The following is a 71,282-nucleotide window of genomic DNA, read 5'->3' as shown; positions in this document are numbered from 1 at the left end:
ACAGTACGGGACACAAATAGAATTAATATCTCTGAGAAGGCAAATGAGTAAGTAAACCTTTCATAAATATCTTTGCAACTTGGAAACGAGTGGACTTTATTATTATTTATTATTATTATTTATTAGATTTGTATGCCGCCCCTCTCCGTAGACTCGGGGCGGCTCACAACACAATAAAAACAGTTCCTGACAAATCTAATAATTTACAATTTAAAATTTAAAATACAGTAGTTAAAAAAAACCCATTTTTAAGCAGACATACCTACAAACATACCATACATAAATTATATAGGCCCGGGGGAGATATCTCAGTTCCCCCATGCCTGACGACAAAGGTGGGTTTTAAGGAGTTTGCGAAAGGCAAGGAGGGTAGGGGCAGTTCTAATCTCTGGGGGGAGCTGGTTCCAGAGAGTCAGGGCCGCCACAGAGAAGGCTCTTCCCCTGGGGCCCGCCAACCGACATTGTTTAGTTGATGGGACCCGGAGAAGGCCCACTCTGTGGGACCTAATCGGTCGCTGGTCTTATTTCCCAGAATTCCCCAGCCAGCCAGACTTCAGGACTAATTCCACAATCACCCTCGCCACAGACAACCGTCACTCAAGACAAGACGGGGAAACTTGTTCGGCCCACTCTAGAATCTGCAACTTGCAGAACTCTCCACCACAAGAGGACTTCGACCTATGGAACTCCCCGCCCCATGATGCCTCATCACTCACCTGACCCCTGTGGGGCGGTGCTGGAAAGGATCCATTTCACCAAGCAACATTTCATCAGCGCTTTGCGTGTGAGCCGTGGTTTGTGCCATTTCACGCTCTCTTTCTTCCCGGGAGGGGTTTCCACAGGGTCCCCCAGAAGGCTGCCATCGGCTTCCTTGTTCTCATCCTAGGGAGGAAGAGAGAAGAGGTCACAGGCCACCTGCTACGTTCTTGGTTCAAATAAAAGAATTATTCTGAGTGGTTCCCGCACAGCAAGCTGAATACTGCCACCAAAATTAAGCGTCTGTCTGTTATTTTTGCCGCGTTTTCTAGGACTATAAATAAGGCAACGGAGCGGCCGTTTCCTTTGCTGGGATTTAGCGTAGTTGGTGTATGATCCTGTTTCAGTTCCCTGGTACTAATAAAGCACTGAAGAACATCAACAGTCTCGTGTGTCCTGACAACACTGGCGACGAAGGAGCTCGAACTCTCGCAACAACAACCTCGCCATGCAAACCTCCATGGATCAAGCTCCCGCATTTTTTAACTCAGAAAATGAGACCATGGACTGCCTATATGTCCAAACTCCGGATCTTCTTACAAGCTATTTTGCTGGCTTCACAAGAACAAACTAGCTACCTATCAACATCACGTGAAGAGTTAATACCACTTTATAAGGCCTTGGCAAGGCCACATTTGGAATCCGGCATTCAGTTTTGGTCACCACGATGCAAAAAGGATGTGGAGACTCTAGAAGAGTGCAGAGAAGAGCAACAAAGAAGATGAGAGCAGTGTTTTCCAATCTTGCCAACTTGAAGATATCTGGACTTCAACTCCCAGAATTCCCTGGCTGGGGAATTCTGGGAGTTGAAATCCAAATATCTTCAAAGTTGCCAAGGTTGGGAAACACTGGATTAGAGGACTGAAGGCTAAAACATAGGAAGAACAGCTGCAGGAACTGAGTACGACTAATTTAATGAAAAGAAGGACCAGGGGAGACATGATAGCAGTGTTCTACAGAGAAGAAGGAGTCAAGCTATTTTCCAAAGCACCTGAGGGTAGAACAAGAAGCAACCAGTGGAAACTCAGCAAGGAGAGAAGCAATTTAGAACTAAGGAGGAATTTCCTGATAGTGAACAATTAATCCATGGGACAGCTTTCCTCCAGAAGTTGTAAATGCTCCGACACTGGAAGTTTTTAAGAAACATAGAAACATAGAAGACTGACGGCAGAAAAAGACCACATGGTCCATCTAGTCTGCCCTTTTACTATTTCCTGTATTTTATCTTACAATGGATCTATGTTTATCCCAGGCATGTTTACATTCGGTTACTGTGGATTTACCAACCACGTCTGCTGGAAGTTTGTTCCAAGCATCTACTACTCTTTCAGTGAAATAATATTTTCTCATGTTGCCTTTGATCTTTCCCCCAACTAACTTCAGATTGTGTCCCCTTGTTCTTGTGTTCACTTTCCTATTAAAAACACTTCCCTCCTGGACCTTATTTAACCCTTTGACATATTTAAATGCTTCGATCATGTCCCCCCTTTTCCTTCTGTCTTCCAGACTATACAGATTGAGTTCATTAAGTCTTTCCTGATACGTTTTATGCTTAAGACCTTCCACCATTCTTGTAGCCCGTCTTTGGACCCGTTCAATTTTGTCAATATCTTTTTGTAGGTGAGGTCTCCAGAACTGAACACAGTACTCCAAATGTGGTCTCACCAGCATTCTATATAGCGGGATCATAATCTCCCTCTTCCTGCTTGTTATACCTCTAGCTATGCAGCCAAGCATCCTACTTGCCTTTCCTACCGCCCGACCACACTGCTCACCCATTTTGAGACTGTCAGAAATCACTACCCCTAAATCCTTCTCTTCTGAAGTTTTTGCTAACACAGAACTGCCAATGCAATACTCAGATTTAGGATTCCCTTTCCCCAAGTGCATTATTTTACATTTGGAAACATTAAACTGCAGTTTCCATTGCTTTGACCATTTATCTAGTAACGCTAAATCATTTACCATATTACAGACGCCTCCAGGAATATCAACCCTATTGCACACTTTAGAGTCATCGGCAAATAGGCAAACCTTCCCTACCAAACCTTCCCCTATGTCACTCACAAACATATTAAAAAGAATAGGACCCAGAACAGACCCTTGTGGCACACCGCTTGTAACCTGTCTCTGCTCTGAATACTCGCCGTTAACAATAACTCTCTGATGTCTACGCTTCAGCCAGCTGCAAATCCATTGAACTATCCAGGGATTAAGTCCAATCTTCACTAATTTATCTATCAGCTCTTTATGTGGAACCGTATCAAAGGCTTTGCTGAAGTCCAGGTAGGCAATATCCACGGCACCACCTTGATCCAACACCTTTGTGACATAGTCAAAGAACTCAATGAGATTAGTCTGACACGATTTGCCTTCAGTAAAGCCATGCTGATTTGGGTCCAATAAGTTATTGTTTTTTAGATGCTGATTTATCCTCTTTTTGAGTAGTCTCCATCATTTTAACTACAACTGATGTCAAGCTAACTGGCCTGTAGTTACCAGCTTCTTCTCTACTGCCCTTCTTGTGGATAGGCACAACACTGGCCATTCTCCAATCCTCAGGAACATCTCCTGTTAACAGGGATTGGTTAAACAAATCAGTCAGGGGGTTAGCAATGACAGATCTGAGTTCTTTAAGAACTCTGGGGTGGATGCCATCTGGACCCATTGCCTTATTTATCTTTAATCTTTCAAGTTCTTCTAAGACATCGGCTTCTAAGATCACTGGAGCTGAATCCGTACAGCTGGAAGCAATGCTATATCCCTCTATAGTATTATTTTGTAAGGTGTCTTACAGAAGACGTTGGATAACTATTTGTCTAAAGTGGTGTAGGATCTCCTGCTTGAGGAGGGGATTAATTAACAATAATAACAACAACAGAGTTAGAAGGGACCTTGGAGGTCTTCTAGTCCAACCCCCTGCTTAGGCAGGAAACCCTACACTACTTCAGACAAATGGTACCTTTGGTTAGCCCTTCCCTGGGGTTGGACTAGAAGACCTCCAAGGTCCCTTACAACTTACTCTCTTCTGTTCTAACTGCTCTGTTTTGAGCCTGTTTTCCATTGGTTTTCCTGCCCAATTCCTGCTGAAAAACCGTTTCAGGCACCAGAAACTGGACTGTCGAATTGTATAATCTGAAACCTCGAATTGTATAACCAATTGTATAAGTCACTTCGCTCCAAATATGTATCCCGGTTTCTCTCTCTCTCTCTTTTGTTTGCTTCATCTTAGTTCTTGCAGTTCTAAGTTTAGTTGCCCTTCCCATTTTTATATCCTCCAGCATTTGACAGAAGAGAAGAAAAAAAGGTACAGTTATTTTAGGAGACGCAAACAAAGGAGTCCTAAATTTGATGTTTGATGTAGGAAGCTAAGTCGAAGCAAAGCAAGCGAGCTGAACACCGTGCCACTGTTATTAACTTCATTTCCCAAACTGGCTGCAAAAAAACCCCCATGCATATTATTCACATTTGGAGGCTGAACGTTGCCTTGCCTGAAATAGAGCGAGCGACTGCGATTGGTTAAGAAAAGACAATGCTAGCTGACATTATTTGAGAATTATGCAGCAAAAGCATCTTCATTTTTTGGGAAAAAAAAGTTGTGTCAAGAAAAAAGAGAGAATTTGAAGTCCTGAGAAATGTCAGTCTCAAAATATGGCACATTGTGTAGGTGGAATCTAGTGAAATAAAGCAGATGTGAAGTTTCTTGGTAGCTAAGAAGAAGCAAAAGATAACAGAATAGATTAGCAGAATTGGAAGGGACCTTGTGGGTCATCTAGTCCAATTCTCCACCCAAGCAGGAGACCCTATTTCTGACCAATTTCTTCTTGAAAGCCACCAGGGATGAAGCTCCCACCACTTTTGAAGGCAACTTCTGTTCCATGGTGTTGTGGTTAGCTCTGGCCCAGCTCCTGCCCCAAGGACTGTGGATGTGGGGGAGACATCCACATGCTGCAGGCCTGTTTTGCTCCCGGTGGAATCTGCTGATGAAGGCTCCTCTGACCAAGAAGACATGAGTGACAGGGAGGAGGAGAGCGTGGCAGACAGGAGATCAATTATCTAGCTCCTCCTTGGATTCAGAACAAGAGTTAATGATACAGCCACGCATGCGGAGATACAGCCACGCACGTGTGTGTGTCTAAAATTTGTACCTGTGAACTTTTGGGAGGATTCTACCAGAGAGCCCGACAGAACACATGGGTTGATGGTTCTCACCGTCAGGAAATTTCTCCTTATTTCCAGGTTGAATCTCTCCTTGTTCAGTTTCCATCCATTGTTCCTTGTCTGGCCTTCAGGTGCTTTGGAAAATAGCTTGACCCCCTCCTCCCTCAAATATTGGAAGATGGTCTCATATCTCCTGAAATATGACCTGGAAACGGTGCAAAAGAGGGCGACAAGAATGATCAAGGAAATGGAGCCCCTCCCTTATGAAACCAGGTTGCAACGCCTTGGTCTCTCCAACCTTGAAAGATGGCGTTGAATGGGTGACTTGATCGAAGTGTATAAAATCATGCATGGGATAGAAAAGGTGGATAGAGAAAAATTATTTTATTTATCCCACAATACCAGGACAACGGGGCCACTCCCTAAAGCTCATAGGTAGGAAAGTGAGGACAAATAAAGGGAAATATTTCTTCGCCCAGAGGGTCCTTGGTTGATGGAATTCCCTTCCAGAAGAGGTTGTGACAGCTGTCAGTCTTGATAACGTCAAGGCAGGATTAGACAGATTCATGGATGTCAAGTATATCGGTGGTTATTGAAACGGATGCCATGTGCCACCTCTATGTTGGTTGAGGCAGGCAGGATTCCCTTGGGTCCCATTTGTTGGGGGTCAAGGGAAAGGGAGGGTTCTGCCTTCTCTTTCTGCTCAAGATCCCCATGGACAATTGGTGGGCCACTGTGGGACACAGAATGCCGGACTCAATGGGCTTTGGCCCGATTCAGCAGGGCTCTTCTTAGGTTCTTAGGTTCTTATGTAAGGAGAAATTTCCTTACAGAACAATCAATAAAATGCCTGGCCTCCAGAAGTTGTGGGTGCTTCATGTCGGGGGGATTTTCAAGAATAAAATGGACGGACGTTTGTCTGAAACGATAGAAGGTCTCCTGCTTGAGTGGTGGGTGGAATTAGAAGATCTTCAAGGAAAGAGTAGTAGATCCTTGGAACAAACTTCCAGCAGACATGGTAGATAAATCCACAGTAACTGAATTTAAACATGCCTGGGATAAACATATATCCATCCTAAGATAAAATACAGAAAATAGTATAAGGGCAGACTAGATGGACCATGAGGTCTTTTTCTGCAGTCAGACTTCTATGTTTCTATGTCCCTTCCAAGTTCATTGTTCTGTTCTGTTTCAACATGGAAAAGATGCTTAGGTGGTATAGGTCAGTGTTTCCCAACCTTGGGAACTTGAAGGTATTTGGACTTCAACTCCCAGAATTCTTCAAGTTCTGCTATAGGTGTATCTAATCCTTCAACGATCAGAACTGTGCAAGCTGTAGTATTGCCTGTGACACACTATAGAAATATTAATTGTGGTGGTGGGGGGGGAGAAGTATCACAATCCTGGTTAATTTTCTGATAATTCGCTTCGCTTGTTGCCCAAACCCAGTTTGTCTGGCTAGTTGCAAACAGGCCATGTGGATGCAACCACTCCTGTTGGGTTTTTTCCCGGGGCTTCCTCGATGCATTTAAGGGGGAATATGATGCTGGCTTATGCAATTTATTTTCACTCCCTTCCTCTGCCCTGAGAGATGCACAAGCTCTCTTCCGAGGAAGGAGCTGGCTTTATTACTGCAATAAATAAGAAGAAAAGAGACACTCGGAAATGATGGAAAACCCCGGCTCAGCCAGGGAGGGGAGGATTCACGCTGGGCTCACTTCCAGAGCCCATACTCCCGCCACCCAAACAAATGCAAAATTGTTTACAAAGGGGGGGGGATGATGTCGTGGATCTGAACCAAGGATACCACCAGCTGGACTTTTTTTTTTTACATCCCCCCCTCCCACAACTCAGATTTTATTATTTTATTCTTTTGTCATCTTGTCATTTCGTCATCTCATGATCTCATGGGACCTCACCTACAAAAAGCTATTGATCAAGTTGAACGGGTCCAAAGATGGGGCTACAAAAAGGGTGGAAGGTCTTAAGCCTAAAACGTATCAGGAAAGACTTCATGGACTCCATCTGTAGAGTCTGGAGGACAGAAGGAAAAGGGGGGACACGATCAAAACATTGAAATATGTTAAAGGGTTAAATAAGGTTCAGAAGGGAAGTGTTTCTAATAGGAAAGTGAACCCAAGAACGAGGGGGCACAATCTGAGATTAGTTGGGGGAAAGATCAGAAGCAACGTGAGAAAATATTATTTGACTGAAAGAGTAGTAGAGGCTTGGAACAAACTTCCAGCAGACATGGTTGGTGAATCCATAGGAAGTGAATTGAAACATGCCTGGGATAAACATAGATCCATTCTAAGATAAAATACAGGAAATGGTATAAGGGCAGACTAGATGGACCAGGAGGTCTTATTCTGCCGTCAGTCTTCTATGTTTCTATGGAACAGTCTCTTGATCGAATGCTAGGAGTGTATTCTTCTATCTTTCTATCTTTCTATCTTTCTATGATCTCACAATCTCACAATCATACAATCCTACAATTTTACAATTTTACGATATCACGATCTTACGATTTTACCATTTTACAATTTGATTTCTACGCCACCCTTCTCCCGAGACTCGGGGTGGCTTACAGCAAAAGTTAATGCATGGGATGTTCAATCAGAGTGGAGGAAGCTTCTCGGATTGAGAAGCGAAACCTCTTCAAAGAAAAAAACAGAAAGTCTGGTTGCCTCTTGAAAAAGAAAACAAATTTGGGACACTACAGAGCAGGTAGGGGTCTCTCCAACCTTGGCAACTTTAAGCCTGGAGGGCTTCAACTCCAGGTTGAATTGAAGTCCTCCAGCTTTGCTGGCTGGAGGATCCTGGGAGCAGAAATTCTCCAGCTTTACTGGCTGGGGGATTCTGGGAGCTGAAGTCCTCCAGGCTTCGGAGAGGGGAAGCATACAAATCTAATAAATTATTATTATTATTATTATTATTATTATTATTATTATTATTATTATGCCAATACAACACAGCAAACGAGATCACTATGCTGGATTTCATATTCCATCACCAGTCGGGTGCTTCCCAGGCACCTAAATTATTATTATTATTGTTTTATTATTGTTGTTGTTGTTGTTGTTGTTATTGTTGTTGTTGTTGTTGTTATTATTATTATTATAGTTGGCTGGAGGATTCTGGGAGTTGAAGTCCTCCAGGCTTAAAGTTTGCCAAGGTTGGAGACCTCTGACCTAAATGGCGGGACAATCTCCATACACCTGTGTGGTCCCATTTTGGCCCTCCCGTGCCCAACCTGGAAAGCTGACTTTTCAAGAGCAAAAGCGTCTGCGCTGTTTCCCCCCCACCCCCACCCTACGCGCCTCTGCCCCCCACCCCCCCACCCCTCCTCCTTTGCCAGGAGTCCCCCCCTCCCTTCAGCCCAACCAGGTGAGCTGCGCCCGGATTGCACACCTGGCCGAGGCTCCGAGCGCCCGGGGAAAAAATTTGGGGAGAAAAGGCAGGGGGGGGGGAAATAGGATGGTGGGGAGGACGCCCAGCCCGGTTGGAGGGAATGAGTGGGTGGGTTTGGCATTCCCCGAGGAAAAGCTGCGCGCGTAAAAGGACTCCCCGACCCATGGTGCAGCACCGCCGCCAAGGGAACGCGCGGGACCCCTCCCCAAAAAAGAAGCGGGGAAGGGGGGGTCTTTTCTTTCCCTTGCCATTTGCACCTCCAAGCCTGGGGCGCGCGCGGAAAGCTTACCCGGTTTGCAAACATCTGCTGTGGGACTCCCACGGACCAAATCCCCACGGGAACGAAGCGATGCTTTCCTTCCTTTCTTTCCTTCCTTCCTTTCCTCTCCTTCTCCGGTCCCCCTGCTCCAATGCAAGACTCTCCGGCAGCTTCTCCCGGGGACTCGTGTGGGCTGCTGTGGAAAGAAGATCCCGGGAGTGGAGCTTAGCAAAGCGCCGGCGCCGCGTTTGGTCCTCGCACGAGCATCCTCGGGAGGAAAAAAAAACCGCGTGCCAAGTTCACCTTTGAACTGTGGATTCTCCTGCAGCCTCCGGGCGCTGTTGCCCTAGCAACCGTCCCCACGGCACGTGTCTTCACCCCCCCTCCCCCTCCCCATCGCTCCCACTTTTGATCATTCGTGGAGTTTTATTTTTTCCAAAGTGGAGAGCTCAGCCCCCATCATCCTGCATCCCCTGAAACCATCCTCCCCAGCGCTCCCGCGTGCAAGAGCTGAGCTGGGACGGTGCGCGCACGCGTGGGCTACCTCTTCCACGCCCCCCCCCCGTCTGCATCGCCTTCACAGGTGAGCTCTTCCCCAGGTAAGGAGGAAGGAAACGCCAGGTGTGAAGCGAATCAAGTTTGGCTTGGCGGGTTTTGGAGCTGGTGCTTCAGGCATACAACGTCCAGCCTTCCCCAAATTTGGTCTCCCTTGAACAGACACCGTTACTGATTTCACTCTGATCTTAAAGGTTTCCAGAGAAAAGCAGGTAGATGTTACATTTTTATGAATGTGCTTTGTAAATCTCACTGTGCCTGCGAATCAGGTTAAATTGACCACTGGGATCAGGAATGTACCATTGGAAAACTAAATAGGATCATGTCTGTACTGGGGACGGAGGGCAGAGGGAGGAACTCCCCCTTCCCCATTTTATTTATTTGTTTGTTTGTTTGTTTGTTTATTCCAGTGTTTCCCAACCTTGGCAACTTGAAGATATCTGGACTTCAACTCCCAGAATTCCCCAGCCAGATATCTTCAAGTTGCCAAGGTTGGGAAACACTGGTTTATTCATTCATTTATTCATTTATTTTTTCATTTTTTCATTCATTTATTCATTTGTCCATCCATCATCTATCTATCTATCTATCTATCTATCTATCTATCTATCTATCTAATCTATCTACCTACCTACCTACCTACCTACCTACCTAATCTATCTATCTATCTATCTACCTAATCTATCTATCTATCTATCTATCTAATCTATCTATCTATCTATCTATCTAATCTATCTATCTATTCAGTGATTTTTAAAAAAAACATTATTTTATTTTTTTAGTGATATTTATATGCCGCCCAACTCCAGCAGGACACTTTTGCGGAATTAGATCAAAGTTGATAGATAGTATTGATCATAATTTATTCATGGTCCACGACTGAACGCAAGGGGAAAAAACCCACACCAACAATACAATGCAATGACGTCACTGTTTCCAGGGCTGTTGTATGTTTGAACGGAAACTAAACAAACAGTTGCAAGTTGAGAAACTTTACCTGGAGAAGGAAGGAAGAGTAGGGAAAAGAAAAGAAAAATAATGCAATAGGATAAGGCTTTAACATCAAATTACAACTTTTGGGTGACATGAATGCTGAATGTCTGTTATATAAATATATACCATATTTTTAGGAGTATAAGACGCACCTTAGTTTTTTGGGAGGAAAATAAGGGAAAAAATCTGCTTACCAGATATTCATCCGGGTAGCCTCCTTTGTCTGGTCAGTTTCAGCATATTATTTTATCCCCTGGCTAGGGCTTAAAAAAAATCTTGTTCAGAGAGAGTAACAATGAAAGAGCTTGCAAGTAGGTAAGAGCTGGGAACATCGTTAGCACTTGATTACGGCTGGAAAAAAAATATATTCAGAGCAATGAAAAAAAACCTGCAAAGACTTAAGACTTGGAAAACATTCTTTGCAGAGAGAAACGATGAAACAGCCTGCAAGGTAAGAGCAGGGAAGATTATTAGCACCTAGTTAGGGCTGGGGAAAAAGCTTCAAAAAAGCTACATTAAAAGTATAAGACAAATCCAAATTTTCAGCCTATTTTAGGGAGAAAAAAGGTGCCTCTTATACTCCGAAAAATATGGCAATTTAATTTAATTTATTATTAAATTAATATTCACACACACACACACAAGATTTCCTCCAACTCTGTTATTTAATATCCTGTAAATAAATAGATCTATTTCTAAGCAGGAAATAGCATCTCGCCAGCTTTCGGATGCAATTGGGCTGTGGAATTTTAAAAATCCGAGAACATGTTGCTGGCATTCTAACTCACACAGTTGTCAGGATGAGGCAACCAGCCACAAAATATCCAAACAGCAGAAGCAAACACAGCCTTAGACTGCAAACTGCCAGATTTTATTTCCTAACACTGTCCTCAGGGCGGGTACAAATATAGATGGTGCCCAAGGCTGGGGGTTTAGCTGAGTACACAGTGCCGTTTCCTTCCTTCTTAATTCAAAGAATCTTTATAGGAAAAAATTAACGAGGCAGAGTGGGGATAATTGGGGGGATTTGATCAGTGTGGCAATGACACCCCACGATGTGCACACAATGTGATTTTGTCCTTCTTGCAGACCCCCAGCACTCGTGTGGGTGCAATTTATCACACACCATTTGAGTTTTCCCCTGTATCAGCATTTGGCGAGGTCTCCGCTGCTTAGCTTCATCTTGTAGAATTGACATATTTGGGGGGATATTAAAAGAGGCAGAATATGATATTTCTGCAAAGGAGAAATGAAGAAAAAAATCTCAACCAACGCGGAAAGCAGTCCCGACAGCCGACAGCTGATGCTTGAAGCCTTTAGAGATGGAGATTTTGGGACCCGTTTAAGAAATCCAGGCCAACCTATTCACAAACAGAACACATTTGAGCTCCGGTTGATGGGGATTAAATGATAATAGGTTTTTAGCTTTAGTTTTAATTATTGGATTTGTACCGCATTATTTATTGTTGTTGTGAGCCGCACTGAGTCTTCGGAGAGGGGCACCATACAAATTAATAATTTTTTAATTAATTGTTGTGGTTAGCTCTGGCCCAGCTCCTGCCCCAAGGACTGTGGATGTGGGGGAGACATCCACATGCTGCAGGCCTGTTTTGCCCCCGGTGGAATCTGATGATGAAGGCTCCTCTGACCAAGAAGACATGAGTGACAGGGAGGAGGAGAGTGTGGCAGACAGCTCAGAAGGAGATCAATTCTCTAGCTCCTCCTTGGATTCAGAACAAGAGTTAATGATACAGCCACGCATGCGGAGAGCGATGCATAGGCAACAACAACTGAGAGATTATTATCAAAGAAAATGAGGCCACCTGTGGTTGGGTGGGGCTGTGGTCATTAGTGAGGCTGCTATAAAGAGCAGCCTGTGGGTTTGGCCATTGTGGGGGATTATCTGATCGTTGTGTTTCGTGACTGCTTTGCTGACTTTGACCTTTTGTGTGCTGATTTTTCCCCGCTTTGAAACTAAACCAGAGCAAAGTGTGTTTCACTTTGTGAAAGAAGAAGGACTGTGAATTGCCTCACAGCTGCAAGCTAAGTATCACAGGACTGATAAGGGACTTGTATAAATTACCAGTTTGTTTGGAGACGAGGGCTCTTGGCTATACCAAAAGAGGGCTTGGTTTAAGCGAATTTTCATTATAAAGAACATTGTTTTGAATTTTCAAATGTGTGTGTGTGTCTGAAATTTGTACCTGTGAATTTTTGGGAGGATTCTACCAGAGAGCCCGACAGAACATTAATTATTATTATGTACGCGGGATTCTGCTTCTGCGTATGTGCAGCAGCCGAATCTCGCCGCCCCAGCCAGCAGCAACAGCATCGCCCACTAGGTGAGCCTAGAGAGCGCGGTCATGGGGCGACTCTGCCGCTGCTGCCGCCGCCACTGATTGGGCCGGCCGGTGGCCGCGGGGCTGGGTCTTGTGAGGCGCGGTGGTGGCAACAGGAAGAAATCTTCGAGGAAGGAGAGCCGCTCGCCGGGGAGACTCTGGCAAGGGGGCGGTGGGGGCAATGAGGGAGCATCATCTCCCCAACAAGCTGCTCTCATTCCTGGAGGATTTATTCCCGCTGGTGGCTCTCTGGTGGGACTGCTTCGTCCCACGACTCTGCGCATGCGCAGGAAGCTGAAGGGTAGGTGTGCATGCACCCCTCCACCACTAGAGCGTTCCAGTAGGGCCACGAATGGCTGCCCTTTACTGCACCCATGTGGTTTAGCATCAGGAATGTTTGGCTCAATTATTATTATTAATAATAATAATAATAATAATAATAATAATAATAATAATAATTTATTAGACCCTTTCCGAAGATTCGGGGCGGCTCACAACAGTAATAAAAACAATATTATACTGGCACAAATCTAATATTAAAAAAAAATCTAAAAACCCTATCATAATTAAAAACCAAACAGCACATACATACCAAACATAAATTCTAATAAGCCTGGGGGAAAGGTGTCTCAAATCCCCCATGCCTGGCGGTATAGGTGCGTCTTAAGTAGTTTACGGAAGACAAGGAGGGCGGGAGCAGTTCTAATCTCCGGGGGGAGTTGATTCCAGAGGGCCGGGGCCGCCACAGAGAAGGCTCTTCCCCTGGGGCCCGCCAGACGACATTGTTTAGTCGATGGGACCCGGAGAAGGCCAACTCTGTGGGACCTTATCGGCCGCTGGGATTCGTGCGGTAGCAGGCGGTTCCGGAGGTACTCTAATTGTAGTAGTTAATTCGAGGGCTACCTGTATTTTCCCCCGTTGCTAACTTCAGCACGGTCGGCCGCAATTCATTATAGGCCGCTGAGCAGAAACAGAACCAATTAGGAGCAAAAAAGAGATCTCTGTTCTTCGGCATCGTTTGCAAATAATATGTTCAAAACTGAAAGGCGTTGAAAACATGGTTCCGGGCAGGAAAAGCTTTTTCTACTGCAGCTTAAAAACTAAAACCAAGAAGCTTCTCCCCAGGACTTCTTAGCATGGACGAAGCTTGGTGGTCTCCTGCTAGCGAAACAATCGTGGAGGGAAATGGGCCACAATTAAAATTCTTTTTTAAAGAAGAAAACGTGAACCTCATTCGTAGATCTATCCTCTTTACAGATATTTTTCTCCAGCCACCTCTTAGTGAGCACCGCTTTCCAATTATGAGATGCTCCCAAGAACAAGGCAACCGAGTGTAATTCTTGCTGCCAATTTTTGGTTTTAAAAACACCCTAATTTATCTCCGGCCACTCCAATATTTCCAAAGAATTCAGGATGCACAACGGCAAGGGTTTGAAGAGCATCTCCACTGTGAGAGGAGAGTCACATCTGGAAGGCTGTGGCTGCATGAAAAGAGACATGGCTAAAAATAGGCACCTTCGCTTGCATTTCTGAGAGGGGGAGAGGAGAAAGAGAGAGGGGGAGAGAGAGAAGGAAAGAGAGAGAAGGAGATGTACCTGGTTTGTATGACTGAGCCATTGCTCATATCTCCTGACTATCTACTGGATATATGCTAGAATTTTTGCGTATGTGTATCCTTGAATACTCAGGGGCCATAACACTATTCACAATTTTATAAAACATGAGAAACTCTACCCCACAGGGAGGAAAGATCGTGGAAAGAAGCCAACAGAACTATTAACACGTCGAAAGGGAGAATTTTTCCACCACAATGCCAGCTGATTGACTGGATGTTCATTTGCTAGAATTTATTCATGAGGACCAATGTAGATTTTCATCTAAAAGCCAGTTAAAAGACAGTGTTAGGAATGAGCTGGACATTTTGGGATATTTGGAGCAACATAATGAAAAACGAGCCGCATTGATTGCCTTGGGGTGCAAAAAAGTCCTTTGGCGATCCCAAGTAGGTCTTCCTGTTCAAGATTTTGGGAGATGCTCATTTTAGAGAGAATTTTATACAATGGGTGAGATCGATTTACACTTCACAGAAAGCACAAATCATTGATCTAGCAACACCACCACCCCTGCGAGATATAAAAAGGGACAACATAAGGATGACACTGCCTCCTCGCTTGTTTATTTCGGCTCTCAAAATTCTGAGTAGGGATGTGAGACAAGATGAAAGGATTGTGGCAGGCAAGATCTAAAAATAAACTGAGAAGTTAAGGGCTTTTTTTTTTGCAGATAACTTGCTGATGGTTTTGGAAGAGTCTTCGAAGGGAATTAAAACCCGAATGGCAAAAGCTGAAGAATGGGCTGCAGTGGCCGGTTTCAAGTTCAACAGACGTGAAGGTGAGAATAGCAGATCAAACAGAATTGAGGAATAAAACAGATTGAGAATAAAAACTGTGTAGGGAAAATATTGGGCGCTACCCAGCAAAATAAAATTGGATGGTGAGAAAAGTCACGTCCTGCAGGAAAAAAGCATCCAATGGACCAGGACAGAATAGGCCTATGATGGTGAACCTATGGCAAGTGGAGCCATGTTGGAGGGCACATGAGATGTTGCCCCATGTCAACTCCAGGGCGCATGGGTGCACTCGCCGGCTGATTTTTGGCCTTGGGAAAGGCAGTCAAAGGAGCACATTTTGGTTTATATCGGGGTTTGTTTATTTTTGCAAGCATAGCCAGCTCTTTTTCTCTCATGTCCAGCCTCCAGTTTGATATATGCAGTATATTTCTTCAAATACACTGCTACCTCTACTTACGAACTTAATTCATTCCGTGACCAGGTTCTTAAGTAGAAAAGTTTGTAAGAAGAAGCAATTTTTCCCATAGGAATCAATGTGAAAGCAAATAATGTGTACGATTGGGGAAACCACAGGGAGGAAGGAGGCCCTGTTTCCTCCCAGGAGATTCCTAGAGAGGCCCCACGGAGGCTTCTCCCTGCCTTTTCCGGCCCTGTTTCCTCCCAGGAGATTCTTAAAGAGGCCCCACGGAGGCTTCTCCCTGCCTTTTACGGCCCTGTTTCCTCCCAGGAGATTCACAGAGGCCCCATGGAGGCTTCTCCCTGTCTTTTCCGGCTCTGTTTCCTCCCAGGAGATTCCCAGAGAGGCCCCATGGAGGCTTCTCCCTGCCTTTTCCGGCCCTGTTTCCTCCCAGGAGATTCCCAGAGAGGCCCCACGGAGGCTTCTCCCTGCCTTTTCCGGTTACAGTTTCAGAGGCTCGGCTTTGTAAGTGGAAAATTGTTCTTGAGAAGAGGCAAAAAAATCTTGAACACCCAGTTCTTATCTAGAAAAGTTTGTAAGTAGAGGCAATCTTAGGTAGAGGTACCACTGTATATGTTTATTTGTCTCCAACATTGCTTAACATACATTGTCCTTGCCAATTATTTTCCACGTTGCAGTAAGTCTCAATATATCACTTTCCCCAGTTCACCTTTAAAACATGGTTGAGAGGGAGAGAGAGAGCACTGAAACATTTGGAGGGCTGCACATTTGAAACGTCTGTTTTTATTTTCAAGGTGGGTGCCAGTCTGGGAATATAAGAGTTATATGTTTGCACACTCAGAGAGGACGTTTATCTAATTCCTCTTCGCCTGGGAGTGAGGCCACAGCAGCCAAGGCTGGTTCCCTGCAATAACAAGATTAGTTCTGGCTCTTTTGAGTTTCAGAAATAAACCACATGCCCTAAAGTCTCAAACTGCTTTCAGCTGAGCAGAACAGGTTCGATGTCCCCGATGACTCTTCCTGATGTGGGCAGCACCACCTCCAAGCAGTTAACGCCGTGGAAATCCTTGGGGCCCATAGAACCAGGAGTAAAAAAAAATTGAATCCCACCACCGGCTTTTCCACTGACCATTCCAAATCCTGCCACATACGAGGGTCGCCCAGAAAGCAACGCACCACATTTTTTTCTCCGCCTACAGTAATGGTAGGAATGCAAAACTTGAGATATGCATTATTTGAACAGTCGGGAATGCGTGTGTAAATTGTGTGTTTCTTCAGACAGATAGCGTAGCTGCATCAATGTTTCGAAATGGCGCCTGTAAGCGATGGACGTTACAAGCAGCGAGTCGTCACTGAATTTCTCACTGTGGAGAAAGAAACCGTTGGGAACATTCACAAACGTCTGTGTGGCAGTTGATGGAGAATCTGCAGTCGACAGAAATACGGTTAGTCGCTGGGCAAAGAGTGGGAGGCCATTACAGTGACCAGAACAAGGAGGGGTACCGACAGGGCCTACACGCCCTTGTGTCTCGCTGGAATGAAATAGTATATTTTGGATGTTCAGTAATAGTAAATAGAGAGGGTAATTGTCTCTCTTTGAGGCGAGGAGAGCCCAGGCACCCTAACCCAAACCCTTGATGTGAGTGACGTCAAGTTGGCCACCTTTAATCCACTCCCAGTCACATGATCATCAAGCTACTCCCACCGGGTCACATAGCGGGCAGGCCACACCCACAGAATAAGCCACGCCCACAGTGTGATGGTAAAAAAAAGTTGCAGCCCTTCTCTCTTTCTCAGAGCCCAGAGGTTTGAGACTCTCCCTGATATCTCTCTGATTCTATGCTGCTTTGTTTTACATGACAATTCCATTGTAAGGAATACTCTGTGTAGTAAGGACTGTGTATTCTAATGTTAGTCTGTATATGTATTGAGTAAGGCTTGCTTTGTATATCTATTGAGCATATTGATTGCTGTATTTGTGAATGACTAGGACAGTTACTGACTATGATATTTGCCTAATGTAAATAATATTTACACATTGAATGGATGGGGTCTGGTTATTTGAAATACTACTCATATCTCTGGAATATTACATCTGGATATCCTCCACCTCCACGTTTCCCTATGTGCATCCTGGGTAACTCAAGGGTCACTCTGCTCACACCTAACAAACCAGAAACTCTTTTTTATCCCTTCGGTCAGGTGTCTCTGGGAGTTGGACTTTGGAAACAGTCCTGCCCATCGAGGCACGGGCAATTCTGCGGAAGGAAAGGGGGACGTGGGGTTTTGGGGGGGAAGGCCAAGCAGGGGGCACTTCTTGGAAGGAGGAGCAGCCGCCGGTTGGTCCCCTCACCTGGCCATCTTAAAGGGAGGTCAGCGAGGTCTCACAGCCGCAGAGACGTGACCCGTGGGATGTGGAAGGGAAACGTTTCATCCGATCCAGTAGAACTAGACGCAGCAGAAGAGAAAGCAAACGCTATTGTTTTCTTAGGAAATGGGGAATCAGCGTTAGCAACAGCACTTAGACTTATATACCGCTTCATAATGCTTTTACAGCCTTCTCGAAGCGGTTTACAGAGTCAGCCTCTTGCCCACAACAGTCTGGATGCTCATTTTACCTACCAAGGAAAAAAGGAAAGAAGGAAGGGAGGAAGGGAGGAAGGGAGGAAGGAAGGAAGCGAGGGAGGAAGGGAGGAAAGAAGGAAAAAAGGAAGGGAGGAAGGAAGGAAGGAAGGACAATAGCATTTAGACATATATGCTGCTTCACAGTGCTTTACAGTCCCCTCTAAGCGGTTTACAGAGTCAGCCTCTTGCCCCCCAATAATCTGAATCCTCATTTTACTGACTTTAGAAAGGGTGGAAGGCTGAGTCAACCTTGAGCCAGTCAGGATCGAACTCCTGACATGGGCAGAGTTAGCCTGCAATACTGCATTCTAACCACTGTGGCACCAGGAACGTGAAGGAGAAAGGGAATAAGAGAAAAGGGAGGAAGGGAGGGAGGAAGGAAGGAAGGAAAGGGAGGAAGGAAGGAAGGAAGGAAAGGGAGGAAGGAAGGAAGGGAGGGAGGGAGGGAGGAAGAGAAAAATGAAATATCTCTGGACTCCCCACCTAAGGAACAACTTGCCTCCTGTTGAACTTCAGGATGGAGAACCCCTGGCGTTGTTCATTTTTTTAGCTCTTTGATCGCTACAAGGCAACTTTACGGAAGAACTAACACCCTGCAACAATAATGCCCCTTTAGCCCCACCCAACACCACATCTTTTTATCCCGGGTCCTTGGGAAGGACTCCACAAGCGAACTTTTAAAAATGCCAAATCCAGTCTAGACTGCGAGACAAACCATCACAAGAGTCACAACAGTAACGCGAAGAGCCCTCTGCACCCCCACCTTTCGCAGTAACGTCACTTACACTAATTTGTGCCGAATGGGACGAAAATGCTTCATCATCTTGAGGGCCAGAAACATCCCCGGCAGAAGGAAGAAGGCGCATCCCCCCAGGTTGAACCAAAAGGCATTCTGGAGGAGAGGAAAGGCAGAGAATCAAGGTCGCGCGAAGGGTTAACGCCACTTTATAAGGCCCCCGGTGAGGCCACGCTTGGAGTGCTGCCAGTATTTACCCAAGGATCCATGACGCGATTGCACAAGATCACCCGGCCGTTATCCAGAGCGGTGGAAAAGGGCTGGCACGAAGCCACATCCTCCGTCAGCTGAAAGAGATAGATAAATCAATAACCACAGAGTTGGGAGGGACCTTGGAGGTCTTCTAGTCCAACCCCCTGCTTAGGCAGGAAACCCTACACTACTTCAGACAGGTGGTTATCCAACATCTGGTTAAAAACTTCCAGTGTTGGGGCATTCACAACTTCTGGAGGCAACTTCTGTTCCACTGATCAACTGTTCTGACTGTCAGGAATTTTCTCCTTAGTTCTAAGTTGCTTCTCTCCTTGTTTAGTTTCCACCCGTTGCTTCTTGTTCCACAATCAAAACATTTAAATACGTGAAAGGGTTCAATAAGGTTCAGGAGGGAAGTGTTTTTAATAGGATAGTGAGGACAAGAACAAGGGGACAGAATCTGAGGTGAGTTGGGGGAAAGATCAGAAGCAACGTGAGAAAATATTATTTGACTGAAAGAGTAGTAGATGCTTGGAACAAACGTCCAGCAGACGTGGTTGGTAAATCCACAGGAACTGAATTTAAACATGCCTGGGATAAACATCGATCCATCCTAAGGTAAAATGCAGGAAATAGTATAAGGGCAGACTAGATGGACCATGAGGTCTTTTTCTGCCGTCAATCTTCTATCTTTCTATGTGATGGTTGTAAGAGAAGTCAGTTCTCACCGTAGTCCTCATCCAGTTCAGGTACTGGGAGATGTAGCCCAACTCTTTCCTTACAAAGCAGTCCAACTCCTAGAAGAAGAGGGAAACGGAGTTTTGTTAGATGATAAAGAGTTAAGCTGTGTGTAAGAGTAAGCTAAATTTATTTATTTATTTATTTATTTATTGGATATACAGAGGAACATGTGGCGGTAGAAAATATCCAGCTAATAACCCAGATATGAGTAGCACTGCATATACATTTATCAGATAACGAAGAGCCCTTCACTCCTCCATTCACAACATAATTGTTCATGCACAGGATTTTCCTCTCTTTTATTATTAATACGCATCCAGCATCTTGTGTAATCCAAGGCAATTTGTCTGTCTGTCTGTCTGTCTGTCCAGAATTATGACATAGAAAGACAGTTTGGGCAGAGTATTTCGAGAGCAACTGGAGGGATCGGAAGATGCACCCGTTACTCCTCGGGTAGGGAACAAATGTTCACCTTTACCTGGTTTCTTCCAGCTCACCTGTCTGAGAATCTTCTTGGTCTGTGAGGGCAGGATGGCCTCCACGAGGGTGATCTGGGTGTCAGTATAGTTGAACTGAGCCTGGGGAGAGGCAGGAAGGAAGAGCAAGTTATTGGGCTGGAAGGGAAGTAAGGACCTCTGAAAAGGGCGAGTTTGCACTGAACTCCTCCACTCCACCCTCCACTGCAGGGCTGATGGACACCCTTAGAAGGATGAGAGAGGAGGAGGAGGAGAGGGAGAAGGAGAAGGGAGAAAGGGGAGGGAGAGGGAGAAGGATAATGAAAAGGAGGAGGAGGAGGAGGAAAAGAGGGAAGGGAAGGGAAGAGAAGAGAAGAAAAGAGAAGAGAAAAGAGAGAAATTAAACGGGAAGGGAGAGGGAGAATAATAATGAAAAGGAGGACAGGAGGCAAAAGAGGAGGAGGAAGAGGAGAAGGGAGAAGGATTATGAAAAGGAGGAGGAGGAGGAGGAGGAAGTGGTGGTGAAGGAGAAGTACTTTCCAATTATGTAGTGTAGAATTTTATTTTAGGTTAGTTGATGCCAGGGACACAATCAGTTATCTACACAAGGATGCAGCCGCCAAACCAACTTTTTAGGCGCCCAGCCCAAAATTATGAGCATCTGTTCTGGCGTGTGGTAGAGAGCATCTGGGGGTTGCATGCCCAGGTGCCCACAGGTACGTGTTGCCAGCTGGAACATGAATGCACGCACTACTTATCTATTTTTTGCATGCCCGATCAGCCGCCTTCCATCGCTCAATGGGAAACGTGAGCAGAAAATGCACAGGGCGTTTTTCATTTATGGAAAGGAGGAACCGGTTCCTCCTCTGTGTTTGATAACAAGGTGTTTTCTCTCTGGCTGTAATTATGGTCCAGCTGGCTGGCTGTCCTCCCCCCACAGCCCACAAAGGCCAAGGATCTATTTAATCTTTAATTGTGCAAGACCTTTACGCCTGGAATTTGCATTCATTATCTTGTAAGAGGGTGAAATAAATGAGAGGGGGTGAAAGCTACAAAGCACCTGAGGGGAGAACAAGAGGCAATGGGTGGAAACTAAACAAGGAGAGAAGCAACTTAGAACTAAGGAGGAATTTCCTGACAGTCAGAACAATTGATCAGTGGGTGGGTGGGCAGACAGACAGATGGCAGACAGACAGACAGACAGATACAGACGGACAGACAGACATAGATAGATGAGATAGATGAGATGGATGGATCGATGGATAGAGAGAGACAGAGACAGAGAGGAAGAGACTGATAGATTGATAGACCGATAGATACACACACATATACACAGACATAAACACACACACACACACACACAAATACAGAGAGAGAGAGAGAGATCAAAGAAGTCGCACCCCTGAAATTATTGCACCTGCTGTAATAACAATACCTGGAAGCTAGGTGACATGGTTGCTAAAAACTGGACACTTTCTTTCAGTTGTGCCTGCAAATGAAATGAAATCGAATGAATTAATTGGGGCCCACGAAATAATGAATCACATGCTTCCTCTCCCACTCAAATGGAACCGGACAACACAACCTTTTTTCACTTTATCGAAAATTAAATTTGATAGACTATTTATTTGAAATCCCCGAACGGGTTGCTTGCTCCTTCTGTCGAAGCACTTCTGAATTCCAAGTGGGGGTAGAGTTTAAGTAGAGTTAATGTAGTAATGAGGGTTAGTCAGTCATTGAATCAGACTTAGTACAAAATAGAACCATATTAATATATACAAATAGGCAAAAATAGTAGTTACACAGTCCAATATCATACACATGTAATCCTAATAATGGTTTACAAACCAGATTATCGCACATAGCAAGTATACACACAGCAAATATAAATCTCTCTAGTACAAACTCCCCCAAGAGGAACATCGATGGCTCCCTCTTGTGGCCAACCAGCAAATGACTCTTAAAAGTACAGTCTTAAACTTACATTGTTAGCCTATGTATTGCAACACCCAACATAGTTACATACAGTATACTAACAGGGGTCCTTTGAAAGCTTACCACGAGGGTCTCCATTGGCAGGACCATCTGACTCTGGATTCTTCTGAGCTTCCGAGCCTCCTCAACCAATCGTCCTGCCAGAGATCTGTCGCTCTGCAGGAAATATCAAAATCTATGGGTTGGCCAGGAAGCGAGGAGGGGAATTTAAGGAAGATTTAGCTTCCTGTCTCCCCCCCCCCCATCAATGCCCCCCCCCCCCATCTCTTCTGGTTCCCCACCTGAACGTTACTCAACCTTTCGAGATCCACTGCCAATCCTTCCACATTGGTCCTCACCACAGGGTGGCGCATCTGCAAGAGAAATAATCCGCCTTGTAAAGAGAAGATTGTGAGAAGATGTGAGAAGATCCTTGGGAGGAAGAAGTCAATAGCCAAGACAACAGTCAGGCAGAAGGAATCTCAGTCCAGGGAAGGAATGGAGGTGTTGAAAGCAGAGGGGACCCCTCCCTAGTTCTCTGGAAGGTAAAGTTGAGGGAGGGGAGAAGAGCGTTCAATGTTTCATACTTGCATCCCAACAAGACTGACACAGACTTAGGAGGAGGATCAGAAGTGCAGATTTATTTTTTATTCTCTGCGAAGCTCAAACTGCCCAAGGAGCTGTAGATCCAGTTCTACAGAGGAACCACTGAGTCTGTCATCTGCACCTCTATCACTGTCTGGTTCGGTGTTGCAACCCAACAAGACCGACACAGACTTCAGAGGAGAATCAGAACTGCAGAAAAAACAATGGCTGCCAACCTGCCTTCCATCAAGGACCTGGATACTGCATGAGTCAAAAAGAGGGCTGTGAAAATATTGACTGACCCCTCACATCCTGGACATAGTTTGTTTCAACTCCTACACTTAAAACTACACTATAGAGCACTGCACACCAATACAACTAGACACAAGAACAGTTTTTCCCTTTTCTTTTATGTCCACTGAGAGCATCTGCACCAAGGACAAATTCCTTGTGTGTCCCATCACACTTGGCCAAGAAAGAATTCTATTTTACCCCCCTCAGAAGGATGGAAGGCTGAGTCAACCTTGAGCCGGTGGTGGTATTTGAACCGCTGAACTATAGCTAACAGTTAGCGGAAGTAGCCTGCAGTGCTGCACTCTAACCACTGCGCCATCCCGGCTGTTCACTTTGACAATTGGATTTTCTTGCATTTTGAGGATTTTTAAAAAACCTTTTGCTTCTCCTTCAAGAAGCTTCTTCAGTTCTGAACAAGGGAAGAACTCCAAGAACCGAAGATGCTCCTTGGAGGAGAAGCGAAATGTTTTCAAAGGAAAAAAGACCACAAGAAAGTCCCAGTGTTCTTTGGAGACCACCAGGACCTGGAGGGTGGAGAGCTTCCATAGACGGCCTGCCCCCAATGGCAGACTCACCTCTGCTGTGAAGTCAGCGTAGTTGACCAACTCCACCTGGCTCCTTCGGAAGGTGTCCAAGTCCTGCCTCCCCTTTGCACTCAGCAAAACGATGTCTTCGAAGGGGAGGCTGACGGCCCGGAGACGCCCCTCAAACTCCGCCGTGTACTGGAGCAGAAGGGGAGGAAACGAAGAGGGCAAGAGTGGGTGTGATTACTGGATTTAAGATTGAATTAAGTTTAATGAATTCATTTGTAATGGTTTTATTTTTTTTTAATCAATGCATTCATCTTGGAGTCTTGGTGGACAACCAACTAAATATGAGCCAGCAATGTGAAGCGGCGGCCAAAAAAGCCAACACAATCCTAAGTTGCATTAGCAGAGGGATACATTCTAGGACTAGGGCGGTACTAATACAACTCTATAAAGCCCTAGTTAGACCAAAGGTCCCCTCCCATTTTTAAGCCTACAGTATTAAAAAAGGGGGGGTGGACTTAGACTGCATGGTTGTGGCCATCATCTGGACGTTTGCTTTGACCGTTTTCGGCAAAAAATTCTGCCACAAAGCAAACATTGAAACATTGTTTCCCAAACAAGGAGCCACATAAAATGTATGTCCCGGGCCAGACATTTTTTAGACTTTATTTTTTAACAGAATAACAGAGTTGGAAGGGATCTTGTAGTCCAACCCAAAGCCCACCAGAGCAGGAGACCCTACACCAGGGGCAGGCAAAGTTGGCTCTACTATGACTTGTGGATTTTAACTCCCAGAATTCCTGAGCCAATCATGCTAGTTCAGGAACTCTGGGATTTGAAGTCCATGTGTCATAGAAGAGCCAACTTTGCCTACAGTCCAGTCCCTTCTTGAAAGCCTCCAATGATGAAGCTCCCACAACTTCCGAAGGCAACTTCTGTTCCATGGGTTGATGATTCTCACTGTCAGAAAATCCCTCCTTATTTCCCGGTTGAATCTATTCCCTGATCAGTTTCCCTCCATTATTCCTTGTCTGGCCTTCAGGTGCTTTGGAGAATAGCTTGACCCCCTCCTCCTCTCTTCGGCAACTCCTGAGATATTGGAAGGCTGCTATCCTGTCTCCCCTGGTCCTTCTTTTCATTAAACTAGCCATGCCCAGTTCTTGCAACTGTTCTTCATAGGTTTTAGCCTCCAGTCCCGTAATCCTCTTTGTGGCTCTTCTCTGCACTCTTTCTAGAGTCTAAACATCTTTTTTATAGTGTGGTTTCTAAAGAGAAAGCCTGCATAAGCCCACCACTTAATTCATGTTATGTACCTAAAATTTAGAACATGAGCCTTGCCGATCCTGAAAGCACGTGCACAGAACAGGAAAAGATTATATTAAAATTCCCCCCTATTTTTGTGCAGGAGAGCAACTGAATCGTCGAGAATTCTCCAAGATTGAGTGAATTCTCCAAGGAAAGGTGACCCCACATTCTTTAAGAGTGCAAAAATGCCCATAAATAAGGTTGTGAGCTTTTGGAGTCTGCTGAGTATGTTTAAATGTAATGGGGAGAAAGATTGCCTAGAATTCTAGCTCAAACCTCAGCCGACATTGCAAAACAGTATCTTCTATCTTTAGCTGGGATTCGACAGAGCAAGCCAGCCTGTGGCATTGTACGTTTATTTATCTGAGAGACCAGCATGCTGTAATTCGGTGGGTTTCTTCCCGTATTTGATAGCAACCTCTGGAGAACCTCTGGAAGCCAAGTATTGGAGTACGGCTGAGCCTGGCGGTGTGCTTTGGTCTCCTGGGATCCTCCTAAAAGATCCCCGGGGAATCGAGCCTTGCTTTGCAAAAGGGGGCAACCGAGGATGCAGCTGGTTACCTTGGCAACGCTGAGATGCTCGCTGAGGCTGTACTGGTCCTTCAGTTGTAGAACTTCCCAGAGGCCTGCACCGTCCCTGCACTGCCTGAAAAGAGACGGGAAGAAATTAAGCCAACTCCCTACATCCGCTTGCTTGTTGCAAGGTGTCCAGATAGTCTTCATTCACAGCCTCCCTCGTTCCTAAGCTTTGGCTGGTACCAGGTGTTGGGCGAAAGGAGAACAAGTCAACCTTTTTGGATGTAGGTCCTTCATTGGACTAAGGCAGAGCCTTAAAATGAAATATTGTTGAGACAAGACGATTGTAGTAGTTTATGGAGCGGAAAGGAATAACTAAGTTGGAAGGGACCTTAATAATGATAATGATAATGGTAATGATAATGATAATGATAATGATAATAATTTATTAGATTTGTATGCCGTCCCTCTCCGCAGACTTGGGGCGGCTCACAACAATAACAACAGCATACAACAGACAAATCTAATATTTAAAAGAAGAAAAATATCTAAAAGTCCGTTATATAAAACCATACAACACAAGCATACAATACATAAACTATATTGCAGGTCTTCTAGTTCTATGATAGCAATAGCAATAATATTTAGACTTATATATCGCTTCCTAGGGCTTTTCCAGCCCTCTCTAAGCAGTTTACAGAATCAGCGTCTTGCCCCCAACAATCTGGGTCCTCATTTGACCCACCTCGGAAGGACAGAAGGCTGAGTCAACCTGGAGCCTGGTGACATTTGAACTCCTGGCAATACTGTGTTCTAACCATTGTGGTACCAGGAAGAAGGAGAAAGGGAGGGAGGGAGGGAGGGAGGGAGGGAGGGAGGAAGGAAGGAAGGAAGGAAGGAAGGAAGGAAGGAAGGAAGGAAGGAAGGAAGGAAGGAAGGAAGGAATAGCAATACTATTGAGACCAGTGTTTCCCAACCTTGGCAACTTGAAAAGGGAGCTACTCACTGATATGCTGATGTGAAGTTGAGATTCTGCTTTAAGCCGAGATATTGAGAGACGTTCATGGAAGGCGGGAGGTTCCCAGGGGTGTCGATAAACTGAATGATAAAAATAATAATGGTGCATTATGTTCGATGCATTGATAACATTGCCATCTCTCAGTTGCAAAAGGCTGGGCTAGATCCACATACCTACTATGCCGATGCATTACAACATGGGGGATTCTTGGAGGAACTCAATTGCTCATGGAGGCCAACCCTAACTAAAGAACCGGCATGTACCATGTTTTCTGAGTGTAAGACACACTTTTTCCTCCCTAAAAGAGGCTGATACCTGCTTGCAAGCTCTTTCATTATTTCTCTCTGCAAAGAATGTTTTCCAAGCCGTAAGTCTTTGCAGAGTTTTTTTATTGCTCTAACTTGCTCCGAGTAAGTTTCTTTCCAGCCCTAACCAGGTGCTAACGATGTTCCCAGCTCTTACTCACTTCATTGTTACTCCCTGTGAAGAATGTTTTCCAAGCCCCAAATCTTTGCAGGGTTTTTTTCATTTCTCTAACTTGCTCCGAATAAGTTTCTTTCCGGCCCTAACCAGGTGCTAACAATGTTCCCAGCTTTTACCGGCTTGCAAGCTCTTTCATTGTTACTCTCTCCAAAGAAGAATGTTTTACAAGCCCTAAGTCCCTGCAGGGTTTTTTTCATTGCTCTACCTGCTCAGAATGTTTCTTAGTCTAAAGCGGGCATCAAGCGGAGGCTCATGGTCCTCCTCTTCCTCTAAGTCAAACCCTGCTGTCATTAGCATCTCTGCCACCTCTGGGGGTCCTTCAGGTTCATCCAGGTCTATCTCGCCATCGCTGTCACTCTCTGCATCAGCTGGCAAAACCTGTGGCCCAGGGTACCAAGATGGGCCTGGCTCATCCTCCTCAGAATCTATCCTTACCAGAATTGGTTGAGGAGGACCACTCACAACAATCCTCGTGGTTGTTCTTCTCTGCACTTTTTCCAGAACATCAACAACAACATGAAGAGAAAGCGAGGCTCCATTAAAATAAGCCCAACAACTTCTGCAATGCAGACAAACTCACTCTGTATATCTCTTGATCGGTCCAAGGTTTGCACACCAACGTTTGGATGTTTCCCCCAATCAGAAAAGTGCTGGCGACCAGGAGAATCAGGATCCAGGAGAAGAGGAAGCTGAAGGTGATGCCGCTGGAATCAGGCAGAGAAACAACGTCAGAGAAAAGTCACCACCCCCATTTCCTCATCCAGGTTTATTGTTGCTCCCTCCAATACCCTGGAGACCAGGTGGACCAGGGAGAAGCATTTGACCCCTCTGCTCAGGGTCCTAGAAAGAGCCACATTCCGTCCTCTTGTTAAACATAGAAACATAGAAGACTGACGGCAGAAAAAGACCTCCTGGTCCATCTAGTCTTCTCTTATACTATTTTCTGTATTTTATCTTAGGATGGATACATGTTTATCCCAGGCATGTTTAAATTCAGTGACTGTGGATTTATCAACCACGTCTGCTGCAAGTTTGTTCCAAGGATCTACTACTCTTTCAGTTGAATAATATTTTCTCATGTTGCTTCTGATCTTTCCCCCAACTCACCTCAGATTGTGACCCCTTGTTCTTGGGTTCACTTTCCTATTAAAAACTCTTCTCTCCTGAACCTTATTTATCCCTTGAACATATTTAAATGTTTCGGTCATGTCCCCCCTTTCCCTTCTGTCCTCCAGACTATACAGATTGAGTCCATGAAGTCTTTCCTGATACGTTTTATGCTTAACACCCTCCACCATTCTTGTTGTAGCCCGTCTTTGGACCTGTTCAACTTTATCAATCTTTTGTAGGTGAGGTCTCCAGAACTGGACACAGTATTATTCCAAATGGGGTCTCACCAGCGCTCTATACAGCGGGATCACAATCTCCCTCTTCCTGCTTGTTATACCTCTAGCTATGCAGCCAAGCATCCTACTCGCTTTCCCTACTGCCTGACCGCACTGTTCACCCATTTTGTTTCTGCAGAAGGACCTCAACTGTCCTCAAATTTAGATATGGGGAGGACGTGAGGGGCCCCTGGTGCTTTCTGAGCTGGGATGTTTTCTTGTAGACATTTCGTTATCCAACTAAGTAATATCATCAGTGCTAGAAGGGATGGTATACACACACACACACACACACATACACTGCTCAAAAAAATAAAGGGAACACTTAGACAACACAATAGAACTCCAAGCAAATCAAACTTCTGTGAAATCCACCTGTCCACTTAGGAAGCAACAGTGATTGACAGTCAATTCCACCTGCTGTGGTGCACAGGACAAAGGGTTCAAAGAGAATATTCCATCCATTCAGACCTAGGGTGGGTTCTTGGAGGGTCCCCTTTATTTTTTGGAGCAGTGCATTTCCCTGGGTTGAGAGAGAGAGAGGACCACCCCAGAGTTCTTACGTGATGAGAAATTTGGCTCCAGCTTCCGCCCGGCTCTCATAGTCGCTGGGATCATCGCGCACAACCAGCCCGTAAGTGCCAAAGGAAAGGCCCAGAACGTTACAGAAGACGATGAGCAGGACAATAGTGCAGGCGATTGTACCTGTGATCCACCTGGGCAAGACAAGGGGGGGGGGGGAAGGCATGGGGAGTCAGAAGGAGGCAACTTCAGGCCCTGAGTCACTTCTTTGCGCATCCACCAGAAATGTGGTCTGCTCTTCCCGTTTAATTAGGAATGTTTAAATTGGGTGGGTGGGTGCAAACAGAGGGGGGCTGCTAAGGTGACGTGTGCTCGCCCCCCGTGGCTCTGAGTGCTAGCGGAGTCCAGCGCAATGATGCTACTGCACCTGGGCAGGTAGTGAAATTGTGCATGGACATGCAGGTTGCCATGTGTGCAGTGCTCTGTAGGAGTTGAAACAAACTATGTCCAGGATGCGAGGGGTCAGTCAATATTTCCACCAGGCCTCTTTTGACTCGTGCAGTCTACCGGTCCTCAATGGAAGGCAGGTGGACAGCCATTGTTTTTTCTGCAGTTCTGATTCTCCTCTGAAGTCTGGGTCGGTCTTGTTGGGTTGCAGAACCGAGCCAGACAGTTATCACTTATAATTTTAATGTACACTGAAAGCTTAGCACTGAAGACAAATTCCTTGTGTGTGTAATCACACTTGGCCAATAAAGAATTCTATTCTATTCTACTCTACTCTATTCCTTATTCTATTCTATTCTATTTATTCTATTCTATTCTATTCTACTCCACTCTACTCTATTCTATTTCTTATTCTATTCTATTTATTCTATTCTACTCTATTCCTTATTCTATTCTATTCTATTTATTCTATACTATTCTACTCTATTCTACTCTATTCTCTATTCTATTTCATATTCTATTCTATTCTATTTATTCTATTCTACTCTATTCTACTCTACTCTCTTCTACTCTATTCATCAAAATATTTTTACATATATAAAAGTATTTGGAACTATTGTGGTCAACGGGAGGTTTTCATGCACAAACGCTGCATCCACATATTCTCACGATGATTTTCTCAATCTTGTGCCTTCTCCTTGGATAGCCTGATACTCCAGCCCCTTTTTTGCAGTGCCCAAAGTCCTGGTCCGATAATGTATTTGTTTGTATCCAATTTTATTAGGATTTCTGTAAATGTGTTTTCAAGTCGAAGGAAAGAACACAGGAAAGCATCGTGTATGCCTTAAAAAAACGAGCTCTCCTAAATTTCCTCCTTCCTTGCACCCTCAGTGGAAAAGGGAACCCTTTGTGCAGGCTGGCGAAACGAGTGCCGTAGCTCTGCCCGTATTGTATTACTGCTCCATTCACTCGTGTTCTCAGTCCCTTCACATGTCAGGAGTGTTGGGTTCCCTGTCAGATTATCCGATGGAGGCCTGCCAAGTATCTGCTCTGCCCACCTCTCTCTTTTACCTGTACGTCTCAAAACGCTTCACCTCCTTCAGGAAAGGCCGGCTAACGTTCTCTGCCTTCGCCAAGGCCTCGCTCATGGGACGGGTCTGGTCAGAGATGGGGAAGTCATCGGCAACACCCTGGACCTTTTGGGCGGCTCTTTCAATGTCCTTCTTCAGCTCTGCAAAGATAGCAAATAGCAATGGCATTTGGACTTGTATACCGCTTCCCAGGGCTTTCCAGCCCTCTCTAAGCGGTTTACAGAGAGTCAGCCTCTTGCCCCCAACAATCTGGGTCCTCATTTTACCAACCTTGGAAGGATGGAAGGCTGAGTCAACCTGGAGCCTGGTGAGATTCGATCTACCAAACTGCTGGCAGCCGGTGATCAGCAGAAGTAGATTGCAGTACTGTACTACTGCACCACCAAGATAGATAGATAAATAGCTGGTAGGTAGGTAGACAGGCAGACAGAATGTAGGTAGGTAGGTAGGTAGACAGACAGATGATAGATAGATAGATAGATAGATAGATAGATAGATAGATAGATAGATAGATAGATAGATAGATAGATAGATGATAGATAGATAGATAGTAAGTAGATGCTTGGAACAAACTTCCAGCAGACGTGGTTGGTCAATCCACAGTCACTGAATTGAAACATGCCTGGGATAAACATCGATCCATCCTAACATAAAATGCAGGAAATAGTATAAGGTGGACCAGGAGGTCTTTTTTCTGCCCTCAATCTTCTATGTTTCTATGTTGAGACTTTGGAAGAACTTGAGTAGCTAAGATGGTCAAAGGGCAGGAGACTAAAACATGTGAAGAACGGCTGCAGGATTTGGGTTTGGCTGGTCTAAAGAAAAGAATAATTTCTTTTAGAGTAGAAAAACTTCACTCACCTTGAACAACTTTATCCATTTTCATTACCGTAAACTGTGGAATCGCATTGAAGCTGCTGTTGGCCTACGAGTGTAAAAAAAATAATATTTTAAACCATGAAACCAGGGACGAAAATGTTTGCCTGGAAGGAGATTCCCTTCCTCACTTACTTTGTGAATCATTTCGGAAAAATTCGTCTGGGGCAGCCCATGCAAATTGTTCAAGACTCTTTCAACCGAAGGCACCTGGAGAAAGAAACAATTTGTAAAAAAAAGCCCCAGTCCTCACTGGGACCCAAGATCAAAAAGTGACAATGTATAAAACAGTATTGACATGGAAAGCAGTCAGAGCTTAAATTGGGCTTAAGTATGAGCCAGCGATCATCATTTATGCAATCCTTGGATGCATAAACACAGCGATAGAATCAAAATCACACAAAGTATTACTGCCGCTTTAAAAAGCCTTGGGAAGACCACGCCTGGTATATTACACCCAGTTTTGTTCACCACCTTAGAGAAAAGTTGTTGAGATTTTGGAAAAAGTGCAAATAAGAGAAACACAGAAGATTGACGGCAAAAAAAGTCCTCCTGGTCCATCTAGTCTGCTCTTATACTATTTCCTGTATTTGATCTTAGGAGGGACCTATGTTTATCCCAGGCATGTTTACATTCAGTTCCTGTGGATTGACCAACCACGTCTGCTGGAAGTTTGTTCCAAGCATCTACTATTGTTTCAGTCAAATAATATTGTCTCACGTTGCTTCTGATCTTTCCCCAATTAACCTCAGATTGTGCCCCCTTGTTCTTGGGTTCACTTTCCTATTAAAAACACTTCTCTCCTGAATCTTATTTAACCCCTGAACATATTTAAATGTTTCGATCATGTCCCCCCTTTCCCTTCTGTCCTCCAGACTCTACAGATTGAGTTCATGAAGTCTTTCCTGATACGTTTTATGCTTAAGACCTTCCACCATTCTTGTAGCCCGTCTTTCGACCTGTTCAGTTTGATCCATCCCTTTTTGTAGGTGAGGTCTCCAGAAATGAGCACAGTATTATTCCGAATGGGGTCTCACTAGCGCTCCATACAGCGGGATCACAATCTCCCTCTTCCTGCTTTTTATACCTCTAGCTATGCAGCCAAGCATTTTACATTGTATATAAACTATTTTATATTATTCTTATCTTTGCTGTAAGCCTCCCCAAATCTCTTCGAGAGTGGGCGTCATATAAATCCAATTAATAAATCATAAATAAATAAACCAGTGGAACTTCAGACATTGTCTCCTCCTTGAGCAGGGGGTTGGAGTAAGAGACCTCCAAGGTTAAAGATTTGTGCCAACCCATTTATACCTCGTTGTACAGTACAATGACGCCCATTTCATAACTTAACTTAACCAGTTAAGTTTTCCAAAAAGGTTTGGATTGATACATCAAGTCATCGGAAAAGGGCGGCATACAAGTCTAATAAATAATAATAATAATAATAATTTCTGTCTGGATTTGGATGGGCTCACATTTTGGAAGTCGGCTCCCAGCTTCAGATCCTGAGCTCTGCTGAGGACCCCAGTGCAGTAGGTGCAGCGGGGCTCTTCCAAGAGAGAAGTGAGGCTTTGCTTCTGATCCTTCAGCCTCGGTGCCAGCTCATCCTGGTCCTGGATCAGGGCCTGGACGGTCCTGTGAATCGTACGTAAGTGGTGCAGGGAGTTCTCTAGGTCTTAAAGAGAAAAATCACCCAGGAGATGGGATGTCCGGATGCTTTCGTGCAAAGCTATAACAACTTCCATGCTAGCAATTTAACCTCTGCAGGCTACAAGATTTCGACGATGTTTCGGCATGCACGGAAGCAAAAATCTTGCCGGGATGCACACACCTGCCGGTTGCCTGGACCTAAACGGACATCACCGGTTTTACTACCAGTGCACAGTGTGGTCCATACATAAGGAGATAAGAAGAGCCCTGCTGAATGGGGCCAAAGCCCATCGAGTCCAGCATTCTGTGTCCCACAGTGGCCCACCAATTGTCCATCTTGAGCAGAAAGAGAAGGCAAAACCCTCCCTTTCCCTGGACCCCCAACAAATGGGACCCAAGGGAATCCCACCTGCCTCAACTCAAAGAGAGAGGAAGGAAGGAAGGAAGGAAGGAAGGAAGAAGGAAGGAAGGAAGGAAAGAAGGAAGGATTGGAAAGATAGGAAGAAACATAAGAATATAAGAAGAGCCCTGCTGAATCAGGCCAAATCCCATCGAGTCCAGCATTCTGTGTCCCACAGTGGCTCCCCAATTGTCCATCTTGAGCAGAAAGAGAAGGCCAGACCCTCCCTTTCCCTGGACCCCCAACAAATGGGACCCAAGGGAACCCTGCCTGCCTCAACCAACATAGAGGCGGAATATGGACATCTGTTTCAATAACCACCTATGATACACTTGGCATCCATGAATCTGTCTAATCCTGCCTTGAAGCTGACAGCTGTCACAAACTCTTCTGGAAGGGAATTCCATAAACCAAGGACCCTCTGGGTGAAGAAATGTTTCCCTTTATTTATCCTCACTTTCTTACCTGTGAGCTTTAGGGAGGGCCCCATCGTCCTAGTATTGTGTGATAGAGAAAAGATTTTTTCTCTATCCACCTTTTCTATCCCATGCAGGATTTTATACACTTCGATCAAGTCCCCCCTTCAACGCCGTCTTTCAAGGCTGAAGAGACCAAGGTGTTGCAACCTGGTTTCATAAGGGAGGGGCTCCATTTCCATTGATCATTCTCATGGCCCTTTTTTGCACCTTTTCCAGGTCAATTCTATCCTTCTTCAGGTACAGTGACCAAACTGTACTGTACTGGCTAGCAACCCAATCCTGGATGCTACTCATGGTTTCCGTGTCAAAGGAATTCCAAAGGGCCTGAGCTTTAATGGCACAGCTACAGCTGCCACTTTGACATGTTGTTCTTTTAAAAACACTCCCCTTTAGACCTCTCTGGCCCAGGGGGCAGGAGACCGAGCGTCCATTAAAAGGATCTGACTAGCAGAGGACAGCAGGTGAAAGGGGAGAAGAACCTGATTTCCTAACAGCTGGCAACTTCTTTGATGTAGTTAGTAGGGAACCTGCAGCTCTGATCTAGATTAATAAGCTCCTGCCAAGGCCACCCCGAGGCTATCCTCACATCTGATGGCAGCTGAGCTCCCAGCCGCCTTTTCACTTATCTGTCTGGCATCTCTCTGGAGAGTTTTAATGAATGCCCCCGAGTTGCAAGAGAGAAAGTGCTCTCTGCCTGTTTCGCCTCTCATCTAGAATGTCTCTCCTTTTATCCACCTTCACTCCAAGAAAGGGGCTGGAATGAAGAATGGATGGAAGGAAGGAGGGAGAAGGAAGGAAGGAAGGAAGGAAGGAGAAGGAAGGAAGGAAGGAAGGAGAAGGAAGGAAGGAAGGAAGGGGAAGGAAGGAGAAGGAAGGAAGGAGAAGGAACGAAGAATGGATGGAAGGAAGGAAGAGGAAGGAAGGAAGGAAGGAAGGAAGAGCCAAAGCAGAAGGAAAGCCTTTTCCTTACCTTGCACCCTGCCCTTAATGGCAGCCATAGCAGAAGACACAGTTTCCTTCAGCAGAAAATGAATGGTGCTGCCAATGTTCCAGCTAATATCTACAAGGAACAACAGCATTTTGGGTGAAATTCTCCATCATCCAGGCCATAACTGTCCCAAAGGGGCTTTTTCAAGAGTAACGGGATTTTCTGGGTTGTTGCTTTTTTTAGAAGACCTTTCGCTTCGCATCTCAGAAGCATCATCAGCTCTGACTGGATGGTGGGGAATGGAAGGATTGATGGTCCTGGGAGACCACCTGGTCATTTGTGTCTTTTAAAATCCTTTCATTCCCCACCAATCCAGCCAGAGCTGAAGAAGCTCCTTCGATGAGAAGCGAAACACCTTCAAGAAAACCTCCTTGAAAGTCCAGTCGCCTCTTGGGGGGAAAAAACCCACCTTTGGGACTCCAAGGAGGAATGTGCACAACAGCATGTGAAATTAACTGTCAATCAGTGTTACTTCCTAAGTGGACAGTTTGATTTCACAGATGTTTGATTTACCTGGAGTTATATTGTGTTGTTTAAGTCTTCCCTTTATTTTTTTCGAACAGAGTATATATAGAAATGCACAATGTATAAGTAGATAAGCATATAGAAGCGTACAATGTATAAGTATATTAGGTACATTAGTATAATAGTATAATATATAAATATTTTAGCTATTCTAACACAATAAGATTAAGTGTAGCACGATTAAATGTATATAAGTTTACAAAATGTAATGAAGCCCAAAAGATAAATATGCAATGATGTATCAATGCAGAACTGCTTATTGTACTTTTGTTTTTGTTTTTAAAAATGAAAAACTAATAAACTTTTAAAAATAAAAAAATATTGATAACAATCATGTCCCCCCACCCTGATCCTTTGCTTGTCATCTAGTTTTGCCTAGTTCTGTTAACCGTTCATTGCACAATTTAGCCTCCAAACCCCTGGTCATCTTTGTTGCTCTTTTCTGCACTCTTTCTAGAAGGATTTTTCCTTTTCATTCATCTCTTTCTTTTTCACTTCCTGAAAGTGAGCTGCCTCAGCTGCAGCTCAGAAAAGCTTCTGGCTTTGGATGAAAAAAATTGGACGGTTGGAAAAAAGGATGAGCCGCAGTGGTTGGTGTAGCATTAATCCCCTCGCTCTTCCCATTCAAGCGCAAAGCATTCACTCGTGGCCAAAACGGAAGCCTTGCCTTTCGAAGGTCCCTGAGCTTTTGTTTGCAAAAGGCAGATGGGCTGCGTTGCATGTTAATGACACTGGCCTGAAAAACGTGGCATTGGTGGGAAAAACCTCTCGCCAGGGAAGAAGAGAAGGGGACTTACTGTTCAGGTCACCGAGAATCTGCCTTTGGGGGACTTTAAACTGTTCCACCGCCAGCCGAAGTCCCTGTCGTGTGAGCAGAGAAAAGTCAGTTTCCCAGGCCAAAGGGAAGCCAGGATCGTCTCCAGGTAGCCGCAAACCTGGAGCAACTGAACCAGAGGTGGGTTTATCCCGGTTCAGACCACTTCGCCTGGACTGGTAGTGACCCACTGATGATGTCATGGAACCAGTTTGGTTACATGGTGGAACACATTCAATAAATTAAAATGAATACGATCGATGAAAATAAAGTGGAAAAATTGATGGGAAGATGGGTCAGGGTCAGAGGTTTTATGGCTAGTAGGATAGAATAGGATAGAATAGAATAGGAATAGAATAGGAATAGAATAGAATTCTTCATTGACCAAGTGTGATTGGACACACAAGGAATTTCTCTTTGGTGCCAATGCTCTCAGTGTACATAAAAGAAAAAGACACATTTGTCATAGGGGTCAAATAAGCAATGAAGAAACAATCAATATTAATAAAAGTTTTAGGATACAAGCAACAAGTTGCAGTTACAGAATTCGAGACGGAGCCATAAAGAACAAATTGGAATCACTCTGCACTTTGCAAACACGCTGATGTTCCTGGTTGTAAAAAATTATAAATTAGTCCGCCCTCATTTGGTGGAGGGACTGAATCTATGTTGTTGGGTGGCGGGAGCACAATTCGCTATGCACTGTTTTGTGTTGTGTGTATTTTTATACTATAAAAATCAATAACAATTTTGGTTTTTTTAAAAATGGAACCATTTGGTGGCAGTCCATGGAGGCCAACATCTTTAATTTTTTAAAAAAATATTTGATTGATTGACTGTGTGCCTGTTTTTTATATATACTGTTTTTATGAGATTATTAATTTTAAATTGTAACTAGATGGGTGGGCATTGGATTTGGTATTATGTACTGTACTGTTTTTTATTATTGTTGTGAGCCGCCCCGAGTTTGCAGAGAGGGGCGGCATATAAATCCAATAAACCTAACCTAACCTAACCTATTTTTCTTGTGAGTGTTGTGGGTGGTCCTTGTCCACCTCTGGTCATGTCAGATTCTGGGGAGGATGAGCCAGGCCCCTCTGGAGACCCTGCGCATGGGGGGTTGACAGCTGATGCAGAGAGCGAGAGTGAGGGAGAAAGTGACCTGAGTGAGCCTGAGGAACCACTAGAGGGGGCTGGTGTGACAATGGGGGAGTGGTCCCAGTCAGAGAGTGAGGAAGACATGAGAGGAGATAGTCCGTGGATAGACCCTCGCTGTAGGAGATTATTGAGAAGGCGAGAGGAGCTACAGAATAAAAGGTATTAGTGTATTGACTTAGCCTCTTTGTGGTGTGATGTCACTTCCAGGCAGTATAAAGGCAAAGGATTGTGGGAAATGGGGTGTGGGGATTCAACGTTGTTTTTTTAAAATAATAATATTTTTATTGATTTTATAATATAAAACACACCCACAACATATAACAAGTGCTCAGTGATTAGTGCCCACCACCAGACAACATCCACACCCCTCCACGAAAATGGGGGCATATTTTGTATATACCATTTTAACTCAAGAGCAATATATCTGTTTACATATTATAATATTATAAAGTGATTCCAATTTATTCATTATAGCTTGGACTCAAATTCTACTGATCACATGGCCGGCAAGCGACTTCTACCCGGTCACATGACCATCAAGCCACACCCACACAGTAAGCCACGCCCACAGTGCAGCAATAAACAATTGGGCAGCCCATCACTGGTAATCGATGATATCGACGCCCTGGTTTTTTTCCGAGTCAACTCACTCGATGAATCCCGTTCAGATGGTTCCTCAAAGTCCTCAGGGTGTTCAGGGCATCTCGGGCCCCAGGGTCCATCTCCTCTTTCACCTTCTGGTTGGCGGTAAAAGCACAGATAACACAGCCCCTGGGGGGAAAGAGCCACAGCAATAGCCCTTAGAGTTATATACCGCTTCCCAGTGCTTTGCAACCTTCTCTCAGCAGTTTGCAGAATCAGCCTCTTGCCCCCCAACCATCTGGGTCCTCCTTTTGCCCCCCTCGGAAGGATGGAAGGCTGAGTCAACCCTGAGCCGGTCAGGATCGAACTCCTGACATGGGCAGAGTTAACCTGCAGTATTGCATTCTAACCACTGTGATACCAGGAAGGAGAAGGAGAAAGGGTTCAACGAGGAGCTCCGGGAGTTGAAGCGCCAAAAGAGACGTCTAGAGAAGCGATGGAGGAAGAGTAGGTCTGAATCCGATCGAACACTTGTAAGAGCTTTTATTAAGACTTACAAAGTGGCGCTCAAGGCGGCAAGATGCGCGTACCATGCCGCCTTGATTGCATCAGCGGAATCCCGCCCGGCCGCTCTGTTTAGGGTGACCCGCTCCCTTCTTAATCAGGGGGGAGTTGGGGAGCCCTTGCAGAGTAGTGCCGAGGAGTTTAACACGTTTTTCGCTGATAAAGTCGCTCGGATTCGGGCCGACCTCGACTCCAATTGTACAACAGAGTCGACTGACAACGAGTCAGTCGAGGTGACTGGGGCACGTACTTGTCCACCTGTCTGGGAAGAGTTTGATCTGGTGACACCTGATGAAGTGGACAAGGCCATTGGAGCTGTGAGTTCCGCCACCTGTTTACTGGATCCGTGTCCCTCCTGGTTGGTTTCGGCCAGCAGGGAGGTGACACGGAGCTGGGCCCAGGAGATTACCAACGCTTCCTTGGGGAGGGGAGTTTTTCCATCACTCTATAAAGAAGCGCTTGTGTGCCCCCTCCTCAAGAAGCCCTCCCTGGACCCAGCTGTCCTTAATAACTATCGTCCAGTCTCCAACCTTCCCTTTATGGGGAAGGTTGTTGAGAAGGTGGTGGCACTCCAGCTCCAGCGGTCCTTGGAAGAAGCCGATTATCTAGGTCCCCGGCAGTCGGGTTTCAGGCCCGGTTACAGCACGGAAACCGCTTTGGTCGCGTTGATGGATGATCTCTGGCGGGCCCGGGACAGGGGTTTATCCTCTGTCCTGGTGCTCCTTGACCTCTCAGCGGCTTTCGATACCATCGACCATGGTATCCTTCTGCACCGGCTGGAGGGGCTGGGGGTGGGAGGCACTGTTCTGCAGTGGTTCTCCTCCTACCTCTCTGGCCGGTCGCAGTCGGTGTTAGTGGGGGGTCAGAGGTCGACTCCTAGGTCTCTCCCTTGTGGGGTACCTCAGGGGTCGGTCCTCTCCCCCCTGCTATTTAACATCTACATGAAACCGCTGGGCGAGATCATCCAAGGACATGGGGTGAGGTATCATCAATATGCGGATGATACCCAGCTTTACATCTCCACCCCATGCCCAGTCAACGAAGCGGTGGAAGTGATGTGCCGGTGCCTGGAAGCTGTTGGGGCCTGGATGGGTGTCAACAGACTCAAGCTCAACCCGGATAAGACGGAGTGGCTGTGGGTTTTGCCTCCCAAGGACAACTCCATCTGTCCGTCCATTACCCTGGGGGGGGAGTCATTGACCCCCTCAGAGAGGGTCCGCAACTTGGGCGTCCTCCTCGATCCACAGCTCACATTAGAGAACCACCTTTCAGCTGTGGCGAGGGGGGCGTTTGCCCAGGTTCGCCTGGTGCACCAGTTGCGGCCCTATTTGGACCGGGACTCATTGCTCACAGTCACTCATGCCCTCATCACCTCGAGGTTCGACTACTGTAATGCTCTCTACATGGGGCTACCTTTGAAAAGTGTTCGGAAACTTCAGATCGTGCAGAATGCAGCTGCGAGAGCAGTCATGGGCTTCCCTAGGTATGCCCATGTTTCACCATCACTCCGCAGTCTGCATTGGCTGCCGATCAATTTCCGGTCACAATTCAAAGTGTTGGTTATGACCTTTAAAGCCCTTCATGGCATCGGACCAGAATATCTCCGAGACCGCCTTCTGCCGCACGAATCCCAGCGACCGATTAGGTCCCACAGAGTGGGCCTTCTCCGGGTCCCGTCAACTAAACAATGTCGGTTGGCGGGCCCCAGGGGAAGAGCCTTCTCTGTGGCGGCCCCAGCCCTCTGGAACCAACTCCCCCCGGAGATTAGAACTGCCCCTACTCTTCCTGCCTTCCGTAAACTCCTTAAAACCCACCTTTGCCGTCAGGCATGGGGGAACTGAAACATCTCCCCCTGGGCACGTTTAATTTATGCATGGTATGTCTGTGTGTGTGTCTGTTAGCATATGGGGTTTTTTAAATATTTAAATATTTTAAATTGTCTGATTGCTTATGATTTGTTACTACATGTTGTGAGCCGCCCCGAGTCTTCGGAGAGGGGCGGCATACAAATCTAAGTAATAAATAAATAAAAGAAGGAGGGAGGGAGGGAGGAAGAAAGGAAAGAAGGAAGGAAGGAAGGAAGGAAGGAAAGAAGATAGGAAGGAAAGAAGGAAGGAGGGAAAGAAGGAAGGAAGGAAGGAAGGAAGGAAGGAAGGAAGGAAGGAAGGAAGGAAGGAAGGAAGGAAGGAAGGAAGGAAGGAAGGAAAATAGCAATAGCCCAAGTGACTTATATACTTTACAGGGTCAGCTTCTTGCCCCCAACAATCTGGGTCCTTCCTGATCCCTACATGTCTATGGAGACAACGAGACAGGATCTACCCCGTGTCCAGCCTCTCACACTCACAGGAGGACGAGGGTGGTGAAGAGCAGACAGACCATGAGTAGGTTCCGTTGGCAGAGCAGGGAGCGGCGATAGGCCTTGATCCGTCCACCGCAGTGTCGGTTTTTCTGGAAGCAGCAAAGGCTCAGTCCCACCAGGGGCACCGTCACAAAATAGAGAACCGCAATTGCAGCACAGACAACATATCCCGCCTGGTATCGAAGGATCTGGGGAGCAAAGGAAATGAAATAATAATAACAAATTGTTTCATGAAAGTTTAATGAAAACAAGGACCAGGGGAGACATGATAGCAGCGTTCCAATATCTCAGGGGTCGCCACAAAGGAAGAAGGAGTCAACCCATTCTCCAAAGCACCTGAGGGTAGAACAAGAAGCAATGGGTGGAAACTAAACAAGGAGAGAAGCAACTTAGAACTAAGGAGGAATTTCCTGACAGGGAGAACAATTCATCAGTGGAACAGCCTGCCTCCAGAGGTTGTGAATTCCTTATAAGTAAAGTTCTCAGGCTGCCAAATTGGGAAATTCCCAGGTGTGCTCATCATTTATCTTGCAGAATTTCCTAACATCTGTCCAGGAATTTTGCGGAAGCTGCAATCCAGCACTTTGACGGATGAGGGAGGATTGTGGCAGATGTTACAAACCCCCTGGAGAAACAGCGGAGGTGGCTGGCATTCCACTCTTCCAGGTTGACCATCTCACCTGAGAAGTTGTAGCAGTTGGGGGCTCGTTCAGGATGTCCTTCAACAGCTCTGTGGAATAAAACAAGGCTATTTTAATTGAATTGAGTTACAACAATAAAATAATACAATAATGTAGTAAAGTCAAACACAAAACAGTAAAAAGCAATAAAACCCTGATTAAATTAATCAATACCACCCCCTAAACTAAGCCACACATTCATACAGACGTGCAAGCAAGCAAATCACAATTTGGCCATGACTAGATGTTAATGGGAATCTTCGGAGAAGGGTGGCATACAAATCTAATTTTATTATTATTATTATTATTATTTATTATTATTATTATTATTATTATCCCGGACCTCAGGCCTGCCAGCAAAGCCAGGTCCTCATGGCCTTTCAGAAGGCCAGTAGGGTGGGAGAAGTACGGACATCTAGAGGTAGTTGGTTCCAAAGGGCCGGGGCCACCACAGAGAAGGCCTTGCCCCAGGGCCTGCCAACCTGCACTGCTTAGTCGACGAGACCCGGAGAAGTCCAACTTTGTGGGATCTGATTGGTCTCTGGGAGGTATGCGGCAGGAGATGGTCCCATAAATAGTCTGGTCCTAAGCCATAAGTAGGTCTTTATAGGTGGAATTTTAAAAGCAGAAAGACAGACCCCTCTACTCTTGGGGTTGTACACTCTGAATGGGCCAACGGGAGGTTGGGGCAGAGTATTGGGCTTGTCCCCAACCTCCATGGAGTCTTTGTGCAAGTTCTACTCTTGAGTAAGGCTGCATTAAGGAAATGAGGAGGAAGCAGGAACAGACAGAGTGGCAGGAGGCAACTATTGCCAAGGTTAATTGCCTAAGATGCTTATCAAAGCTAGACAACCTGAGATGCCAGAAGCTCTAATGATCATCAGTTCACCTTCTCTTGAGGTCTTTTAAAGGTCCCTCAAAGTGGGGCCTAAATCAGAGGGGATTAGGGGACTGGAGGCTAAAACATATGAAGAGCGGTTGCAGGAACTAGATGTGTCTAGTTTAAACTGCATATTATGTCTAGTATGTCCAGCTTAATGAAACGAAGGACCAGGGGAGACATGATAGCATCTTCCAATATCTCAGGGGTTGCCACAAAGAAGATTTGGGGGTTGAGCTATTCTCCAAAGCACCTGAGGGTAGGACAAGAAGCAATGGGTGGAAACTAACCATGTAGAGAAGCAACTTAGAACTAAGGAGGAATTTCCTGACAGCTAAAACAATAAACCAGTGGAACAGCCTGCCTCCAGAAGTTGTGAATGCTCCAACAGTGGAAGTTTTGAAGCAGATGTTGGATAACCATCTGTCTGAAGTAGTGTAGGGTTTCCTGACTAAGCAGGGGGTTGGACTAGAGGACCTCCAAGGTCCCTTCCAACTCTGTTGTTGTTGTTGTTAAGGTTGCTCTTCTTTATCTCAAGATAAAGAAGATATTGGAAGAGAATGAAACATAGTAATTCATTAATTTGTTTTATGTGTTTAGATGGAATTAATGGGGGATATTAAGGTACAATACAGGTACAACTTTTATTCCCTGCAATTCTTCAGAAAAATCAGAGTGAGCTATTTAACAACTTATGTTCTGTCCTCATAACAAAACATTGCAAAAATTTTAGACGTGCAAGTATATATTTCCCAAATTGTTTGGAAACAAAATATTATTTTAAAATATTCTGAAATGTTTCATTAAGTAATATGTTTCTATCCTGGCAAGTCTATCATTAGAGGCTGCTGGCTTACATATGTATATATATATCATTAAATACTTGTAATATTAATTTGTAACATATACTTGAATATAATTGCACACATAACTCTGTGCTTTCTCAGAAAAGAAAGATGTTTATTAAGCACTAGGGACTAGGATTGGAGGAAGCTTAAAGTACATTAAAAGCTTCCCACCTTCCATTAAAACTTTCCACTGGGGGGGGGGGAGTCTGCAAAATGCTTGTATTATGAGAGGGGGGAAATACAAATATCACTTTGTGGGTTTGGAGGAAAAACTTGAAAACAGCCCTGGCAAAGAATTCTCAGGTCGAATTCACAATTGTGCCAAGCCCTTAAATGTGATGTGTAAGGTTTTAGCTCAGCACAACATGTGAACCTGGATATATCTGGCTTATTTGCAATTAGCAAGACAATGCAAAATACAAGCCGGTCGAAAAACGCACTTCCAGTTTGCCCATTGTGCTGTTTTTTGCACTCTGGATTAAGATGTTTAGGAGACTGGAGGCTAAAAGATACGATGGACAGTTGTAGGAACTGGGCATGGTTGGTCTAGTGAAGAGAAAGACCAATATTTTAGGGGCTGCTGCAGAGAGGAGGAAAGGGGTGAAGCTGTTTTCCAAAGTACCCGAAGGCCAGACAAGGAATTAGGCCCCACAGAATTGCCCTTCTCTGGGTCCTGTCGACTAAACAATGTCGTCTGGCGGGACCCAGGGGAAGAGCCTTCTCTGTGGTGGCCCCGACCCTCTGGAATCAACTCCTCCCAGAGATTCAAACTGCCCCCTCCCTCCTCCCCTTCCGCAAGACTCTTAAAACCCATCTGTGTAGCCAGGCATGGGGTAATTGACATACCCCTTGGCTAGTAAGATTTATGTATGGTTATGATTAAGTAGTAGTGTCTGTTTTTTAATGATAGGGGGCTTTAGCCATAGTTTTAATTATTGGGTTTGTTGTACATTGTTTATTGTTGCTGTGAGCCGCCCCGAGTCTTTGGAGAGGGGCGGCATACAAATCTAATAAATTATTATTATTATTCGTTATTAATAATGGATGGAAACTGATCAAGGGGACATTCAGCCTGGAAATAAGGAGGAATTTCCTGACAGGGAGATCAATCAACCCATGGAACAGAAGTTGACTTCAGAGGTTGTGGGAGTTTCATCCCTGGGGGCTTTCAAAAAGAAAGTGGACTACCACCATTGGTCAGAAATGGTGTAGGGTCTCCTGCAGAGCCTCGGTGGTGCAGTGGTTAGAGTGCAGTGCTGCAGGCTACTTCTGCTGATTACCGGCTGCCAGCAGTTTGGCAGATTGAACCTCACCAGACTCAATGTTGACTCAGCCTTCCATCCTTCCGAGGTGGGTCAAATGAGGACCCAGATTGTTGGGGGCAAGAGGCTGGCTCTCTGTAAACCGCTTAGAGAGGGATGTAAAAGCACTGTGAAGTGGTATATAAGTCTAAATGCTAAATGCTATTGCTTTGGTGGGGGTATGGACTAGATGACCTACAAGGTCCCTTCCAACTCTGTGGATCTGTTGAGAAGTTCTGTTGCATAGAAGTCAATCAAATTAATACATAAATATAAACAATGCTGATCTCCATACTATCGAAAGCTTGACCCGTCCAGTTCCGCTCATTGAGTTGAACACAACCCCATTCCTTTCCTCCCGCACCCCCACCCCCCCCCCCCCGTAGGGGGGCGGCATACAAATCTATATTATCAAATTATTATTATTATTATTATTATTATTATTATTATTATTATTAATTCAGAGCACTGGGGCCAAACCTATCAACAAGACGAAGAAGAGTGACGTACCTGTGGGGAAAGGGTTCTGTTGGACCACATCCAGGTAACTGTGGACCAGGTGATAGAGGGGATCCAGAGGCCCCGGAAGTTGGTGTTGAGCAGGAATGCGCTGGTCAGCACCCACATCGGCAAACTGGAGGACCGAGAGAAGGTTTCCTTCCGCAGAGCACTGCTGAGAGTGGACCAAATCTCGGAGGGCAAAGGCCAGGGCCAGGACGAAGAGGGCCACATGTCCCATTCCAGAGTCCAGCGGGGTCCAAGAATTAGCTCTGTTTCACAAGCGGGCCTTATCCCTGGCAAGGTAGAGGACTCTGGGAGGAAAGCAAGGCCTTTTCTTCCTTCCTACCAACCAACCAACCAACCAGAGGAACCCGGTTTCCCAGCCCCGCAGATCTTCTCCCAGGCCTCAAGTCCAGCTTGCCCAAGAATAGGAGATCGCTTAGGACCACTTCTGCCCGGTGCTTCTCCTCCTTCGGCGGAGCAAGTCTACCTCCCGCGGAACCGCTTCCACTTCCAAAGACGTTTGGGGAAAGAGGGGGGAGGAAGGAAGAGACGGAAACCGGACGGACGGGTTTGATGCCTCCGGATGACAAGGCCCTTCGTTGCCGCTTTCCAGCCCGTGGGATGGAGCAGGGTGGGGCCACCACCACACCAGCTGGAAGGGAGTAAAGAGTGGAGCTGGGTTTTTCCCCTCCAGGAGCCCTTCGATCCCTGCCTCTGCCCCTCTGTACCCTGTGGACAGTGATGACCCCCTATGGGTACAGTGAGGTATGCAGAACTGGTAGAAAAAATTTGATTTCCCCCCCTTCCCCCCCCCCCTTTCTGGGCTCTGGATATGTTTTTCCTCTTGCAATAAATGAGGTTGAAAGTGTATAATTTTAGAAGAGCGTGTGTATGTGTACATACACATGCAGTTTATATAGTAGATCATGTCTATTTTTGTGTGCCTGTGTGTAATATATATGCACACATAGGGCATACGTCCTGCCTGTCAAAGACTACTTCAGCTTCAACCACAACAACACAAGAGCCCACAACAGATACAAGCTTAATATTAACCGCTCCAAACTTGACTGTAAAAAATACGACTTAAGTAATCAAATTGTCGAAGCGTGGAATTCACTACCGGACTCAGTAGTGTCATCCCCTAACCCCCAAAACTTTACCCTTAGACTATCCACGGTTGACCTCACCAAGTTCCTAAGAGGTCAGTAAGGGGCGTACATAAGTGCACCAGAGTGCCTACCGTCCCCTGTCCTATAGTCTCTCCTATATCTTCTCTTCTTTCCCTATATCTTTTTCTGCTATTCTCTCATAGTTATATTTCACTCCTTTATTTTCTCCTCTATTTCCCCTTTAATACATTCTAACCCTCATTGTGTATTATTGTGTATTGGACAAAACAAATAAATAAATAAAATAAATACCCTGTTTCCCTGAAAATAAGTCACCCCCGAAAGTAAGACCTAGGAGAAGTTTCAGAGAATTGCCTAATATAAGGCATCCCCCGAAAGTAAGACATAGGAGACGTTTCGTTTCGCAGCCTTCCCGAACAGACCATATATAACACTGCTGTCCATAAATTGAATCCCAAAACGCTGCATCAATCAGATTTAAAACACATCCAACACGCATCCAACATGCGGCTGCGTGTTTGGATGTGTTTTTGCTGCAGCAGGATACAGGATACAATTCATTGGGGGGGGGGGAAATAAGACATCCCTTGAAAATAAGACGTAGCACATCTTTGGGGGCAGAAATTAATATAAGACACTGTCTTATTTTCGGGGAAACAGGGTATATACATAGAATTAAATGGTATATTTTGGATGTTCAGTAAGAGTAAATAGAGAGGGAAATTGTCCCTCTTGGAGGTGAGGAGAGGCCAGGCACCCTAACCCTGGACGTGAGTGACATCAAGTTGTTGTTGTTGTTGTTGTTAATAATAATAATAATTTTTTTATTATTATTATTATTATTATTATTATTATTATTTATTAGATTTGTATGCCGCCCCTCTCCGTAGACTCAGAGCGGCATACAGTTAGCCACCTTTAAGCCAGTCACATGACATTTAAGCCACCCCAATCACATGATCATCAAGCCACTCCCACCTGGTCACATGGCCAGTGAGCCAGACCCACAAAATAAGCCACGCCCTTCACTGAGGTTAGATCCCCCACATTCTAGGACCAGGTGTCGCTGCAGCTAAACCAGAAAATGTGGGTGAGACACCAACCTTCCCGAAAGCCAGTAGAGACTTGCCAGTTATGCATCAGGAAGCTTGCAGCCAAGTGCTTATCGGTCTTGGCGATATCGCCCACTTGAGGCTCCTGGGTTTTTCTACCATTGTGTTTGTGGGTGTGGGTGTCTTTTTGATTCCTAGCCTTTGCCTGGACAAGTCCCTGCGGTTGGCAGGATTTCGGAAGTGGTTTGCCATCGGCAACTTCTTAGGGCTGGGAGGGAAGGACAGATCACGATCACCCAACTGGCTTCAGGCCAAAGGTGAGACTCGAACCCACCATCGATGTCAGGCCTGCCATCTTCAGCATACGCCACTCCGCTGGCACCCTGCCATAAAATGGCAGAGGAAAATAATAATAATAATAATAATAATAATAATAATAATAGCAATTATTATTATTATTAGGTCAATACAACACAGCAAACGAGATCACTATGCTGGATTTCGTATTTCATCCCCAGTCGGGCGCTTCCCAAGCACCTAGGACTGCGTGATGTAGTGGCGAATTATGTTTGTCGAACCCAGTCAAGCGGCCTTTTGCAATTGACAGGTGGAGATTTTGTCAATTATGATGGTTTTCAAATGTCCGCTGAGATCCTTTGGCCCTGCGCCCAGCGTGCCAAGGACCACTGGGACCACTTTCACGGGCTTATGCCAGAGTCGTTGCAGCTCGATTTTTAGATCTTCGTATTTCACTCATTTCTCTAGCTGCTTCTCCTCAATTCTGCTGGGATTGCGATGTCGATGATCCATACTTTCTTTTTCTCCACAATCAGGATGTTTTTATTATTATTATTATTATTATTATTATTATTATTATTATTATTTATTAGATTTGTATGCCGCCCCTCTCTGAAGACTTGGGGCGGCTCACAACAATAATAATAACGATATAACAATGTAAACAAATCTAATATTGAAAAAGCATCTAAAAACCCATCATTTAAAAACCATCCAACACAAGCATACCATACATAAAACTTTATAGGCCTGGGGGAGATAACTCAATTCCCCCATGCCTGGGTCTTCAGCAATTTACGAAAGACAAGGAGGGTGGGGGCAGTTCTGATCTCTGGAGGGAGCTGATTCCAGAGGGTCGGGGCCACCACAAAGAAGGCTCTTCCCCTGGTGCCCGCCAGATGACATTGTTTAGTCGACGTGATCCGCTGGCTGGGGGATTCTGGGAGTTGAAGTCCAAATATCTCCAAATTGCCAAGGTTGGGAAACACTGCATTAAGGACTACTTGTTGAGTACAGATTATTTTATATATTAATTGTATTTATATCCTGCCCCTCTCCAAGGACTTGCAGTGGCTTACAGTTGTGAATTCATCTGGGGGTGAATCTATTTGTCCCTCTTGCAGAAAAAATGGCCGGGCAAGGAAGCCTTTTCCAACCTTTCATCAAAACCCAGTGAGAACTCCTGGAGGACCAACCCTTTTAAAGACAATACTGGCAAGCTGAGCTGTTCCCAACTGGACTAGTTTGGAGATTGCAACAGCCCTTAGGGGGGGGGGTAGTAATGGCAGTTGAAGAATTTTGGAGTATTGTCAATTCATTCAAAGCTTTTAGCGCCTCTCTCTCTCTGTGTGTTTTTAAATCTTCCTTTAAGGAAAAGGTTTTGCACCCATCCTGGACTACTGCTCATCTGTCTGGAACCCCTACCACATCTCAGACATCAACACCCTTGAAAACGTCCAAAGATATTTCACCAGAAGAGCCCTTCACTCCTCCACTCGAAACAGAAGACCCTACGAAAATAGACTAACTATCCTGGATCTTGAAAGCCTAGAACTACGGCGCCTAAAACACGATTTTAGTATTACCCACAAGATCATATGCTGCAACGTCCTTCCGGTCAATGACTACTTCAGCTTCAACCGCAACAACACAAGAGCACGCAACAGATTCAAACTTAATATTAACCGCGCCAAACTTGACTGTAAAAATTATGATTTCAACAATCGAGTTATCGAAGCGTGGAACTCATTACCTGACTCAGTAGTGTCAACCCCCAACCCCCAACACTTCTCCCTTAGACTCTCCACGATTGACCTCTCCAGGTTCCTAAGAGGCCAGTAAGGGGCCGTACATAAGTGCATTGGAGTGCCTTTCGTCCCCTGTCCAATTGTCTTTCCTTTCTCTCACTTATCATATATATTCTCTTCCTTTCATATATCCTCTCCTCTAAGTTCACTTTCACCCTCTTTTATACTATCACATGTCTATTTTCTTCCTATGTATTTATGTATTGGACAAATGAATAAATAAATAAAATAAATATTGGATATTTCTGTGCAAGAGTACAGGCATATGGGATATGTTGGTGTGGAAGTAAGTAAGGACCTATTTTTTCCCGATTCTTAAATATTTATCAAGATCCAGATAGTCTTCAGAGAGGGGCGGCATACAAATCTAATAAATTGAATTTATTTATTTATTTATTCTTTGTCCAATACACAATACATACGGAAGAGAATAGACATTGAGTAATATATATAAAGATAGTATGTAAAAAAGAAGAGAAATATATGAGAGGGAGAGAATATATATGATATATGAGATAAGGAAAGACAATTGGACAGGGGACGTTAGGCACACCAGTGCACTTATGTACGCCCCTTACTGACCTCTTAGGAACCTGGAGAGGTCAATCGTGGAGAGTCTAAGGGAGAAATGTTGGGGGTTAGGGGTTGACACTATTGAGTCCGGTAAAGAGTTCCACGCTTCGACAACTTGGTTGTTAAAGTCATGTTTTTTACAGTCAAGTTTAGAGCGGTTAATATTAAGTTTGAATCTGTTGCGTGCTCTTGTGTTGTTGCAGTTGAAGCTAAAGTAGTCGTTGACCGGAAGGACGTTGCAGCATATGATCTTGTGGGCAATACTTAAATCGTGTTTTAGGTGCTGCAGTTCTAAGCTTTCAAGACCTAGGATAGTTAGTCTGTTTTCGTAGGGACTTCTGTTTCGAGTGGAGGAATGAAATATCTTTGAATGGTAGAGAGCCAGTAGTAGTGAAGGCACTGGGCCAGAAATCAAGATGTTGTCAGGCTTGTCACAACTTGCATGTTTAGGAAAGAAAGACCCTCAACTTCATTTCTTTGAGGGTTTTTTCTGCCACCAATCTTCTATGTTTCTATGGTGTTCACACCGTCCCAGAGCCTCTGTGTGAGCCAAAAATCAGCTGGCCGGCACACACACGTGCATGTTGGAGCTGAGCTAGGGCAACGGCTGGCGTGCCAGAGATATGGCTCCATGTGCCCCCTGTGGTACCCGTGCCATAAGTTCGCCCTCACTAGTGTAGGGTCTCCTCCTGAGCTGAGGAGGGTGGGTTGAACTAGATGACCTATAAGGTCCCATCCAACTCTGCATCCGTAAGAGAATTGATGTGATTCCCCATCCAGACAATTTTAGGAATCAAGTTGAAAAGAAGCTGCTATTTCTGTCTCACGTTTCTGAGCCTTTGGCCTCCTCTGATGGCTGAAAGCAAGTATAACAAGAGAGAGGGAAAAAAGAAGTGGGTATAATACAGGACACGGTGATTAATTATCAGCAATAGAGGTTTCGCTGGCTGGGGAATTCTGGGAGTTGAAGTCCAGATATCTTCAAGTTGCCAAGTTTGGGAAACACTGCTCTAGAGCAATGATGGCAAACCTATGGCACGGGTACCACAGGTGGCACGCGAAGCCATATATGCTGGCACACAAACTGTTGCCCTAACTCAGCTACAACGTGCATGGGTGTGCCGGCCAGCTGGTTTTTGCTTTGCGCAGAGGCTCTGGGAGAGCATTTTTGGCTTGGGGGGGAAGTGGAGGGCATTTTTACCCTCCCCCCGTCTCCAGGGGAGCAGGGGTGGGCTACTGCCCGGAATGCAGTGGGGTAGCGAAAATGGAGCTGCACCCCAGAGCACCCAATTTGTACTGAAAGATGTTGAAAGAAAATGCACAAGCCATGCCCACAGTGGGGTAGTAAAAACGTCGGTAGGCCTTCTCTGCACGGGAGCCTGGAGAGGGTTTAAACATGAGCCTACTGGGCCCACCAGAAGTTGGGAAACTGGCCATTTCCAGCTGCCAGGGGGCCTTGGGGGGGGCTTGCTTCTGGGGAGGAAAGCTATGGCAAATCTAGGCCGTGTACGAAAAAAGCAGAGACCTCAGCCTGCCAACAAAAGTGTGCATACCCCAGGTTGTGGTTTTCCCAGTTGCAATGGATGGCTGTGAAAGTTGGACCATAAGGAAGGCTGAGTGCCAAAGAATGGAGGCCCTTGAACTCGGGTGCTGGGGAAGACTCCTGCCAAACAGACCTTTGGACTGCAAGGCGATCCAATTGGTCAGTCCTAGGGTAGATCCAAGCTGACTGCTCTTTAGAAGGCCAAATCAATTCATGAAGATGGAACTCAAATACTTTGGCCGCCTGATGAGAAGGAAGGACTCACTGGAGAAGAGCCGAATGCTCGGAACGATGGAGGGCAAAAGAAGAAGGGGACGACAGAGGACGAGGTGGCTGGATGGAGTCAATGAAACAGTAGGCATGAGCTTAAATGGAGTCCAGAGGACGGGAGAGGACAGGAAGGCCTGGAGGAAAGTTGTCCATGGGGTTGCAATTAAAACTTTACAACCAACAACAACAAGAACAACAAATTCTCTAGTAGGACTAGCTAGATCCAATTTCAGTTGTATTTATTAGATTTGTATGCCGCCTCTCTCCAGCCCCTGTTCCCCACACCGGATCAGGCTCCAAAATCTGGACACTCAGCACCACAGAGTTAGATCACTGTGTATCAGAGCCAGATGGCAGCCTATTAAAATAGCTCTTTGTATCTCCAGTCATTGAAATATGTGACATCTTATTTCCACCTTTCAAAGATTACTCCCCTCTATGCATTGTGGCCTTGAAGCTGGATGGCCGAATCTTATTTTTTATTTTTTTTTATTTACAGGGAAACTTTGGGGGATTATTGGCATGCAAGACATCGGACAAGTCACCGTATTACGTGTGGTTGCACTCTCCAACTTTAAGGCAGACTGTGCCAAGACCAAGCATTTACACCTCCGTTCAGCCATTTGTGGGATGGATCTCCACAACGATGGTGGGAGCAGAAAGCACGCCCAAGGAGAAACATCTACAAAACAATGGAGACCTCAATGGAGCCTCAGTCACCAATCCCACTGAGGAAAACATTGTCCTGGAACCACCATTCATCCCTCGGGAAACAGCTCCCATAAACCTAGAAGCTCCATATGTCCCGGAGGAAGCAACCCTGTTGCCTCCAGTGCCTCCTTTCACTCCCAGGGGACCTCCATTGGATGCGGTTGGCTTTCCAAAGACAACTATTTCCCCCCCCCAATACGTTCCCCCAGAAGTAACAATCACTCTGGAGCCCAAATACATCCCTCTGGAGACCCCTGTTCATCTACTGCCACCCTACGTACCTCCTGAGCTAATGGTCCACCTAGAACCTCCCTATCTTCTTCCCGAAGCCACTGCCTCTCTAGAGCCACCGTACGTTGTACAGGAGACTATGAAATCTCATTCCACCTACGGAAACTACTACTGCACTTGAACCACCATATACACTGCATGAGACAACAAGATCTCCAAAGCCTCCGTACATCCCTCTGGAATCCACTGCCACTCTGGAGCCCACCATATACTCTCCGTGAGACCACCGTATCTCTAGAACCTCCATATACCCCCATGGAGACTGTTCTTCCAGAAGGTCCATCCGTGCCCCCAGGGATTTCTGTCACACTAGAACCAACAGATGTGCAGTTGGAGGGCACTCCATCTCTGGGTCTCTGTTGCTCTAGAACCTCCCTACAACTCTCCCCAAAGCCCTGTACCTCTAGAACCTCCACCGCCATCTCCAGAAACTCTTGCTCCTCTCAAACCTTTCTACATATCCCCAGAAACCCTTCTCCCTTTAGTACCTCTGTATATACCCCCTAAATCTCCTGTTCGTTTAGACCTTCTGAATATACATCCAGGAAAGAACCCCATGTTATAGATGTTATAAGAGTTAGTTATAGGTTGGGTTACAGTTTATCGTTAATTTATTTATTCTTTATTTATTTAAAGTGTTCCATACTCCTCCAGTTATATGGGCATCCTTCCTGAAGTAGCCAGCTCAATGCAACATCTTTCTTCCTACAGGTAACAAGTCATCTACGGTATAGGTTGGAATTTCTATCTGCCTTCCGTCACTCTAACCTCCACCTCAGTATTTTTCAGAGTCCTTTGTTTTCCGATCATCCTCACCAACTCTTGACAACGAGGCAATTGATGCAGGTGATGTATTTCACCTCTGCTGATCCAAATATCCAGCTGTTCTGCCATGGCCAATTCTCCCAAAAGTCAGGTATCATCCACCCCCACCCCCAGCCTTCTAACTTCAAGCTTGCTTTATTACTAAATTATTAGCAAAATGACCCATCAATTAAGTGCAGGTGCAAAGACCTTGGGTAGGGGACTAGACTAGAAGACCTCCAGGGTTCCTTCCAACTTTGTTATTATATTATTCAGACAAGTTAGCATATGTGGCAGTGGTGGGCTGTCTACCACTATCCCTATTGTATGGCTGTGTCTGTGTTACACCACTTCCAAGACTTGAGAGTCAATGTGTGTGTTGACCCCCAAATCGACCCCTCCCCACAACTGAGAAAGGGGCTAATTATTTTCATTCCCTCTCTTACAGATAAATAGTTGCAGGGGGTTGTTTTGTTTTGTTTTTCTCTCGGCCATGTTGCATTTTCTTTTTTTAAAAATTGAATGTTTTGAAACATAAAACATAAAAAGACAAAGGCACAAAATAAGCAACAAAATTGCAAAGACATTTACATCTTTGAAATAAGACTGTTTTTACATTTACATTTCTACATTTCCCCCCTTTTGCTTTATTTAGTTGTTTTGAAAAAATTCTCCCATACAGTATAATATTCATTTTCCTGTTTGTTCTGCAATTCTAGGGTAATTTTATTCATTTTTGCGCATTGTAGTACAGTATTTTTCTTTTTTTTAAATATATTTTTATTGATTTTTTAACAAGTTTAATATACACACAACATAAAACAGTGCATAGCATTCTAGTATTTTTCTAATCACCGTATGTTCTGTTGGTGTGTTTTCCTTTTTTCCAGTTTTGTGCAAAGCTCAGTCCTGCCGCTGTTAGCACGTGGATTATTCAATATAAATTTGCCTTTTTATGTTGCCCTCTAATGATTCCTAATACATATATTTCAGGTTTTAATTCTAAGTCATAATTTAATATTTCTTTTAAACAATTTTTAATCATAGCCCAATTTTTTTTTCACTTCCAGGCACGTCTGCCACATGTTTTGCATTTCGAACATTCTTTTTTCAAAGTATTGCATATTTTAGCTAATCTTGCGGGGGGCACAGTGCCGCCAGTAGAACATCTTGTACAAATTTTCTTTATACGGTATCGATATTGTCTGTTGCGAGAGGAGGGCTCTTCTAGTCAAGTGTCTGTGGACATTTTCTAGAGGGTTTATGTCCGAAATGCAGTGACCTGACACAAAGTCAAGGTCTTTGGGGAGAGCAGCTGTGTTACTGGTGGTGTGGAAAAGTTTTACATCGTCAGTGAAGAGAACGGAGTTGCTTGTGATGTGGTCGCAAAGGTCATTTATAGAGAGAGTATGAAGAGTGTTGCTCCAAGTACGCTGCCTTGGGGTATACCGCTGTTAATGATATGGCGCTGTCTATTTTGACAATTTGCTGTCTGTTTGATAGGAACAGACAAATTTGTGGATTTACTCCTTCAGAGTTAGGCACAAAACAGGGAATAGTCTTTTGCAGAGCTGAATCCTCTGCAAATTGTGGCAGATAATTGGAGCACTTTTCAAGATAATCTCTACCAAAACATGGGCTATCCTTCCTCTGTTTAATCCCTATTATTATTTGCAACTCCTCCTTTCCTGCAAGTGCAATTTTTTCAAATCTTGTCTAGAATAGAATAGAATAGAATTTTATTGGCCAAGTGTGATTGGACACACAAGGAATTTGTCTTAGTGCATATGCTCTCAGCATACATAAAATAAAATATACGGGTTGGAATGTTCCAAATAGAAATTGTCACATGGGGGAAAAAGACGAGAACAGTCTGAACAGCCCTATTTCAGCTAATGAAATAAAATATCCTACAAGCTTGGAACGATTTATAATCTATTACACATAGGTTTTCACGGGCCTTTTAGTTTCCTGTTGTGCTAGGAGTCTGTTTTGCAAGACTTAATTATTTTTTTATTCATTAAGTGGGAGGGTTTTTACAAGGGGACCTCAGTAGCCATTTTCAATAAAATGTTTTTGGTATGCTTCCTCTCAATTTCTGGCAAATAATTTTAGTTAAAAGTGAAAGGGGAACCGAAGCCTTTAAAAAAAAAAAATAGGGCTATCAATATTGGGATTTTAAATTCAGATCTGCTCTTTAAAAAAATTCTGTCAAGAGTTAAAAATTTTGATTTAGAGTTCAATGAAATCTTCTAGATGTAGTATTTGGGTTTATTTGACCAGCAAGATCTTAAGGTTTTGGGGGTTTTTTTACACAACACTATTTTAAAATTCTAACTTCAATTGACCAGTGTGTTTGTCTGGGCACAAATCGTTTCAGGAAGTAATATTCAAAATGTTTACAATAACAATAATAATAACAGAGTCGGAAGGGACCTTGGAAGTCTTCTAGTCAAACCCCCCTATTTAGGCAGGGAACCCTGCAACTACTTCACACGGGGTTTTTTGTCAGTCAGCCATTGGTAAAATAAGTCCCAAGTCAACAAATATTCCATTTCCTTCCTTTTGAACACTGTTCTTCCCTTATACAATGCTTTCCTAAAAGAACAGGTGGAGAGGAGGAGGCAGAATGCTTCAAAGCAGAGATAATTTGAAAAACTTCCAGTAATTTGTCACACGAGGCCTGTTTGACCCTCCATGTTGAGGGAGAGTCCACTTCTTCAACGTTGAGGTAAAGTACTTTGCAAAACTCGTAGGCCGTCACCCTCTCGGTTGTTTTAGCAAAGTTTTAATGACCGTCCATGATGATTTTTCGGTCTCTGTACAAAGATTCAAACAGAAAGTGCAGAAAATCTGTACACGAATCTAAACAGAGGTCCATTTTCAAAGCCAAACCGCTTCTTCTAGCAAAAATCAGCATTTAAGGGGACCTCCCTTGGCTCTGTAAGAATTGTAGGAAGAAGAAAAACCATCAAAACCGGGAGAAAGTCTCTGGAAATGAAATGGAGGCTGACTGACTGCAAGGAAAGGGGGTTTATTGGGTTTCCAGAACCTTCAGCGGGAGAAGACAAGTTTCTGTCAAAATGGCCGAATGAGCCGATGGAGCTTTAGAGGTTTCTGAGGTTTTGTGTTCGAGATGCTCTGGAGAGAAACCCCAGGATGTCCGGAAGGTTTTGCCCTGTTCTTGAGGGGGAAGGTCAACTCTTCACCCCAGGCATCTTGTTTATGAATTGCCTGGCTTGGACTGGGCACAAAATCTCCACCTTTAAAGACTTGAGGCCATTAAGAAAGACTGAGGAAAGACTTTCTGCCTTGGAGAACAGATCGAACAAGAATACATGAATCTAGTTTTGTAGGGTATTTTGTTTCTGGTGGAGGAGTGAAGGGCTCTTCTTGTGAAGTATCTTTGAACATTTATTTATTTATTTATTTACTTTACTTTGCTTTGCTTTGCTTTGCTTTGCTTTGCTTTGCTTTGCTTTGCTTTGCTTTGCTTTGCTTTGCTTTGCTTTGCTTCGCTTCGCTTCGATTCGTTTCGATTCGCTTCGATTCGCTTCGATTTGATTTGATTTGTATGCCGCCCCTCTCCGTAGACTCAGGGCGGCATTTTCAAAGGCGTCAATGTCTGAGATGCGATATGGGTTCCAAACAGATGAGCTATATTCTAGGATGGGTCTGGCAAAAGTTTTGTAAACTCTGGTAAGCAGTGTGAGATTCTCCTATAGGCTTCCAGGAATTCAGCCAAGGGATCTGATTAGAAACGTCCCTTCAAATTATTTTAGAAAGTTTTCCCTCCCTCGACACCCTCTTTTATTTTGGAGTTGCCCTTGTCCTAAAGTATATATATTCTTACTGCAAAAAAAAAACCCAGGCCCCGTTCATTTGGAGGGGTAGGAAGAAAGCAGTGGTAGGTTTTTAATTTGAACAAAGGCTTCTTATTTTCCTTCTGCTCATTTTAAAAAATGCAAACGTGTTTAGCTTGAAATCTTTGAAAGTGTGGGCTTCTTTGTTCCGATTCAACCTGGCCCAGCAGAACAGGACTGTTGACCACACTGACATCCTCCAAACCTGTCAGAGATCGCTTGATCTAATTTTGTCCACTATACATAGCTGCAGCCTAGTGCCTTCATCCTTGCTCTGCCAAGATGACCTTCGTGCAGGCACTGGAATATTGAGCCCTGCAGTTTTAACGGAACCATTGTCCTGCTGCCCCACAGCAAACAGCCTTTTTTTTAAAAAAAAATTATTATTATTATTATTATTAGCCATTTTTGCGGGGTGTGGGGATGGCTTTGTGCCGGGGGGGGGGGGGGAATGGGTGCTGGACATTTTGAGGACCTGGATCCAGGACATCCGATGTCCTCCGATAGAAACTGAAAATCCTGTTTCTGACGTCTGTCCTTCTTTGGGTGTCTTTTTACAGATCAGGTATATACCACAGAGCGCCCAGAAAACTTGACCCTTCCGAGTCCAGGTTGCCCGATACTGATAGCCATCCCTGCTCTCGGAAACAACCTTTGCAACCTCTCTGAGCAACCTGTGGATCCAGCCCCCTCTTTCCCTCCCTCACCTGCTTGCTCACCTGATCCCAGGTAAAGGAAGAATCCAAAATTTTGGGCCTCCGGGACTATCGCACCTCCAAGCCATCCACAGGGAGCAACTGCAGCTGGTAAAACCTGGCAGCCTTGAACTCTCCCGTCTCCGCCTCCCCTCAGCCTTTCTAGCCACATCTGCCATCTCCCTACTCAACTCTTCCTGGCACCCTGGAGAACATCCCCAGACCCTCCTCTCTTCAGCATCAGTTCTCACGTTTGTTTGTTTGTTTGTTTTATTTATTTAGTCCAATACATAATACACATTGAAGAGAATAGATGTGTAGTAATATAACTAAAGAAACGAATAGAAGAAAAGATATAAAAGTAGAGGTGGACATGTTTGAATGGAAGGAAAAAGGAATGAGACAAGGAGAGACAGTTGGACAGGGGATGGAAGGCACACTGGTGCACTTATGCACGCCCCTTACTGACCTCTAAGGAACCTGGAGAGGTCAATCGTGGACAGTCTAAGGGGAAAATGTTGGGGGTTAGGAGTTGACACTACCGAGTCAGGTAATGAGTTCCCTGCTTCGACCACTCGGTTGCTGAAGTCATATTTAGAATATTTCTGAAGTCATGTTCAGAACCACAGGCCTCCTGCGACAGAGGTGGCCGCTTGAGCATCTGACCAGCCAACCAGCCTCTTTTCTAGATGAGAGCCACTTGCAAAACCCTGGAAATTTGGCTCTCATGCCCAGTGCCATAGATTAGACAATAGTGGTGCCTGTACGTTTCGGCACCCGAGGGAGCAAAGGTTCACCCTCACTGTCCTAGGTGTTTTAATAGATGTTTCTTGAGTTAATGTGTGAAACAGGACCAGGTGCTTGGTAGGCACAGCCTCAGTCAAGAGCGGTCCCCATCCTCTTCTGCCGTAGAGCTGGGATGGTAGATGGGGCCACCAAGTCAGGATCAGCTTTGTTGGTAGTGTCCACCTCTCTTGCTCATTCTTCTCTTCTTGACCCTTTCAGAGGTCAGCGCCCTGGGAACACGCCAACCATTTGTGAGCTCACCTTTGGCTCCATCATTGCTACGCTATGATTTGGAGGAGACCCATTCGCTTGATTCCAGGGTTGGAAGGTGAGTGTGAAATATACTTGGCACCAGGTATTCCATGCAAGTGTTGGCCCTTGTTGGCCTTCGTACGACATATTGGGGTTCAAGTATGGTGGACCCTTAAGATGGGAATCCATATCTTTCCTTCCTTTTTTCTTTATATCTCTCTGTCTTTCTTTATATCTGTCTTTCTTTTTTCCTTCCTGCCTCCCTCCCTCCCTCCCTTCCTTTCTTCTCTTCTACGTTCAGAGAGGTGGGTTCATATTGGGCAGGTGTAGGGCCATGCATCTCCTCCTTCCTGGGGGACCATGAAGGACCTCATTTGGCAGTTTTAAAGGATCAGTTTAATGTGGCACAGGAGCTCCTGTGTGACTTTCCTGACATTGAAAAGTTTTTTTCTTCCTTCCTTTCCAGATGGTTCAAAAAGAAAAATCAGTTGGGGGGACGAGGAACCTCCCAGAAAAAGGCTGAAGGAGGAGAAAGAATGGTTGGAAGGTGACTGCAAAATACACTTGGCGCCAGGTATTCCCTGGCCCTTGTTAGCCTTCATACCAGATCCTGGGCTTCAAGTATGGCGGACCCTTAAGATGGGAATCCATAGCTAAGAGATGGTAGAGCATCCTTGCTTGAAGAATCACCACTTGACATCTTTGTTTCAGTAGACCAACCTGATTGGTCTCCTCCAAACAAGGGTTCTTTTTTCTCGTTCCCTACATCCTTCCCTCCCTCTTTCTTTCTTTCTTTCTTTCTTCCTTTCTTTTTCCTTCCTTCTCTCTGTGTGTCTCTCTTTCTTTCTTTTTCTCTTTCTTTCTGTTTTTCATTCTGTCTCTCTTTCTGTCTTTCTATTTTTCTGACTTTTATCTTTCTATCTTTCCTTCCTTTTTTCTTTATATCTCTCTGTCTTTCTTTATATCTGTCTTTCTTTTTTCCTTCCTGCCTCCCTCCCTCCCTTCCTTTCTTCTCTTCTACGTTCAGAGAGGTGGGTTCATATTGGGCAGGTGTAGGGCCATGCATCTCCTCCTTCCTGGGGGACCATGAAGGACCTCATTTGGCAGTTTTAAAGGATCAGTTTAATGTGGCACAGGAGCTCCTGTGTGACTTTCCTGACATTGAAAAGTTTTTTCTTCCTTCCTTTCCAGATGGTTCAAAAAGAAAAATCAGTTGGGGGGACGAGGAACCTCCCAGAAAAAGGCTGAAGGAGGAGAAAGAACGGTTGGAAGGTGACTGCAAAATACACTTGGCGCCAGGTATTCCCTGGCCCTTGTTAGCCTTCATACCAGATCCTGGGCTTCAAAGCTGGTGGACCCTTAAGAAGGGAATCCATAGCTGGTGGTCAATTCCACAGCTTTTCGAAAGAAAAAGGGAAAAGAAAAATCACGTGGTTTGACGATGAGCCTCCAGCAAAAAAATCCAAGGAGGAGGAAGCCAGTACCCACCCCAATGCAAGTATTCTGGGCTTGATCCCCTTAGCCCTGATCCTCAAAGGGCTCAACTCCCACCCACCAGTTTACCCCCAATCTGCACCCTGTTGCTCAAACTTCAGTAAGCACAGCCCCCTTGAAACGGAATGTCCTTATTCCCTTAGGCATGGCCATCCTCTTGAGTTTTTCAGCCCACCCCTCCCATTCGGGCACCTCTGGTTTTAATAAACAGGCTTCAAAGGAGCTTCACACCGACGACCACTGCCGAGGAATTTTAAAATGACATATATTCATTTGGAATTTTTATAGGTTATAATTTAATATATCCGATATTTATTTATTTATTCATTTATTTATTTGACTTATATACTGTCCAATCCCTCAGGACTCAGGCGGCTAAATATGAATATGAAAGATATGAAATTAGTCCCTTTTAACATAATGTTTACAAATAGAATATTCTGCCTTACTGTAGATACAATATTTCAGAGTAGTTAAATTGTTATTACAATCTTGTTCATAGTTGTTGTATACTTATGAATTGAATTGATAATCCTGTTATTTTAACTGGCTGTTTTGTTAATTCCTCTTTTGATTGTAATATTAGACCCTAAAGTATTAAAGTTCTCAATGTATTGCTCGTATTTTATATTCTGTTTTACAATAAAATATGTTAAAATGTAAAAAGAGTTCCATATTCTTGTCAGAGGGGGGAAAAAAGCAATCTTGCTCAAATGTAGAGCAACCAAGATTAGGGCACTATTTATTTTTTATTTTATTTATGTATTCCAACTTCAATTGACCAGTGTGTTTGTCTGGGCACAAATCATTTCAGGAAGTAATACTCAAAATGTTTACAATAACAATAACAATAACAGAGTCGGAAGGGACCTTGGAAGTCTTCTGGTCAAACCTCCTTATTTAGGCAGGAAACCCTGCAACTACTTCACACGGGGTTTTTTTTGTCAGTCAGCCATTGGTAAAATAAGTCCCAAGTCAACAAATATTCCATTTCCTTCCTTTTGAACACTGTTCTTCCCTTATACAATGCTTTCCTAAAAGAACAGGTGGAGAGGAGGAGGCAGAATGCTTCAAAGCAGAGATAATTTGAAAAACTTCCAGTAATTTGTCACACGAGGCCTGTTTGACCCTCCATGCTGAGGGAGAGTCCACTTCTTCAACGTTGAGGTAAAGTACTTTGCAAAACTCGTAGGCCGTCACCCTCTCGGTTGTTTTAGCAAAGTTTTAATGACCGTCCATGATGATTTTTCGGTCTCTGTACAAAGATTCAAACAGAAAGTGCAGAAAATCTGTACACGAATCTAAACAGAGGTCCATTTTCAAAGCCAAACCGCTTCTTCTAGCAAAAATCAGCATTTAAGGGGACCTCCCTTGGCTCTGTAAGAATTGTAGGAAGAAGAAAAACCATCAAAACCGGGAGAAAGTCTCTGGAAATGAAATGGAGGCTGACTGACTGCAAGGAAAGGGGGTTTATTGGGTTTCCAGAACCTTCAGCGGGAGAAGACAAGTTTCTGTCAAAATGGCCGAATGAGCCGATGGAGCTTTAGAGGTTTCTGAGGTTTTGTGTTCGAGATGCTCTGGAGAGAAACCCCAGGATGTCCGGAAGGTTTTGCCCTGTTCTTGAGGGGGAAGGTCAACTCTTGACCCCCTCCAACTGGGCCTGAGGGCGTCTTGTTTATGAATTGCCTGGCTTGGACTGGGCACAAAATCTCCACCTTTAAAGACTTGAGGCCATTAAGAAAGACTGAGGAAAGACTTTCTGCCTTGGAGAACAGATCGAACAAGAATACATGAATCTAGTTTTGTAGGGTATTTTGTTTCTGGTGGAGGAGTGAAGGGCTCTTCTTGTGAAGTATCTTTGAACATTCATTTATTTATTTATTTACTTTACTTTGCTTTGCTTTGCTTTGCTTTGCTTTGCTTTGCTTTGCTTCGCTTCGCTTCGCTTCGCTTCGCTTCGCTTCGCTTCGATTCGATTCGATTTGCTTCGCTTCGCTTCGCTTCGATTCGATTTGATTTGATTTGATTTGTATGCCGCCCCTCTCCGTAGACTCAGGGCGGCATTTTCAAAGGCGTCAATGTCTGAGATGCGATATGGGTTCCAAACAGATGAGCTATATTCTAGGATGGGTCTGGCAAAAGTTTTGTAAACTCTGGTAAGCAGTGTGAGATTCTCCTATAGGCTTCCAGGAATTCAGCCAAGGGATCTGATTAGAAACGTCCCTTCAAATTATTTTAGAAAGTTTTCCCTCCCTCGACACCCTCTTTTATTTTGGAGTTGCCCTTGTCCTAAAGTATATATATTCTTACTGCAAAAAAAAACCCCAGGCCCCGTTCATTTGGAGAGGTAGGAAGAAAGCAGTGGTAGGTTTTTAATTTGAACAAAGGCTTCTTATTTTCCTTCTGCTCATTTTAAAAAATGCAAACGTGTTTAGCTTGAAATCTTTGAAAGTGTGGGCTTCTTTGTTCCGATTCAACCTGGCCCAGCAGAACAGGACTGTTGACCACACTGACATCCTCCAAACCTGTCAGAGATCGCTTGATCTAATTTTGTCCACTATACATAGCTGCAGCCTAGTGCCTTCATCCTTGCTCTGCCAAGATGACCTTCGTGCAGGCACTGGAATATTGAGCCCTGCAGTTTTAACGGAACCATTGTCCTGCTGCCCCACAGCAAACAGCCTTTTTTAAAAAATATATATATATTATTATTATTAGCCATTTTTGCGGGGTGTGGGGATGGCTTTGTGCCGGGGGGGGGGGGAATGGGTGCTGGACATTTTGAGGACCTGGATCCAGGACATCCGATGTCCTCCGATAGAAACTGAAAATCCTGTTTCTGACGTCTGTCCTTCTTTGGGTGTCTTTTTACAGATCAGGTATATACCACAGAGCGCCCAGAAAACTTGACCCTTCCGAGTCCAGGTTGCCCGATACTGATAGCCATCCCTGCTCTCAGAAACAACCTTTGCAACCTCTCTGAGCAACCTGTGGATCCAGCCCCCTCTTTCCCTCCCTCACCTGCTTGCTCACCTGATCCCAGGTAAAGGAAGAATCCAAAATTTTGGGCCTCCGGGACTATCGCACCTCCAAGGCATCCACAGGGAGCAACTGCAGCTGGTAAAACCTGGCAGCCTTGAACTCTCCCGTCTCCGCCTCCCCTCAGCCTTTCTAGCCACATCTGCCATCTCCCTACTCAACTCTTCCTGGCACCCTGGAGAACATCCCCAGACCCTCCTCTCTTCAGCATCAGTTCTCACGTTTGTTTGTTTGTTTTATTTATTTATTTAGTCCAATACATAATACACATTGAAGAGAATAGATGTGTAGTAATATAACTAAAGAAACGAATAAAAGAAAAGATATAAAAGTATAGGTGAACATGTTTGAATGGAAGGAAAAAGGAATGAGACAAGGAGAGACAGTTGGACAGGGGATGGAAGGCACACTGGTGCACTTATGCACGCCCCTTACTGACCTCTAAGGAACCTGGAGAGGTCAATCGTGGACAGTCTAAGGGGAAAATGTTGGGGGTTAGGAGTTGACACTACCGAGTCAGGTAATGAGTTCCCTGCTTCGACCACTCGGTTGCTGAAGTCATATTTAGAATATTTCTGAAGTCATGTTCAGAACCACAGGCCTCCTGCGACAGAGGTGGCCGCTTGAGCATCTGACCAGCCAACCAGCCTCTTTTCTAGATGAGAGCCACTTGCAAAACCCTGGAAATTTGGCTCTCATGCCCAGTGCCATAGATTAGACAATAGTGTGTGCCTGTACGTTTCGGCACCCGAGGGAGCAAAGGTTCACCCTCACTGTCCTAGGTGTTTTAATAGATGTTTCTTGAGTTAATGTGTGAAACAGGACCAGGTGCTTGGTAGGCACAGCCTCAGTCAAGAGCGGTCCCCATCCTCTTCTGCCGTAGAGCTGGGATGGTAGATGGGGCCACCAAGTCAGGATCAGCTTTGATGGTAGAGTGTCCACCTCTCTTGCTCATTCTTCTCTTCTTGACCCTTTCAGAGGTCAGCGCCCTGGGAACACGCCAACCATTTGTGAGCTCACCTTTGGCTCCTTCATTGCTACGCTATGATTTGGAGGAGACCCATTCGCTTGATTCCAGGGTTGGAAGGTGAGTGTGAAATATACTTGGCACCAGGTATTCCATGCAAGTGTTGGCCCTTGTTAGCCTTCGTACGACATCCTGGGCTTCAAGTATGGTGGACCCTTAAGATGGGAATCCATAGCTAAGAGATGGTAGAGCATCCTTGCTTGAAGAATCATCACTTGACATCTTTGTTTCAGTAGACCAACCTGATTGGTCTCCTCCAAACAAGGGTTCTTTTTTCTCGTTCCCTACATCCTTCCCTCCCTCTTTCTTTCATTCTTTCTTCCTTTCTTTTTCCTTCCTTCTCTCTGTGTGTCTCTCTTTCTTTCTTTTTCTCTTTCTTTCTGTTTTTCATTCTGTCTCTCTTTCTGTCTTTCAATTTTTCTGACTTTTATCTTTCTATCTTTCCTTCCTTTTTTCTTTATATCTCTCTGTCTTTCTTTATATCTGTCTTTCTTTTTTCCTTCCTGCCTCCCTCCCTCCCTCCCTTCCTTTCTTCTCTTCTACGTTCAGAGAGGTGGTTTCATATTGGGCAGGTGTAGGGCCATGCATCTCCTCCTTCCTGGGGGACCATGAAGGACCTCATTTGGCAGTTTTAAAAGATCAGTTTAATGTGGCACAGGAGCTCCTGTGTGACTTTCCTGACATTGAAAAGTTTTTTCTTCCTTCCTTTCCAGATGGTTCAAAAAGAAAAATCAGTTGGGGGGACGAGGAACCTCCCAGAAAAAGGCTGAAGGAGGAGAAAGAACGGTTGGAAGGTGACTGCAAAATACACTTGGCGCCAGGTATTCCCTGGCCCTTGTTAGCCTTCATACCAGATCCTGGGCTTCAAGGCTGGTGGACCCTTAAGAAGGGAATCCATAGCTGGTGGTCAATTCCACAGCTTTTCGAAAGAACAAGGGAAAAGAAAAATCACGTGGTTTGACGATGAGCCTCCAGCAAAAAAATCCAATGAGGAGGAAGCCAGTACCCACCCCAATGCAAGTATTCTGGGCTTGATCCCCTTAGCCCTGATCCTCAAAGGGCTCAACTCCCACCCACCAGTTTACCCCCAATCTGCACCCTGTTGCTCAAACTTCAGTAAGCACAGCCCCCTTGAAACGGAATGTCCTTATTCCCTTAGGCATGGCCATCCTCTTGAGTTTTTCAGCCCACCCCTCCCATTCGGGCACCTCTGGTTTTAATAAACAGGCTTCAAAGGAGCTTCACACCGATGACCACTGCCGAGGAATTTTAAAATGACATATATTCATTTGGAATTTTTATAGGTTATAATTTAATATATCCGATATTTATTTATTTATTCATTTATTTATTTGACTTATATACTGTCCAATCCCTCAGGACTCAGGCGGCTAAATATGAATATGAAAGATATGAAATTAGTCCCTTTTAACATAATGTTTACAAATAGAATATTCTGCCTTACTGTAGATACAATATTTCAGAGTAGTTAAATTGTTATTACAATCTTGTTCATAGTTGTTGTATACTTATGAATTGAATTGATAATCCTGTTATTTTAACTGGCTGTTTTGTTAATTCCTCTTTTGATTGTAATATTAGACCCTAAAGTATTAAAGTTCTCAATGTATTGCTCGTATTTTATATTCTGTTTTACAATAAAATATGTTAAAATGTAAAAAGAGTTCCATATTCTTGTCAGAGGGGGGGAAAAGCAATCTTGCTCAAATGTAGAGCAACCAAGATTAGGGCACTATTTATTTTTTATTTTATTTATGTATTCCAACTTCAATTGACCAGTGTGTTTGTCTGGGCACAAATCGTTTCAGGAAGTAATACTCAAAATGTTTACAATAACAATAACAATAACAGAGTTGGAAAGGACTTTGGAAGTCTTCTGGTCAAACCCCCCTATTTAGGCAGGGAACCCTGCAACTACTTCACACGGGGTTTTTTGGTCAGTCAGCCATTGGTAAAATAAGTCCCAAGTCAACAAATATTCCATTTCCTTCCTTTTGAACACTGTTCTTCCCTTATACACAATGCTTTTCTGAAAGAAAGGGTGGAGAGGAGGCAGAATGCTTCAAAGCAGAGATAATTTGAAAAACTTCCAGTAATTTGTCACACGAGGCCTGTTTGAGCCTCCATGTTGAGGGAGAGTCCACTTCTTCAATGTTGAGGTAAACTACTTTGCAAAACTCGTAGGCCGTCACCCTCTCGGTTGTTTTAGCAAAGTTTTAATGACCGTCCATGATAATTTTTCGGTCTCTGTACAAAGATTCAAACAGAAAGTGCAGAAAATCTGTACACGAATCTAAACAGAGGTGTATTTTCAAAGCCAAACCGCTTCTTCTAGCAAAAATCAGCATTTAAGGGGACCTCCCTTGGCTCTGTAAGAATTGTAGGAAGAAGAAAAACCATCAAAACCGGGAGAAAGTCTCTGGAAATGAAATGGAGGCTGACTGACTGCAAGGAAAGGAGGTTTATTGGGTTTCCAGAACCTTCAGCGGGAGAAGACAAGTTTCTGTCAAAATGGCCGAATGAGCCGATGGAGCTTTAGAGGTTTCTGAGGTTTTGTGTTCGAGATGCTCTGGAGAGAAACCCCAGGATGTCCGGAAGGTTTTGCCCTGTTCTTGAGGGGGAAGGTCAACTCTTCACCCCAGGCATCTTGTTTATGAATTGCCTGGCTTGGACTGGGCACAAAATCTCCACCTTTAAAGACTTGAGGCCATTAAGAAAGACTGAGGAAAGACTTTCTGCCTTGGAGAACAGATCGAACAAGAATACATGACTGTAAACACACTACTTACAAATATATAAACAAGAAAAAATGATGTTGCGATAGAATGTGTGCCTATGATATACAATGTATGCTTATATGTTTGTTAGTCACATTTTGTTTATTTGTTTTAATCTAAATATTTAATAAAAGATTATTTTGTTTCAAAGGACACGTTTCTCTATTTTTCCTTTGGGGAAATACTCTGCTTTGCTTGGGTTTCTGCTGCATCTTTGGGATCATCGCACTTTGTAGCCCCAATATCCCCAGAACTTTTGTGAAATTAACAATATCTTTTCCAATTGGATAACTCTTTGCCTGACAAAGATGTTAGCATAGCTTCTAGATTGCGGATTAAAACGCTTGATAACCTTTTTTTTTTAGTGTAAATAAACCTTTAGTGTAATAAACCTATTGCTAGTTATATCCCAATTGTTATTTGAAAAAAGTCAATTAATTGTTGAACGCCACAAGACTTAGTTAAAGGGGCTGCACTCAAGTACAATGTGTGCTATTTGCATCACATCGAAAATGTCCATCAGTTGGACTTGAAGTGAGGCAATTTCCTCATCAGAGAATTGTTCCCTTGCAATTGTTCCCTTTTGAATTTGCATTGCAGATTTGTGGATTTGCTCCTTCAAAGTTGTGCACAAGATAGACAATGGATTTGTGTAGGGCAGCGGAACACTTTAAAATCAGGCTGGCACTCAAATCAGGGAAAATCGTATCCAGGCAAAAACCAGGCCGGGGTGTTTTTTTCCCCCGTCTCTCTCTTTTTGCATGCAACCCACCCGACTCTTAAAATGACTTGTTAAGACTCCTTGTTAAAATTGGCAGTTCCTTTACTGCACTTACAACTGTAGTCTTGATTGGAATGTTCCAAATAGAATATGAGGTATGGCGGAGAACTGCTTGAAAGCCAAACTTCAGCTAATGAAATAAAATACCCTACCAGCTTGGAACAAGTGACATATCTCATATAGATTTCCATGAGTTCAGCCAAGGGATTTGATTAGAAATGTCCCTTCAAATTATTTTAGAAAGTCTTCCCTCCCTTAACACCCTCTTTTATTTTGGAGTTGGTCTTGTCCTGTATATACTGGTCTGTTCTTACTGGAAAATAACGGACCCTGTTCATTTGGAGGGATAGGAAGAAAGTAGTAATTTTAATTTGATTTAATTTCTTATTTTCCTTTTGTGTTCAACGGGCACAATTCCCTCCATTCTGAGTTGATTCTGTGCTGCGGTTTACTCAAGGAAGCCATTATTATTATTATTATTATTATTATTATTATTATTATTATTATTATTATTAATTAGATTTGTATGCCGCCCCTCTCCTTAGACTCGGGGCAGCTTACAACAGTGATAAAGAACAATATGTATTGACAAATCTAATAATTTAAAATCTAAAATAGCAATTGTACATTTAAAAAATCTAAAAACAGGGAACCCCAATATAAAAAACTTCTTACCATTTTTGAAAAACCTTTCTCTATAGGATTTGGTAGACTCGTTATCAATTAGAATAGAATAGAATAGAATTCTTTATTGGCCAAGTGTGATTGCACACACAAGGAATTTGTCTTTGGGGCAGATGCTCTCAGTGCACATAAAATTACTGGCAATTACTGGGGGGACATGATCGAAACATTTCAATACGTTAAAGGGTTAAATAAGGTTCAGGAGACGTGTCTTCAATAGGAAAGTGAACACAAGAACAAGGGGGCACATTCTGAGGTTATTTGGGGGAAAGATTAGAAGTAATGTGGGAAAATAAGATTTTACTGAAGGAGTAGTAGATGCTTGGAACAAACTTCCAACAGACGTGATCGGTAAATCCACAGTAACTGAATTTAAACATGCCTGGGATAAACATATTCTCCAAATTAAAAATAAAGATATTGACAGAAATTAATCAGACTTCATGACAAAAGTTAAAAGTTTTTCTCATTGCTTGTAGTGTAGGTCAGGGTGGAAAGGTGATCCTCTAATTAGCCAGATACATTCCCATCCCAGGATTCGGATGCCTGATTGGAATATAAGATCCAAGATATAAACCAATAAAGGAATTGCTCTCTCTTCTCCAGAAATCTACCTGTGGATCTGGAAGTGGGAGCTGCACCCCTCTTCTTTCCTTTACCTACATCTGCAGGTGTGTACTTTGGGTGGAAAGGGGCCAAGAGATTTGGATATAAGTCATTTCTTGCCCATGAGTCCCAGCAACCGGTTAAGTCTCACAGAGTCGGCCTTTTCCAGGTCCCGTCAACCAGACAATGTCGCTTGGCAGGGCCTAGGGGAAGAGCCTTCTCTGTGGGGGCCCCGACCCTCTGGAATCAGTTCCCCCTGGGAGATTTGGACTGCTCCCACCCTCCTCACCTTCCATAAGAACCTGAAAAACCACTTATGCCGCCAACTTAGGGTCACTAGTCCCTAGTTTCCGGCCGACATGTGTGATGTATGTTTGTTGTTCGAATGTGAATGAATGATTTTTAATGTACCAGGGTTTTTAGACTAGTTATTTGTATTAATTGTATTTTAAATATTTATATTGTATACTGTTTTTTTGATGTGTTGTGAGCCACTCCGAGTTCTCGGAGAGGGATGGCATACAAATCCAATAAATAAATAAATACATAGTTTTTTTTTAAAAAAATGCAAAAGGACTTTCTTCTGAGCAGGCGCTGACAGGATTTTATTCGGTTTCCATTTTTCAATTCAAGCCAAAAAGGTCTTTTGTTTAGAACCATTTAATATTTTTAAAGGAGGCAGGGAAAACATAGCTCGAATCATCACATGCTTTTTATAAAACCCTCTTGCTGAAATGACATTGGAAAAGGTAATAGTGTAAATTTTCTGAAATGACAAAAGGAAGTTCATAGAGAGCTCAAATAGTCACCTCCAAATCTTGGTTGGTACCAAAACCATCCTCGGACACCCTCCAAAACAGACAGATGAGTAGCGGTGAAGGTTGCATCTGGGCTGTCCTTGTTTGGTCGTTGCAAACGAGACTTGCAACTCAAGTCTCTAAATGGAAGTTAACTTTTATGAAGTATCTCTCCATTTCCTCTTTTTTTTAGAAAAAGCCCTTAGAAGCAGCAAAGATGAAGGAAACATTACGATTTGGTGAAAGTGATGGTAATGGCCTATCAACGCTAATAAACCAAATATAACCATTTCAGATTAAAATTATAATGTGGAAGCCTCTTGTAATTATTCCAAAGAAAACCTAAGAGGTTGATTCATGCAGTTTTGGAAGGAACGCCTCCAAAAGTCATTTTCATAGCCCTGAGGACATACTAGTGAAAATAGCATACACTGTGAGGATACATTAGTGTGTGTCACTATAGATAATTTATGTGCAACTCCTGTGTGGTGTTGCACTTGGGCAACTAAATGTGGGCCTTGTTGAAGAAACGTGTTTAAGTTCAGGGGGTCCAGCAAACCTGGAAAACAGGGAAATCGGGGAATTATCAGGGAAATCTGTGGCTCGGGGAATATCAGGGAATTTGTGAAAAAAACCGGAATAAATCGGGGGAGGGGGAAATAAACTATTAGAATATTTAAAAGTCAGGGGAAAAAACAACAAAGGATCGCGCTGCCTGGAAGAGTCAAGCAAAAAATGAGCATAATTGTGGCAAGAACTTGCTTCCTCAACTCCCGATATTTCTCCACGATATGGCGTCCTCTACGACCGCGGCCTTAACTAGATCGCGAGTTACAGGGAAATGTCAGGGAAATATCAGGAAATTTCAAAAGGCTTTCCCCCTGGACACCCTGTTAAATTGCACGGACTCAAAGGCAACGGATCCAGGGCTCTTGCAAGATTACGCCCAAGCTGATAAGATCCTTTCCTATTCTTTTATGTTCTTGAGGACTAGAACAGGACATAAACGAGGGAGCGTCAGTATCCGTGTCCCAGTGATGACTCTGCCCAGGGGCCGCAGAATGCTGCAAGTGCTTCAGCAGAATTGGGGGGCTGGTGACGTGGCGCCTGTTGGGGGGAAGTGAGGAGGAAAGATTCATCCCTCTCCTACAAGCTGAGATCTACGA

General features: G+C 44.4%; 3 protein-coding genes across 5 annotated transcripts in view; all 3 read right to left on the bottom strand.

The window, feature by feature from the left end:
* KCNIP3 (potassium voltage-gated channel interacting protein 3) overlaps window positions 1-876 on the bottom strand; it is a 40,837-nt gene extending 39,961 nt beyond the window's left edge. The window contains exon 1 of the mRNA XM_070765963.1: window positions 717-876. Coding sequence (XP_070622064.1) covers window positions 717-771 — 55 coding nt within the window. The 5' untranslated portion in view covers window positions 772-876. The remainder of the gene's footprint in view (window positions 1-716) is intronic.
* A 14,956-nt stretch (window positions 877-15,832) lies between these two features.
* On the bottom strand, window positions 15,833-45,330 carry PROM2 (prominin 2). Of its 2 annotated transcripts, none has more exons than XM_070765961.1 (24): window positions 44,819-45,330; window positions 41,280-41,329; window positions 40,585-40,787; window positions 37,745-37,865; window positions 35,920-35,983; window positions 34,580-34,669; window positions 32,556-32,755; window positions 31,213-31,287; window positions 31,063-31,126; window positions 30,182-30,341; window positions 28,705-28,857; window positions 27,337-27,460; window positions 26,262-26,353; window positions 25,301-25,385; window positions 23,480-23,626; window positions 22,328-22,399; window positions 22,110-22,202; window positions 21,487-21,540; window positions 20,094-20,174; window positions 19,584-19,652; window positions 18,861-18,950; window positions 18,653-18,759; window positions 17,596-17,690; window positions 15,833-16,667 (listed from the first exon to the last, which is right to left on the bottom strand). In XM_070765961.1, exons 1-23 carry the CDS (start codon window positions 45,045-45,047, stop codon window positions 17,627-17,629), a joined length of 2,487 nt encoding a protein of 828 aa, XP_070622062.1. In that variant the 5' UTR covers window positions 45,048-45,330; the 3' UTR covers window positions 15,833-16,667; window positions 17,596-17,626. The 2 variants fall into 2 exon arrangements, with proteins under 2 accessions (XP_070622062.1, XP_070622061.1); XM_070765960.1 differs by having other exon boundaries at window positions 15,833-16,606.
* Window positions 45,331-69,963: 24,633 nt separating this feature from the next.
* Window positions 69,964-71,282, bottom strand: part of LGI3 (leucine rich repeat LGI family member 3) — an 18,632-nt gene continuing 17,313 nt past the window's right edge. For both annotated transcript variants that reach the window (XM_070765897.1, XM_070765899.1), the window contains one exon: window positions 69,964-71,282. This exon is cut by the window's right edge and continues 798 nt beyond it. In XM_070765897.1, the coding sequence (XP_070621998.1) occupies window positions 71,263-71,282 (20 nt within the window). In that variant the 3' untranslated portion in view covers window positions 69,964-71,262.

Source organism: Erythrolamprus reginae, chromosome 12 (genome assembly GCF_031021105.1).
Source record: "Erythrolamprus reginae isolate rEryReg1 chromosome 12, rEryReg1.hap1, whole genome shotgun sequence".
Classification (NCBI taxonomy): Eukaryota; Metazoa; Chordata; class Lepidosauria; order Squamata; family Dipsadidae; genus Erythrolamprus; species Erythrolamprus reginae.
Note: the sequence above shows the minus strand (reverse complement) of the source record. Positions and strands in the feature narration are given on the sequence as shown.

Excerpts from the sequence above, each read along its gene's own strand:
- PROM2 (XM_070765961.1), bottom strand. The coding sequence starts at position 45,047 with ATGGGACATGTGGCCCTCTTCGTCCTGGCCCTGGCCTTTGCCCTCCGA. Across the intron at positions 26,354-27,336 it reads CCGATCAAGAGATATACAGA|TTTATCGACACCCCTGGGAA; the intron begins GTGAGTTTGTCT and ends TTTATCATTCAG. Across the intron at positions 19,653-20,093 it reads CCAAGAAGATTCTCAGACAG|GAGTTGGACTGCTTTGTAAG; the intron begins GTGAGCTGGAAG and ends CTCTTCTTCTAG.